Source organism: Erpetoichthys calabaricus, chromosome 4 (assembly GCF_900747795.2).
Source record: "Erpetoichthys calabaricus chromosome 4, fErpCal1.3, whole genome shotgun sequence".
NCBI lineage: Eukaryota > Metazoa > Chordata > Cladistia > Polypteriformes > Polypteridae > Erpetoichthys > Erpetoichthys calabaricus.
Window position 1 is genome coordinate 236,807,933 of NC_041397.2, and position 72,089 is coordinate 236,880,021.

At 40.0% G+C, this 72,089-nt stretch overlaps 1 protein-coding gene across 1 annotated transcript; it reads right to left on the reverse strand.

The window, feature by feature from the left end:
* Positions 1–6,131: 6,131 nt before the first annotated feature.
* On the reverse strand, positions 6,132–58,523 carry drd3 (dopamine receptor D3; the record flags this gene model as incomplete). Its single annotated transcript, XM_051926653.1, has 6 exons — positions 6,132–6,716; positions 6,790–7,120; positions 18,592–18,785; positions 22,632–22,768; positions 34,906–35,018; positions 58,296–58,523. Coding segments are annotated over 6 exons (1,200 nt in total), but the record flags the coding sequence as incomplete, so codon positions are not given.
* Positions 58,524–72,089: the final 13,566 nt, after the last annotated feature.

The window sequence follows — 72,089 nt, forward strand, 5'->3', positions numbered from 1 at the left end:
CTGTCTCAAGTTTTATTTTTTCTTCTAGTCCTTGCATATGCACTTTCTGCAGGGTGTAAAATTCAAAGTGTAGGACTCGGTCCAACAAGAGAAGCTTTCTTCCTGGGAACTCATTTGACTTCTAGAAACTTCCATACTTTTTTTTAACTTGCACTGCATTTTTATTGCTCTTTAATTAATATTGTTTTTATCAGTATGCTGCTGCTGGAGTATTCCCCTTGGGATTAATAAAGTATCTATCTATCTATCTATCTATCTATCTATCTATCTATCTATCTATCTATCTATCTATCTATCTATCTATCTATCTATCTATCTATCTATCTATCTATCTATCTATCTATCTACTTCAGCCTCATTTTGGCTGTCAAGCATTATTATTTTGCAAACATTTCAACCTTGTCTTTTTATGGCAAGTGCATACATCTGACTTTTATGACTTAAAAGAAACAGAAGACTCTCATGGTAATAGATCATAAAGAATTACACAGTCACTAAGTCTCTGCAGCCTGACTCTGACTAATTAGAAACTACATAAAAGCTTAGTGCTGAGCATTTTCACATACAGTTTTGGCCAAGTGGTTTACTTTGTTAAATTTGTCCTCCAGTTATTGATCATCACATTACACTTTTACAATAATCTGGAATGTTGCAACTTGATATTCTAAATTCTTATGGCTTATGGTAACTCTATCTATTTTCACTTTTTTTTTTCCCAGTAACATTTGTTTAGAAGCTACTATGGGAATGTGCCAGTTCTGAGTTGTTTAAAAATGTTTTTTAAGCCTTAGTGGATTCACCAGCCAAAGCTTGTACTGTCTGTTTTTTTTCAGATCTTCAGAATCGTTAAACATTTGCCATTTTAAGGAGACCCCAACTGCCACCTTACACTATGCCAACAACTATCTGATATATAGAATGTGATAAAAAGCCGTAATCATCAATAGCATGTTAAGCATACTACTTTACTACCAAGGGAGGCCTAGAGGTGCCCCTGCTCTTTATAACAAAACAGAGGTGTTAGTGGTCTCAAACCCAGTAACAGCAATGCTGGAGGATAGCAGTTGAGTAGTTTAGCAGCACCAATATATAAATGTAACCAGATGTTTAATATATACCATTTTGTCTCAAATGTACAGCTGCTGGTTTGCGTTACCTGACCTTCAAACACTTCCGGTCATCCGAGTCCAGCAAGTCCAGCAAGTTACACAAACAAAATGACGACACCCATAATAAACTGAAATGCAGTCATAGGAAATTTTTGTAACCTCTTTAAATACAAAATAAGATTTCATTCAATTCCACATCACAACATAGAAAAGAAAATTGAGAAGAACGAATGAAAAAATTTAGAACAAAACTAAATCATATCAATGCCTGGGCTTTATTATATTTGAGTTTAGTTTCTTATTAGTTTTACTCTGAAGTTGGGACAGCCAGTGGCAGCTCTGGACTCGAGATTCTAGTAACACACAGCAGCTCCACGTCTTATATGTTAGAGCTCAGTGCACCAATGACATAACTTTGTCATCGTAGCACATTTTAGGCTTGGCATTCAAGTCAACAGTCCTTCAAGTGCTAGCACCTCTGGTCTTAAAATCTTAGCCACCACTGTACTGTATCTGATGAGTTATAGCACTTGCACCAGTGTTTGGTGGCATAGTTTTGTCAATCAATTATTCACGTTATGCCCTGGTGCCCATGCAGTCAAGGCTTAGTGTGCTACTACCACTGGTTATCCTTGGCACCACTGCATCTGATGAGGTACAGCAAAACTGTCTCTATGTGATTACTTACAGCTTTGATTCTCTTGGTCTTGCCATTATTATCCACTGTCACTAATATTTACACTTAGTAATAGGACTGTCACTTGTACTTTGTTTATTATCATACCTAAGCCAAATCTGCCAAATCTGGGCCTGAAAAGATACCCCATGTCACAGTATACCGTATGTATTTCTTATCGAACTAATAGCTGTTGGTATGAGTTCCCTGAAATGTCTGACTGTGGACACACCACCAATCAAAGGCAGAATGACTTTGTTTGATAAATAGAAACCATTAAATCAATAAAATAAAATAAAAATTAATAAAAGTAATTCCTTAAGAATTAAGTGATGAATATGGGATTATGAGTCAGAATAGCCCCACCCATACAATAGTAGTCACCTTCATAATCGTATAACCAATAAGTGCATGATTTATCATAATACTAACCCCAGTGGACATCTATAATGCTGGGGAAGTACAGCTGTATGTCACAAAGTTCAATTTGTTGCTCTATAACTACTAAGTCCAGGGTTTTCTGTGCTACAAGATGCTTTGAAATACCAGTTTAAGTCACAGTGTACATTAAAAGTTCAGGTAAATTCCAAGCTCAAAGCTACAAGTGTTCTAAGATGCCTAGCACTGCTACAAGACACCATGTGCAGATGTTTTAGAACTATACGCTCAGAAAGCAGAGTTACACCAGGGTTACAATATGCCCAAAAGGTGACTTTGCTTTAAATTACCAAGTGAAGATCTAAGTGTTGCAAACTACAAGGCTAAACAGTACCGGTAGTGTAGCACCCAAATCTAGAAGTGGCTATAATACAGTAGAAGAGGGTCCTAAAAATGTCACCAGGCTGGCAGATCCCCGGCTTAGAAACTGCAAGACCTTATGTTGACAGTGGCATTAGCCACCAAGTCCCATGGCTTTGGTGATATAATTAAACAGTTACAGGTGCTAGTAATAAAAATGTTGCCAGACTTAGAATATGCAAGGACTTATGGTGACAGTGGCATTAGCCACCAAGTACAGTGGTTTTGGTAATATACTTAAACAATTATAGGTGCTAGTACTAAAAATGTTGCCTGGATTATAGGAACTAAGGATTTCATAAGGCTCCAATGGTATCAGCCACCAGGTCCAGGTGGGTGAGCAGCACTAGAGGAGACGTATTTATAAATAATTTCAGACAACAGGACACAGGATGGCAGCATGGTGGCACACTGGTAGCACTGCTGCCTCGCAGTAAGGAGACCTGAGTTCGCTTTCCGGGTCCTCCCTGCGTGGAGTTTGCATGTTCTCCCCGTGTCTGCGTGGGTTTCCTCCAGGTGCTCTGGTTTCCTCCCACAGTCCAAAGACATGCAGGTTAGGTGCATTGACGATCCTAAATTATGCTTTGTGTGCGTGTGTGTGCCCTGTGGTGGGCTGGCACCCTGCCTTGCACCCTGTGTTGGCTGGGATTGGCTCCAGCAGACCCCTATGACCCTGTGTTAGGATATAGCAGGTTGGATAATGGATGGATGAAGGACACAGGATACATCTTGCTGGGCACATCTGCTTTTATTACTTTCTGTTAGAATACGTACTGTAAGTGTGTAGGTCTGCCACAGCAATGTGATACCTCTTCTTCTTTCCTAGTACTCTATTCAAGTCTCTTGCTATTGGTCATGTTGAAACTGACATTGAACCCAACCTGTTTGGTCTCCAAGTTCCCCACATTAGTTAATGGCCACCTTCCCACCTCCATTTTACAGCTACCTCTCAAACACTCAGTTAAAGTTACTGTATATCATGCAGATCACATTCCTCTCCAACTTCCAAAACATATAAAACATTAAAAAAAAAGTGCATTGGTATTTCTGTCTTCTAGGTTTAGAAGTAAAAGGAAGATAATGATAAGACAACTCCATTCTTCAATGTCCCACAGGCCTGTCTTCAATGGCCCAAGGGCTCAGGAGTCCACCAAAAGTATCAAAAGACGCCCAGGACCTTGGCCATGTGGATCAAATTGAAAGCCAACGCTCAATTTGTCTGAAATATACTGGCATAGATGTAGGGCTTAATATTGCCCTGACAAAGTGTGCTGTCATGATGTAACCAGTCAGGCCTGGCGTTCGAAAGAGTGCTGCGGGGCTTGTCATTCACTCTGTTTGTTGCTGTGGTTGGCTGACACTTATTACAGTTATACTTCATCCCAGTTTCTCATTCAAAATGCTAGGGGAGCACAAGGGAATCTACAAAAAAAGGGAATAGAAACTCTGGCTTGGAGTGGCTCCAGCAGACCCACGTGACCCTGTAGTTAGGATATAGCGGGTTGGATAAAGGATGGATGGATAGATACCTGAAAGCCAACCTTGCTCTTTTCCTGGAAGGATCTTGAAGTGTGAGCCTAAGGACATGCCTCAACAGCAGAAGGGCTGCCAAATGTGATATAGGTGGGGACATAAGAAACCATCCTTTCTGGTCCATCCCCAGAGGACTATCAAAGAAGACACCATTTGTGGGTGATCACTTCACTTGTCTTCATCTATAAGAGACTACTCTCAGCTCCTTTGTTAGGGTTATTTTTGGAAGCTTGCATATTGTTAAGAGAATGTTTGAGACAGTTGATAGATACCAATAAAATGTGATCAGCATTTTGAGAATGAAAGCTCGGGTCCATCTCTTTGTTAATAAAGCACCTCCTGTTGAAATGCATTGCTGGGAAGAGGAGCAGGAGATTGCAGAGCTCCATTTGGTTGTCATAGGTGAGCTCTTGTAATAACGAGATATTTTGAGAGGCTTTTGAGCTTTTAGGAGCCTCATACAGTACTTACTATTTTTATATTTTTTGCCAGTTTATTACAATCTTTGCAGTAAAAAAAGGTTTGTTGGTGGAAAAGGCCAGCTTCCTTCTTGGTTTTAGGGTTTCTTTTCCCCTTTTTGTCTGTCAAATGTTACAAATTTTGCCCATCTCATTTATTTCTGTCTTTTTGTGTATCCCCCCCCCCCAAAAAAAAAATGTCTGACAGCAGTCTGCCCCACTCTTTATCCATTTTTCATATTTAATCTTTCCTGCTAAATTATCCTGACAAATACATTTTGTACTGATTTAGCACTTCTTTTTACTTTCCTCCTATTTCATATATGGATATTGAACCATACCACACCATTTTTTAAACCCTCTTAATCCTGTACAGTGTCTTGGAGGGATGGAGTGCAACAAACCCCTGGTCTGGGCACCAAGCCATCACAGGATGAACACACACACACTCACCCACTAGGCCCAATCCAACTACCCTGCTTGTCTTTGGACTGTTGCTGGAATCCCACACAGGTATGTGGAGAACATGGAAACTCCACACAGGGAGGATCCGGGAAGCAAACCTTGTAGCTGCGAGGAAGCATCCCTACCACTGCACCACCATGCCGCCCATATGGATATCATTTTCATGAAATTCATTGGCTTCTGGTTTTCAATTAATAAACATGTTTATATACCCCTGAACATGTTTTGCACATTTTCAGATGTGCATTTGTGTGTCACTTGTAAAAAGTTTGCAGACACTGCAAGATGAGAATGAATCGATCAATTATGAAATTTCACTCTGGTGAATTCCAGCTTCGGTATTCTGCTTTTAACATTTCAAGTTCAAAGCCTTTAAAGTTGACAGCAATAACAGCTAAACCATTCATTGTTCATAAATTTGCAAAACTGGCCAAACCTTGAGTTTTGAGGTTTACAGGTTCAGAATTTTGAAATACAGCAGTGGGTTTACATCTTGCATGTATTTTGGTAAATTCACACAGTATGCTGTACTCACATTGCAAATATGGATAAAGTCATGTGGTGGGCACCTCAGATTTTGTATATTTGTAATTATTGTATTGTGCACTGAGCTAAATTAATAAGAATTCATTGAAATCAAATTGACAAGGAGAACTCAAAATGGGGCTTGTGAGATGGGCTGAGGATATGGTAGTTCCCACTTGGTTGAGACATAACTTAACATTGAAATTAGGTTTGTATCCTATGAATGCCAGGAACAAGTAGTGGGGACCTACAGGAAATTGACAAAGAGTACCTGGCCATTTACAAGACATACTGTAGGCTGGGATGAGCGTCCACCTGAACAGCCACTGGGCTTTGAAGTTGTCCCTTTATACCTGCAGCATTCCAAGTTACGGATTTGAAAGGCTCTTCAAGAGCAACAAAAATATGTGCATAAGGAAGCATCAACACACCGAGTACAAAGAAAAGACCAACTTTTGGAGAGGGCTGATAGAGGAGATGGTGTGAATATACAGAAGCTGCTCACACTACAACTTAAGAGCATTTGCGACTAGTAATTATTCATTTTTTTTGTAATTCCAATTCATAGGAAAAGCCCTTATAGTTGGTGGCTGGTATCATTTTGTTCAGAGCAGTGCCAATGGCTGGAGATATCAAAAGTCATTTCAGGTGGTTTTTGACAACTCTTAGATCCCGTTCTCTTCAAGTGTTTTTTGTCTCCATTAAAAACTATGGCCATGAGCTGGGGACACTTTTTCGCATTATTTTGGGCATTTTGATTGCCAGTCAAGACACCTCAGAGCAGAACAAGCAGAATTTTAATCTAGCATCCTACAAAAAAACTCTGTGGTTTGCATCTTAGTTCCAAGATTTCATTCAAGCGTATCGTTGAGTAAACTATTCTCTTCAAAAACCTCAAATCTTGCTGCCTGTTATAGTCCTAAAAATCAATAAGGCTTACAATTGGAGGTATTTACTAGCAGCTGAGGATCTTGACAAAAGCTCTTCTGAACTCAACGTTGAAGATTGTGTAGATGACTGGATTTAGTGCACTGTTCACATAACCCAGCCAGGTGGTGGCGCTATACACTCCAGGTGGCACATAGCAGGGTGTGCAGTGTGTGTTGAGAACGTGAGTCACAAAGAAGGGCAGCCAGCAGATCAGGAAGACACCTGTAAGGTAAAACAAAATATCAGCAGAATAGTGGTACAAAAAAAATTAATAAAGTGAAGGAGAGGGCCTTACCAAGGACAATGGCCAGCATCTGTGTGGCCTTCTTCTCACGGATGTGCAAGCTTCTGCGCTTCACGCTAGGCCGCAGACTGATCTGAGTCTTCCCATCAGGCAGGTTTAGCACTTCTGATGCTCTCTTGGCCAGCTGTCCCACTGACTCTTTCACTGGCTCAGCACCCTCATCCTGAACCTCAGACTTGGCAAAGGAAGCTTGACTGATGATACAGCAGTTGGGAAGCTCCAAAGGGGTGAGAAAGGTGTTGTCTGGAGGACCAGTGGTCTGCTTCCTCAGCCTGAGAGAAGTAGCAATGGAGCAACGCTGGTCCAGCACTTCTACTTTCTCCTGTTAATCACAAAATGCATTTTACTGCCTTCAGTTTAAATGTGCTGCCATTATAACTATATCTCTTTTGCACCTTTTCGTTTCACGGCCTACTCATTTCTGTAAGATTACCTTCCTTAAAATAATGGAATTAATTTGAGCTTTTGAAGTGACATTATGAGGGGTAGTGTGAGGTGCGAAATTTATATTTAACTAGGGGGCTCTGCCCCCTGCTTGCTTCTCTAGCCAACCTCCATGTGGGCACTATGCGCAATTCATTTTACGGATCTGCTGCTTGTGACGAATCCTGCTGCGCTTTTGGATAAACACGAATATCAACTCTGTCTTTGATATCTCTGTCTTTCAAAACTATTATCGCTGACAATTTGTCACATGTTGATTTATAATATATGCAAGCGTGCTCTTTCAGATTCATATAGAAGTCCAAGAAAACTTCTTTGTCTGTGTTTTTCAGATTCTATGTTGCATTGCTTCTCCGTGATCATAAATATAAAACTGACTGAATTGTGATTTCTTTGAAATTAAACTTGTAGTAACTCTGTCATATCACCATGTTCATATTCAATCTCTTTTGGCTGTTCTGTTATTTCACTGAGTAATAATTTCCATTTGTTAGCACTATTGCGATTTTTACTAACAGTTTTTTGAGACTTGTGAATTTTAGTACTTTCATAATCTCTAACCTGCTTTGCATATGCATGGCATCAATGTTTTTGAACCTCTTTATGACGTTCTACTTTGTCTTCTACTCTTTGCTTTTTCGTCTTCTACTGTTTTTCTTTTATTTCTACCCCTGCTTGGACCTGTTAGGTTTCCAATTCATCTCTTGGCACAAAGTTTTGTCTCGCGGGACGTGAAATTATCTCTCTGAATTATCTCTCATCTCATCTCTCTGAAAAAGTCCCAAGATTTTTATATAAAATAGAGAGTGTCACAGGTGGCTGGGGGACAGACACCTGGAAGGACCGGGAGGTGGTGTTTACGTACTCCGGGCCATGAAAGGGCAACCGCCCTGAATCTGGAGAGGACCACAGGAGAGGAGCAAGGAGGCTCAAGCCCGTTGGGGCCCGTGGCCACCGCCAGGGGGCACCCCGAGCCTCATGGACCCCTGGAAACATTCACTTCCGCCACACCCAGGAAGATGGAAGAAGAGCCTTCCAGGAACACCTGGAGTGCTTCTGGGTGTAAGAGCAGCACTTCCGTCACACCAGGAAGTGCTGCCAGAAGAGCATCATCAAGCACCTGGAGCATGTCCGGGTGAACATAAAAGGGGCCGCCTTCCTACAGTCTGGGAGCTACAGTCGGGAGTGGGAGCAGGATGAAGCTCCTGTGGAGAGAGGAAAAGGTGGCCCATGGACAGTGTGAGAAAGGCCTGTAGCAGGGGTGATTGGTGCTGGGAGCACTGAGTGCTGTGTGGGACTGTGTTAAATAAACGTGTGCTTTTTATAAAGATGTGGTCTCAGTCTGGTGGTGTCCGGGCATATCTCACAAGAGATATTATAGAATAACATATACTGTATTGCTATACAAACAGTAACATATAGATTACTATATATACCATCTTTATACAGTATATATATATATATATATAGAGAGAGAGAGATAGAGAGAGAGAGAGAGAGAAAGAGAGAGAGTGAGTGAGTGAGAAAGTCACACATGTGCACACATACTCTTCACATATATATATATAAACACACACTCCTGTAAAGTCAGTTACCCCAGAATCCTTTGTTGTTACTTCTAACCCTGTATTCTCTATCTAGCATCTACCCTTTTCATCAAGAATAAAGAGTAGAAATGAGCTATAAACTACAGTTGATCCCGGACATGTCTGGTATTGAGTGACTATGAAATAGCTGTCTGTCAATTCTGTATAATGATTAGATCATTAAAAAGTATAATAATTGGTTACAGCACATGCCATTTACTTTGCATATTCAATGCATACAGTACCATTACTATAAAAAAGGCACCATGGTTCCACAGGGAATTTTTTTCTGCTTATAAAGTTCTCTGTTTATTCTGCCAAGGGGAGGGTGAAGCTTACTTCTTTTTTGGACTAAAGACTGTAAAATGTCAGTCTTTGCCACTAATCAGAAATGTCCCCAGTAGGCCATGTTTAATATGATGTAATCCACTTCAGTTTTGTGGGTTCAGATCCTATGCCAAAAATTTTGACTGCATGCAATAGCCACCCTGATAGGAGATGTCAGTCTAGTACAGAATATACTCACCAGGCTCGATTTAGAATTTACAAATAACCTAACACAGCATGCTTGGGATGACCCAAAATAAGAAAAAGCCCACATAGAGCTGGTGAGAACACATGAACACTACATAGTGACAAGTCTGTGAAATCCACAATTCTGCATTAGCAAGTCACCAAATTATTGTTAGATGAAAAGATGGAAATAAGTAAACTTTATATAGCACATTTGTGACCAATGACAAACCATAGACAGCAAAAGCAAACAGAACATAAAAACTCACACACCTGCTTGAATGCCAGATATGCAGTTTAAAATAATATGAATCATGTACCGTAAATACATTAATCAGCCCTGATGTCTATAAATATTGCACAATCAGTACATTATGTTTGGTTATATTTTACACATTATATACAAATTGTGATGGATGTATCATATGGGTGAGCGTTCTGGCCGGGATGGGGCAAGGTTCCTTACCTTGACAGGAGGCCAGCCCTTCAAAGACACAAGAAAGAGGATGGAGATCATCCTGTCTAAGCCAGGAGACATATCAGTACAGCAGTGAGTACACTGGCATCCTGGCAGGGTTGGACTGAGGAACAATACCCGGATCGGGAGGTCAGTGTGGAAGAAGGACAAGAGGAGACAACCTGGCAGGTCCACAAGCTCTCCCAACATGCTAGATGGCAGCCTCCCTGGGTGACGCTACCTGTGCCAGCACCCGCAAGGCACACTGAGAACTGCAGTTCTATAGGGCAGCCTTGTCAGATTTCGTGGGTACAACCATGGGGTGCTGCAGGGTCTATCATTCCTACTTTGTGGGACTTTGTTAACCCGGTAATACTTCCATTGAGCTATGCTGTAGCACCGGATCCAACATAAGAGAAGCCACTCGAACTCAACCAGGTGAGTTGGAGTCTGGTGGAAGAGGGCAAAGTTTGCCTGGAGGAGTGGAAGGAGAGATAAAAAGATAAGGTAAAGAATTGCATTGTATTTGTGATTTTCAAAGCCTTTTGTAAGATATTGGTAAAAACAAACCTTCTTTATTGTGCAGTGACTTGTGTCGTGGCGGTTGTGTCTGGGATTTGGGTTGCTGAAACACCCCCTACTGGTGTCAACATTTATTTTTGAACTCCTTGTCCCAGTAGCATCAAATACAAAACACGAATGAAGTGTGGATGAGGTGCCTGTCTGTCTCTGGATGTCCTCACACATAAACTCTCACAAAAGTCCTTTACAAAAGAATTTTCGTTCAAATATTTTCAGACATATTTAATCCAGTTCTGTATTGGCGATAGACCAGAGCCTATCCTAAAAATAAAAAAGTTTTTCCAATCTTCCTAAAATTATGTCATGTCATTTCCTAACCTACTTAATCCAGATGAGGGTTGCAGTGGGGTCTACTTCAGCTAGCATAGGGTGAAAGGCAGGAACAAACCCTGGACAGGGCAAACACATACACACTCACACACACAGTAGGGCCAGTTTTGTGTCATCAATTTCCTTAACCTGCACATCTTGGGACAGTGGGAGGAAAGTGGCACACTTGGACGAAACCCGGACAGACACGGTAAAAACATACAAACTCAGAAAGGGAGGACATGGGATGTAAACCCTGGTCTCCTTACTGCAAAGCAGCAATGCTACCACTGCGCCTCCCCAACCTAAAATTTTCCTCAGTTTAATCAAACAGTCCCATTCATGTTCGCCTCTATGTTGGTGCCTTATGGATGCTCAGCTTTAAGCACTTGTGTCTCCCAGTTTCAGCTGCATGGTTTCTAATCCCAGTCTGTGCAGTTTAAATGTGCTCCATATAATGTGTGTTTTTTACCCCTGAGCACACTTACTTACAAACTCTATTTAAATCTGCCAAGTAACTTAAACCGTAGTCTATAAGATGTGCGAGAAAACCTGCATGGACACAGAGAGAATTAACAAACTCGACACGAAACTCTTCTGAACCCTGAAATCTGGAGGTATGACAAAGAAAAGATAACTGATAACCAAATGTGCAAAGTGTCTGTGTTATGTAAACTATTAAAACAAGTTTAAAAATGTAAAAGCCTTACAAATGTATACATACTGTACATACAATTCAGATAATCAACACACTTTAATAAAATCCATCCTCGCCTTTGTAGCTGCAGGCGACTGAAACTGTTCTTTATCAACAGTCGTGTTTTAATGGTTAACTAAAAGATGCTGTGGAGCAACGTTTCAAGTAAAATCAGATTATCTCTGAATAACTCAGAGGCATTTGTATATACTTGTACACACAAATGTAAGAATTGATTTTTAGACTGAATTATGCAAATTAGAATGTGAAACCAGGCACCTCTGCATAAGTTCTTAATATTTCTAAAGTTCAATTGCAGTTAATTGCCGGTAGCAATTTTGTGTATTTCTTTGGTATGACCAAACCATAATTTCTCCTGAACGAGAGGCTCACTGCCAATGAAGACAAATGTTGGATAAAACACATAACCGGATATTAAACTGTCAGCCTAAGTCAGTTAAGCAGAAGGACTGCATTTCCCAGACAAAAATATTAAAATTTTACTCAGTTAAGAACAGGTCTGCAACATAAGCAAGGGGGCATGTGGGGCATAAACCTCACACAACTGTTACAGAAAGAAATTATTCAAAAATACAAATCTGATCATTCTACATTCAGATTATGGCAGCACCGAGTCTTAAAATGTAAAAGAGAGTGTTATGCTGAGCCAAGGTAGGGCAAATGAAAGAGGGAAAGGGTTCAGGATATGGAGGAGCCACTAGTGCAGTCAGAAAATGAGTGAGGTCAAAACACAAGTATCAAGAGAAAGCCATGCAAGAAAGCCCGAGCATAAAGTTAAGATGAAATAAAAAGTAAGCTAACATAAGAGATTGGAAAATGAGACGTGGCCATTCAATCCATGAGGTTCATTTGTTTAGCTGATGGCTAAGCTGTCACAATATCTCATGCAGATTCTCTGTAAACGTTGTGAAGGTTTCTGCTTCAACTACATGTCTTGGTAATTTGTTCCAGATTCCAACAAATCTTTTAAAAAAACTGATTTCTTGCTTCAGTTCTAAATTTACGTCTTCTTAATTTCCACTGGTGTCCTTGAGTATTTGACTCTCTCTTAAGTTTTGAGAATTCTGTGGAATCTACTTTATTAATGCCTTTGAGGATTTTGAAGACCTGGATTAAGTCCCCATGCAGTCTCCTTTGCTTGAAATTAAATAAGTCTAATTCACTGAGTCTGTCAGAGTAGGACTTGTCTTTAAGTCTTAGATTGCACCTGGTTGCTCTTGTCGGCACAGCTTCAAGTGCTGCTATGTCTTTCATGTACCGTGGTGACGGGAACTGCACACAACACTCCAGTTGTGGTCTCACTATTGCATTATTTGGTCTGAGAATAATAATGTTCTTTGGTTCATATTAAACAGTTTTTATCGGCTCTTTCTATTATATAATCTCTGAAGATTACATCCCTTGATTTATTTTCAACAGGTTTTATGATATAACCTAGTATTTTTATGTGTCTTTTAATAGCTTATGTAGCATTACGCTTAGATGATGAAAATGTGTCAACATAAATGCTTTTCAGTGAATGCTTCCTGTAGGACAATGTCTTCCATGTTGCATTTTCCAAATGTTAGCTCAGTTCTGAAGCTTTTCCAAGTCTGTCTGAATTGTTTTTGCTGTCTCCTAAGAGTCTGTTTTTCCTTCAATTTTGGTATCATCTGCAAATTTCACAAGTTTCCCAATCATACTGAAATCTATGTCATTAATGTAGATCAGAAAAAGTAACAGTCGCAGGACCGACCCCTGTAGGACATTGTAATCAAATAAAAAGTGAGAGGAGATCATAAAAAGAAGAAATATACACATACACACATATATATATATATATATATATATATATATATATATATATATATATATATATATATATATATATATATATATAGTTACAGATGGCGGCCAGCACCACTACCCAGCTGGGATGCCTCCGAGATGGAAGAAAAGTTGGAGAGGACTTCTGGGGAACGATCTCTTCCCTGAACTGTTATTTGGCAGCACCCCCCTGGATTGCAACGCCATCTCAGATTCCTGCAGGGCTGTGCACAGCCCTCTTGGGATCCGTGGATGCTGCAAGGGGGAGCAGTAGGAAGTGGAGGAGCTGCAGAGCCCCAGTTTGCGCCTCAGTCGCACCTGGAAGCAATTCCAGACCTCCTTAATGAACCACTTGGAATGCTCCTGGGTGTGGCTTAAAAAGGAGCCAGCTGCCTTCCAAGAGGAGCCAGAGTTGCAGGATAACACTGATGAGGCTCGCCTGGGGAGGAGAAAAGGCTCTGAAGAAAATGGGCAGAGTTTCACTGTATTAGTGACTTGTTGGTACCAGTCCTTGGAGGCGGCTTTGGGTCTAGCTGCCTTTCTATAAATAAAGGCTCTTGTTGGACTGAGCTGGTGTTCTTGCCTATTTGTGTCGGATTGGGGTGGCAGTTGCGTCCTGGGTCTTCACAATATTTATATTAATATTATCGCAGGAGGCTGGGGGACAGACATGGCCGGGATGCCTGGGAGGACCGGGAGGTGGCGTATTCATCCTCCAGGCCACAAGGGGGCAACCACCCTGGATCGAGAGAGGACCACGGGAGAGGAACAAGGAGGCTCAACCCATTGGGGCCTGTGGCTGCCGCCTGGGGGCACCCCAAGCCTCAGGGGGCCCGGGAAACGTGTACTTCTGCCACACCCGGGAAAATGGAGGATGATCCTGTCAGGGACACCCAGAGTGCTTCCGGGTGCAAGAGCAGCACTTCTGCCACACCAGGAAGTGCTGCCGGAAGAACATCAAGCACCTGGAGCACATCTGGGTGAGAATAAAAGGGGCCACCTCCCTCCAATCAGGGAGCTGAAGTCGGGAGTGGGAGCAGGACGAAGCTCCCGTGGAGAGAGGAAAGGCGGCCCACAGACAGTGAGAGAGAAGCCCGAAGGAGAGATGATTGGTGCGAGGAGCACAGTGTGTTGTGCGGGACTGTGTATTGTGAAAAGAAAGGTGAATAAATGTGTGTGCTTTTATAAAGATGCAGTGTCTGTCTGATGGTGTCTGGGCATGTCTCACAATGGCGCCCAAACAGGGACCTTCTCCCTGTTCCAAGGCAGGGGACCCTAATTATAAATATTTTGTGAGTTGCCCGGCACCCCAGGTCTGTCCCCCAGCCTCCTGTGACAATACAGTATATAATATATAAAGACAGAGGAAGAGAAGAAAAGAGTCATGAACATTGATCGTGTGCATGCACATAGGCTTCATGATTATTTTACGACTACTGATTCATCAAGAGACCATGGAGAATAAAAATGGACTTACACTGTTTACAATAACAGCAAACGACTTTCATTCCTGTTCCCAGGGCAGATGAAGTGTGAGGACCAGAAATGTCACCTCCACTTCTTCCAGACTCCTCCACTTCTGCTCCTGATACGGTAAAAGATGATGGTGGCAGGGAGTTGTCAGCATTAGAGCAACACTTTTCTGTACCACTCAAGGCATTATGCTTTATTTTTTCTAACATTCAACTATTAAATGGAGCTTTCCCAATTAAGACACCAGCTCTTTTACTTGTTCATAGGCTTATATTTTACTATACAGTATATAAATGGCAGAAGTCAGTTCAGATGGGAAGCCATTGTGACCAGGAGGCATGTGGCAATTAAGCAGGATGGTCCTTTCATTAGAGAGCCTGGGGAGAGCTGGGGTGTCTAGGAAATACTTAATATTAAAAAGAGAGGGATTGGCATTTTAACAAACAGATTAGATTTATTAGTAAGGAGGTCAAACTAAAAAGAAACTAAAACAAAGCAGGGGATGTTTAAACCACACTATATAGAAAAATAAACAATAACTAAAGCACATAATAATTGTAAGATGCATAATATTAAATGAAACACAGGCATTAAACTTTATTAAATTTTAATGCATATTTCTTTTCGTTGTGAATGTTTGAATATACTGGTGAAGCAGCGACTTCCTCCTAAACATTTTTGGCTGTCCTTTTTTCTTTGTTCAAACATTGGATGTGCTGTACATGGTGCAGTAGGAGTGAGCTCCCTGTTGGAGATCCCAGAATTCTTTGGCTTATCTTGATCCTCTTTTTTTTTACTGGCACACAAGGCTGCAAGAATTCTCTCGCATGCCATTTTAGGAATAATGGATCAAAATATTTATCTGCTTTTACAAGTTTGGGTAGTTGATTTATTGAATTGATATTTTGTGACCTTACTAATATTTTTGTGGCAAGGTTTAGCAAGAAAATATGCAGAATTTGCAGATTTAAATATTCAATAATAAAGCCAAAACTGTCAACCAGGGAATGGTAAAATGAAACAATGAAAATTACAACAGGACGCTCCCATCTGCAAACCTCCAATTAAAGTTTCATTGCTGTATTTAATTTATTGTGTATTTTGCACTTATTGTGCATTTGATTATTATTATTGTTATTTTTCTGCTGATTTATTTTTTAATAATATATGTTGTGATTTAAATATCTTCGGCTTTGATTTAGTTTCTGCTTGGGTCATGTATTGATTTTTTACTTTATTATTAAGGAGGCCTGACTTATTTTTGAGAGCTGAAATAAGAGTGAATGAGTTAAGTCTCGTATGTTAAAGAGCAAGCAGTTTGGGGTTAGGGTTACTTTACCTACATAAAGTTCAAGTACAGCACACTGGAAAAAAAAGAGTTGAATTAAATCAATAACTCACAGCCAAGGTTCATCACATAAGCAAGTGAGTTTTTTTAGAGACAAAATTCATGATTTTAGTTTAGAGATTTATCGTTACCTTGACAGACCCAAACTGCCAGCAAAACTGACTGCAAAACATTAATTGCTTTTTTGATAGCTGGATGGAAGAAAGCAGGATCAGCTCAAGAGCCATGCTGATGGAAATAAATTCTTCTAATCTAGACAACAATTGATCTTGAAATTAGTTATTTTGTAGTACGTAGGTGTTAAACCTCAGTTGACCTGCTTGAATTAGTGGGGAAGGAAAACAGGGCTGCTAAAGGATGCATTTACGATCAGATAGAGAAGTGGACATGAGTGACTCACTCAAGACAGAAAAAGAAAACATATAGAGTATTATATAATATATCCTTTTGGGATTGGTAATGGATAAATAAGAATTTTATTTAGCCAAAGGGTGTTAAGGAAAATGTTAAATTAAAATTAGAGTAAACATATGGAATTTGAGTATGGTAAAGAGGAGGAATGAGATATTTCTCTAGCAGAGGATTCAAAAGGATTTTTACACCAACACAAAAAATTACCTCAAGATATTTAAAAATTAGATTATGGTTGGCCAACTGTAGGAAAAATAAAGACTTACAGTATAAGGTGTCAGGGAACAGGAAGAGAATGTCACTTTTTCCCCTTATATATCTCCACTAGACATCCCCCGCGGCTTTGCCTGTGTATTAGTGAAACAGCACACTGAGGAGGGTCCCACCCAGCTCTCTACTCCTGACGTCACTCTTCCCCCTCCCCTCGGCCCACAGCCCATGTCTCGGATTAGCGTGAATATATCACTACAGTAAGCGAACTATGATTCTTAGCGCAATGAGAGAAGTCGCAAAATCAACCGGAATGTTCAAGCAAGTTATAGAAAAAAAGAGATCTAAATCCATTAATTAGTTCTCTTGTTCGCTAACTAAGCAGAATTAAGGTTATGCCCTGAGGCAGACACGTGAGAGAGGAGGGCCCTGCCCCCGTCCCACAGCCTGATGAGTCTCTCTCGGATTTGCGCTAATAAATCGGTAGCGCAAGGAAACTATGATACTTAGCGCAATGAGAAAGTCGCAAAATCAACGGAATGTTCAAGCAAATAATAGAAAAAAAACAGATCTAAATCCGTTAAGAAGTTCTCTCGTGAAAAGCGGACAGACATACAAACAGGTATAAAAAAATATAAGAAATTTCATGCTTGGACCACGAAATTTTTAAAACCGTTTCTTAGCAAGCACCTATGGGTTAAGGGTAACCTACATTCCAAATTTCAAGTCCCAAGTCCTCATGGTTAGGGAGATTTCGTGATGAGTGAGTCAGTGGTATTTGGCTTTTATATATACAGTATAGATTAGCAAATCACACTTTTCCACCCACTTCTAATCCTAAAATGAAGGTGAGGACTATAGGCTTCTCTTTTTCATTCATTGGCGCAGGAGCTTGGAAACTGCTCATGGCACCCTGAAAATGATGAGGCAAGCCACTGAAACCTCCCAGCCACACAGTCACATCAAAGATGGTACCATAGAGGCAAAGAAGAATCCTAGTTTTAATTTTAGCAGTGCTGAGTAGAACTGAGACAGAACAAAGACATTCAGGTCAAATTACAGAGGAACAGTGGAGACAAAGTTGACAATGGAATACATGGACAGGGCAACTGCAAAGGTAAGCAATGGGGAATCTGGAAAGAACCATTGCAAAACAAAAAATTAAAAAACAAACTGAAAATGTGGCTGCAAATATAAAATCATTGTAGAAGACAGGCAAATGGATCAGTGTAGCTGCCGACAACAATGAAGGACTGAAGGAGCACAGAAAACAAACAAAGCAAAGTATAACATCAGGGACTAAAAGTCAATACAAGGCTTATGGGAAGTGACTGAGAAGCTGAAGTGGAATGTGAGCACCTCATTTATATTTTGACTCAGCACATTGTAATTTCTTGGAAACTAGGTGACACAGTATCCCATATGGACAAGAGTGGCAAAAGATCAGAATTTTGCACATCATTGAAGAAGGACACATCGGAAATGACTTCTCTAATGATATCTGGATTGGGAAGGGAGATTTTCTTCACTGGGCTGGCCACTTTTGAAAGGGATCTTCTTGCTGAGCATAAGACAGTAATATGTAAAAGAGTTTAAAGACAATTGAGTAGGTTGCCAGGGGGAAATGATTGACAAAATGTGTAAAACTATCCACCTCAGCACTTGTCCACTCACCTTCAAATGTCCTGGGATCTGCCTGTGTTACGGCCTGAGTAGATTTTGCACATTCTCTCCATTTTTTCCTTCCATATCCCAGTTTCCGGCCACTTACTAGGACTTACCCTCACCTTATATGAGCAAATATGAGTGTGTGGCATGTGAGTACTCTACACCCAGTACTAGTTTGGTTTCTCATTTTTTGAAGATGCAGTTGCGATGCTCATATTCACCTCTTAGAAATCTTTAGCAATCACCCAGGTCTGTAATATTGCCTTACCACTTCTGTGGTTACACAAGCTGGCTGGATCCTTCCACAACTTTTTCGGAGGGAGACTCTCTTCCTCCTTTTTCTCAGGAACACATAGATGCGAAGGTATACCAGGAGGGTGATGACAAATGGGAGGTAGAAAGAGACAACTGAGGAGTAGATGACAAACTGTGGGTTGGAAATGGAACAGATCCTGGGGTCCTCTGCAAAACATTGCGAATATTTAATTTACAAGAGCATCATGTTGAAATTTATTAAATCCTACTGTATTTTTTACTCACTAGATCATATCTGGTGAAGTCATCAAACCTGTCAGCTGAATGCCAGATTAATGCTGATACAAGAATTGTTAATCTTGAAACCTTTTAATGTCATACACAATTAACTTCTCATTGAGACACATGTCACCTTATTGTATGTAAAAGCCACTTGAAATCCCACCATTATGTCAAGCACACTGGTCATTTAGACTTATTACATCACACTGGATTCTTAATTATTATAATTTACCACAAGGTAAGGCCAAAATCACAGATCGAAACCAAGAAACCACCAATAAAAGTTTTAATTTTTTGAAAAAGACAAAATTAAAAAACAAATTAGTAATAATCAATGGAAAACCTCAATTAAACTAATAAACATGAACAATTAAAATTGCAAGGTACACGCAAAAGTACTGGCAAAACCAAAGAAAAGCAGAAGAACTGAAAGGAAGTGCAAATTAAGAATACAAAATAATACAAAGAAAAATGTAAACCACAAGATAATAAACCTAAAGATAATGGGAATAAAAGAGTCAAAATCAGGGAAAACATATCTGAAATATTTTAGAAAAGCACAAATTTCAAAAAGCAAAACTTTAGGCCTAACAGTGTTTTAGTCCTCTAAGTGTTCTAACACTGAGAAATGATGTAGACAGAATATTAGAAAGTGAATCAGGAGGTCAAACAAAATGCTAAACAATGGAAGGGTCAAAGCTGGAAAAAACAAAAAACAACAACAACAACAAAAGAAACTATCTGATGTAAAGCCAAAGAGGAGAACCTAAAATCAAAATGCAAAGAAAAGAGCTAAAATATGTTTGCTTGAAAGTAAACAGAGCCTTTACAAGGTTTCCACAAATATGGATAATGAATCCCTCAGAACGTTGACTTATATACTGTGAAGTCAAGTGATGCTCCTGCTGGTGCATAGTATAGTAATAGCATAGTAATGACCGGCCAAGTGGTGGCACCCACAAGAAAAGCAAAATGACATAATGGGAGATTCAAAATGCAATGTGAAGCAAAATTAACAAGTCTAAAACAAAAAAAAAATACCTAAAAGTAAAGAGCAGAAGAATAATATGTAATTGAAAGTAAAAAGTGCAAGCACAGAGAAAAAATGAGGAAACTCAGGAAAAAATTATTAAACTCAAGGTCAAAACCAGAAATGCCAATCATATAGTAGAATATTTCAGAATAGTTAAAGGTCTACTGTCTTATATGGGCCTCTCAAGTAACTCATACAAGATCTAATGTCTGCAGCATGTAAGAAACTGAAACTGCTATTTTGAAACCTGAAGGACCTAAAGGATTAGTGTGTGTGAGAGAGAAAGTGAGGCATTGTTCATAATGACACTCAGTTTTTCTGCAGGAGGCCCAGAGTACGTCCTATAACTGAGCTTCCTCTTTTAATTAACCTGCTGATTCGGCGGACCTCTCTTGAAGTGATTTTACCAGTCCAGCACACCACAGCGTGGAAAATCCCACTGACCATTACAGAGTTGTAGATGATGTGAAGGATGTCACTTTCCAGATTAAAAGAATGTAGTCTCTTAAGGAAAATGAGCCTGCCTTGTCCTTTCTTATATAGTTCCTCTGTGTTATGAGACCAGTCCAACCTGCCATTGATGTGGACCCCCGAGTACTTGTAGGAGTGGACCACCTATTCTTCATTCTTCCACTCCTTGAACAGTGACCGGATATAGAGACTCTTTAGTGCAGCGAAAGTCAAAAAACAGTTTCTTGGTTCTGCTAATGTTAAGATTCAGATACTTCTCTTTGCACCAAAAAAAGGTGTTTCATACTCCCCTTGTCAACACACCCCATTAATGCAAATTCCCATCTGAGAATTCAGCAAATGACATGACTTGGTGTTTTATTTATAGTTGGAGCTATACAGAGTGAAGAGAAAAGGAGACAGGACTGTTCCTTGTAGTGCTCCAGGGTTTCTGACATCCTTTCTCAGAAACACAATCCTTGAGTCTCACAAACTATGGTCTGCCCGACAGATCATGTTATGTGATATCATCTACTGTTAAATTCTGCTCTGTACTTGTAATATTTTTATTTTACTATTATAATGTATTGAGGGTTACGTGTGTTCTGTTCTGTGTTGTGTACTGTATTGTATTGACCCCCTTCTTTTTGACACTCACTGCACGCCCAACCTACTTGGAAAGGGGTCTCTCTTTGAACTGCCTTTCTCAAGGCTACTTCCATTTTTTCTCTACAAGGAGTTTTTCCTTGTCTTCTTAGAGAGTCAAGGCTGGGGGCACTGGGGCAGGGGTTGTTAAAGCCCATTGTGACACTTCTTGTGTTTGGGCTATACAAAAGTAAATAGTATTGTATTGTATAGTCCATTATCCAGAACACCATAGGCTCATCCACCTGCATAACTCCTATTAACAAGGATGGCTGGATGGTAATAAAGGCACTTGAGAAATTGAAAACATAATCCTCACAGTACTGCCAGCTTTGTCCAGGTGAGAATAAGCCTTGTGGAACAGTTAGATAATTGCATCTTTCACTCCAGTCCTTGTCCAAGAGGCAAACTGCAGTGGGTTAAGGTGATCTACAATAAGAGGATTACTATAGTTCATGGCTGGCCTCTTAAAGGTCTTCATGAAGTAAGACGAAAGTACCACTGGTCTGTATGAAGAGGCACCTTCCTTCTTTGGAACTGGAACAATTCTGAATGTTTTCTACAGCAGTGGCACTTCCTGCAGCCTTAATGACTGACTCAGCAGGTGACAGAGGATACCACAAAGTTTGTCAGCAAAGACCTTAAAAACTTGAGGACTTAGTCAATATGTTCCTGTGGGTTTTCTTGTACATAACCTCCTCAGTTGCCTCCTCACTTGATCATCAGTTATGGATATTCTATGCTGATGATGAGAGGTCGATTCATCACTGGCCTTTCCAGTTGACATGGTTAGAATTGCTGATGTAGTAGGGATGGGGTGGAGGAACTGGCCATTGGAAGATGGTGGCATTGGAAGTGAAAATCTATTAAAAATTGGTTCAGGACGTTAGCTTTGTCCACATTCCCTTCTAACACCTCAGCCATGGATTTCTTGAGCATAGCTAAACAAGTGGTGTGGAATTGGAGTAAGGACTACATTTTTTCTTTTCTTTTAAATTAAATGAAGTTTGCATTTTTAATATATCAAGTGTGATGGAAAGTGGCAATGGGTTGCGTGTTGGTTAGAAATGCAAGTAAGAATTTCACTTTACTCTGTACACATGATACTACCATTACCATATATCATAGGAAGTAAAGTCAATGTATGGCAGAGACTATAAAGGTCATTGCATCACGTTATACATTAATAATGAAAAAGAAATTAAGACATTTTATAACTCAGATAGATTAAAAGTCATGAGCAATCGGTACATCTCATGGGAAGGCCCTGATAATGATACAGTCCACATCTTGAATGAAGTAATCCTTTAGTTTGGAATCTCATGGCTTTTTCACTTGAACTTCATCAATACTAATATCGTCTGGTAGAGCCAGCAGCAGTCATCCAGCTTTGCTAGCCATTGACCCTAATTCAATATGCCGTACATGGATACAATCTTGAACTGACAGAACTGGCCCCGCGTGACATTTTTATTGTGGCTATAGTACATTAGAGAAAACATCCTGGGATGCATGGTGGTTTATTTCGTATTCTGAATAAATACCACAAACTGATTCTTTAATGAAAAATGCTAACAATTTACCTATACCAAACTGAGAGTGACAGTAGAAGTATGGAATGGCCCCTTTAACACTAAAGTTACCTGTAGTATTTAAGCCAAACAGAAGAGGAGAGGACACTGCGAATGCCAATATCCAGACAAAAGTGATCATCAAAGAAACCCTCCTGCGAGAGCTCTGGGTACTGTTGTAGAGCACAGGCATCACTACGGCAGTATATCTGTGAGAAAAAGGGAAAGCAAGAGGGGAAAAGAGAGACAGAGGGAAAGCTGGAGACAAAATGCATTTTGAAGAGTAAATACTTCATAACATTAAGCAGTTGACTAATTCTGTTACATGGAGGTTTCACACAAGCCAATACTACGGCAACGTTAGGCCTTGCTAATAAGCCCTGACACATATGTAACATAAAAAAATTAGGAATATATAGTGAATGGAAAGAAATGAAAGTGATGTCCTCATATTGTCCAGTCTGATATCACATGTGTAAATAATTTAACCTTTGCAAATGTCTCCTATGATGATAAAATAAAAGCAGCAGAGCAAGAAAGGTTTTAGTTTTAGGCAAAACCACTCTAGTAGGTAGCAATCATGACAATGTGAAGTGAAAGAAGTCCTTTAATACAGCAAGTTTTAATGAAACGGCAATTGCATATTTATTTCAGGCATTGTGGCTCTTGATAGCATCATATTCAGTTCAATTTAAATCATCTTTACTGTTATTCGTAAGCATTTACTTTGTTAGTTACAAAAGGGAATGTCTTTTTAATGAAATGCATTGCTTTGCTTCAACTGAAGTTTGCAGAGCATACAAACTAAACCTGTGAGTTGAATGTCTGGAGAGAGCCATATTACCCCTACGTCAGTCTATCCCTTCTCATATTACACCTGTCTCTGTTTTGTCTTTGGGAGGCATGACTAAATTGTATGGGACAACAATGCCACTAACAAACTTGTGGTGACAAGTGAGTAGAGTAAAAATGTGCACTGCTAGTAACGCCCCCAGATAAAAATTCCTTTATTATTTATACAGTATACATATAAGTATAATTTCAGTGTCAACTATCATATGAAAGACTACTAAGAATTGTGATTTTACTACTAAAAGGGTTTTATTTTCTAAAAAAAAGATATGTGTTATCAAAATAATATAAATGACATATGGGGAAGGCAGCAAACCAACACTGGCAAAACAAAATATATAATACGGGGAGAAACACTATAAACAAAGGAGGAGAAAACATAAACTTTTGTAAATACAAGGGTAACCACACTGTGCACTTTAAAACACTGCATAATTTTGTTCTTTATTTCACCTTATACAATTTCTTGTATTAGGAATTTGTTAGTTTTCGCATACCCCTTGGGGTCAGAGCACAGGGTCAGCCATTGTACAGTACCCCTGGAGCAATTGCAGGTTAAGGGTCTTGCTCAAGGGCCCAGCAGAGTAGGATCTCTTTTGGCAATGATGAGGATTCAAACCAGCAACCTTCTGGATACCAGCGCAGATTCTTAGCCTCAGAGCCACCACTCCACCCTCCATAAGAACAGCACCTGTACATATTTCAGTATTACAGTGTTGTAGTCAGTACTTAAGCTGGACATATCTTGATTTGAACACCTCTAGCTCTGGAGAGGAAATATTCCCAGGCTCTTCAAAAGCAGTGGCCATGCCATCACAAGACACAAAATGTAAATATCATTTTAGAACTGTCTGAACTAAAGTCCTGCACTTTTGAGAAGGAAAGGGAAATATAACTTCATATATTTGTTGCTGTGCATATTTTCCCTGAAAGCATTTCTCATCATATGCTTTTGTCATCATGCATTTGTCTTTGCTGCTATTGGTTCACTCATTAAAGCTTCATGGCTGGAAGGAATCAAAGCATTTTGCAGAGAAGGGGCAATTGTGTGTTGCTGTGCTACATGTGGTTAGACCAGTATAACTGAGAATGCAAGGATTCATAGATTTCAGAAATTCAGTCAGTAACAGAAATAAATATGGCAAGATTGATTTCCATGAGAAATGAACTAAATCTGATAGAAGCTAACAGGACATTTCATTTCAAGGATAGATTGAAAGAGATATTGTCATTTGACCAAGCTGCTGGTGTTTGTGAACATTATTCATAACATTTCAAAAACATTTCAAGACTATATGTAAATGATATAATTGTCATTATATTGTAGGTTACAGAATTGTATTTGCATAGGTTGCCTATTTTTATTTGTTATATTGTACTGTCCTTTAAATCCCAATATATTTGATCTGTTTTTTAATAGTTGAACACTTGGTCTCTTGTTTCTTTTCTTTTTGCTGGATTTGTGCTTTTAGGACTTGTTTGCTTTAGGATTGCCTTTCAAGCAACTTCTTTTCTGCCTTTGTGTACCATGGAGTTTTGTTTGTCTGGAAGAGCATTTTTGTTGAAAATAAATCTTTTATTTTTAAAGATCCAGTGTTTGCCCTTTTGTTACTACTTAGGGTTGACAGTTATGCTCCTCTAGTGGGAATTTCAAGTTATTTTTGGGATTTTGTTGTGCATAGCTCTGTTAGATTAGTTGGCAACTCTAAACTGTTCCTTGGCTAGTTGTCTCCCATCCAGAGTCAGTTTCTGTACCCAATGCTTCTGGGAGGGACTCTGGCCTGTATCTGATGCTACAGTTTGATTAATAGAAAAAGAACATAAAACCTTCTAAATAATTTTATTAAAGCATATTAGCATGGACCATAATGCAGATTAATTGAAAATGTCCACACAGCCTTTGTGTTTTATTAGATTGGTGTAATTTTTGAATTTGTACAAAAGCCTTAAGCATTTGACATTTCAAGGGTGTGTCCCTGTTCTTTATTTTAGTTGGTTTATTTTGTTTTGAATATTTTGTAATGTTGCTCAATATAATTTTTGTTTTTTTTTACTTTGGTTTCATTTAGTGTTTTTAATCATTTGTAATTGTTTTTTTTTGTTTGTGATAATAACATTAGCTTTTTTAATAGTCTGTATGTTGAGCCCAAGGGAGTGTAGATCTCCTAAAGCTACAGTTGTGCAGCTTCCAGCACAGTCACCAGCTTGGAGATACTCTACTTGTGATCTAAAATGTTTGTTGACAGTGGCTATCACTTAGGACTCATGGGTTTAGTGGTCTGGTATTGAGATCTGCACCTAATTGCTGATATGTTGAGTTTGCACATCTATCTTGTGACTATGTGGATTTTTCAGAATTTCCTCCCATATCCCAAAGACATATGTTATGTTAATTCAAGATTTTGAATTATCCCATGTGTGTGTGCATGAATGGGTACTGTATACACGGGTGTCTTCTCTAGACTTAGCTCCTGTCATGTGCTCAGGACTGCTAAAATACGTTCCAGCCCCAGACAAGCCTGAACTGGCCATACAAATGATCAGGGGACTACGCTGAGAGGCTGACAAATTACTACAACCTTTCATATATTATTCCGAAGACAAGAAGTTATCTTTTGGTCTGTGACATGAAAGGTTGTAAATGCTGATTACAAGGTTCCATTATTAGTAACTTATTGTACCTGAAGCTTTTTGAAGAAGCAGAAGAGTGTGCACATTGGATAAACAGAACACACCTCTGGTCCAAAAACTCTGAGATGTGGGAGAACTCCTCCATAATGAAAACTCAGACTCATTCCAAAGCATAGGTGGAGTTTGTCATTCCCAGAACATGCTTAGTACATCTATTGCATAATCCTACTGGGTACAGTTGCCAACTCCCCACCAAATGTTATTCAGTTGGCTGTTCACCTTACTCCAGTATCCAAAAGATCCAAAATGGCATATGCCACGACTACAGAATCAGACAGTGAACTTTTCGCCATAACGTCCTCTGTTGCACTTATATATGTCCTTCTGTTTGAACATGGTATTTGATGTGGACAACTTATAACAGCTATGAAAAGTCAATAGAATTTCACCAATCAATGTAGAAAAGGTAGACTATTCCTCTCAATCACCACCCCCCAGGCATCATAGTTATTCTAAACTTCAATGTACTAGTAGCACTAAAAAATTAATAGGTGATTCTCTCTATATATCATACATATCTCTCTATATCTTTCTATTATATCAAAAAATCCTGGGACAAGACAAGACTTTATCAGAGAGATAATTTGAAGTCCCGCGTGATGAGACTTTGTGCCAAGAGATTTAACCACACCCATGGTCCACTCACCTCTAATTCATGTGAATTGTCAGACACAGTTCCTGTGCTCTCAGCTCTTTTAAATTTTTATGTTTTCCTCATTTTAATACAAGACATACAATCTATTTGTTTCCTTCAATGTAGTCCTTTTCTGGACAATAATTTTATACATTCTAGATGAAATATCTAAGTGAAGAAGAAAGGGCAGTGCATCGAAAAGAGGCCCAAAAGCGTTGGAGAGAAAAGAATTAAAAAAAGATCAATAATAATCAAGTGCAAATTCGTAAAATAAGGAAAGTTATAATCAGCCCAGACTTAGTGGAATTGAAAACCTAACAGGTCCAAGCGGGGGCGGAAATAAAAGACAAAGAGTAGAAGACAAAGTAGAATGTCGTAAAGAGGTTAAAAAATGTTGGCGAGATACATATGCAGAGCAGGTTAGAGATTATGAAAGTACTAAAATTCGAAAGCCTCAAAAACCTGATAGCAAAGATTGCATTAGCGCTAACAAATGGAAATTCTTACTCGGTGAAATAACAGAACAGCAAAAAGAGATTGAATATATGGACATAGGTGATATGACAGACTGCGGTGGGTTGGCACCCTGCCCGGGATTGGTTCCTGCCTTGTGCCCTGTGTTGGCTGGGATTGGTTCCAGAAGACCCCCATGACCCTGTGTTCGGATTCAGCGGGTTGGAAAATGGATGGATGGATGATATGACAGAAGTATGTAGACTTAAACTTTAAAGTTTAAGTCAGAGACTTGTAGATCATCTAATTCGTGTTGCCATCAGTGAAAATTAGTATTTCTTTCCAAAGAGGAGGAGAATCCACGAGAAATAAAAGATTTGTTATTTGGTGAAAGTGAAATCCACAAACACTACAGGCAAAATATCCGAATCTACAATAATCTGTTCATGTTCGCATCATTCAATGCTCAAAACGTAGATTTACATGATTCAGGAACATACACTATGAGAATCTGTGGTCCCGCAACAATTAAAGATACTACAATTTTAACTTCAAAGAAATCACAATTCGGTCAGGTTTAAAATTATGATCACGGAGAAGCAATGCAACATAGAATCGAAAGTGTTAAATGATTGGACGTATTAGAAATTCTACAGCCAATAATGGATACAAATCCATACGTCCAAAATTATTGCACTTTACATGAAATTTATCTGAAAAACAAGGACAAAGAAGTTTTCTTGGATTTCTATATGAATCCAAAAGATCACACTTGCATACAGTATATAATAAACCAATATGTGACGCATTGTCAGCGATAATAGTTTCGAAAGTCGGAGATATCAAAGACAGAGTTGATATTTGTGTTTATCCAAAAGCACAGTACGATTCGTCGCAAGCGGCAGATCCGGGAAATGACTAGCGAAGCGAGCAGGGGGTAGAGCCCCCTAGTATCTCTATATATATTTGAAAAAAAAAATCAGTTATCTTGTTTGTGTTTCATTTTGTGTTGTTTGGCTTATGAACTTGTTCTTGGGATGCAGTCTCATGAATTATGATATGACATCACAGTGGCTATTTCCATTCTCTGAAAGGTAGCCTGAACACTGTCCTGAGATCTTCAGCACTTTACAGTCTTTGCTTGTAGTTTAGCACATTCTTTTCCTATGTTTTCTCAGGGCATATTTCATTTTTTGTGCTTTATTTTCATCTCTGAGGTGTTTTTTGTTTGCTCTTTTGTAATCAGTTAAGTTATACAGCACTACTTTGAAAGATGTGAGTAAAGCAAACCCTTGCTGGATCATCCACAAGGCCTTTGATATTAGCTCCTTTTTTCAATGGATATGACAGTGTTTTTGCACTGCTTGCTGTTTTCATTGTTATGTCTTTCTATCTCTATAAAAACCCAGGCAACTCAATATCAAATTTGAAGCCTTCTGGAATTTCCGTTTTCTTTTCATGACACTCTTACGCCCATATTTCACCTTCTCTAAGAAAGTTAACTACCTTAAATGCTTATTAGGCCCAACAACAGTTAATATATTGCTTTCTACAATTTGGCATCACATTGATGCAACACGTTTGTCTACTGGCTTGAGGATCGCTAGCATGACACCCTACCTTCCAGTAACCATACACATGTCTGTGGACACTGTCATCTAAGGTAGGACAAAAATCAATCCAGATCAAGAAATGTCATTCTAGAATCACTGGTCTCCATTAATTAGTGAATCCAAATAGTACTAACTCTAGTTCATCATCATGTCTATCACCTGATTGACATTGCAGATGACCCCAACATTTTCCTGTTCAATGGTGAGCCCACATAGTGCCAATTGTTCAATGGTGATAGCCCGTCATTTTCACTTAGACCAATTACCAACAGTAACCTTGCTGTAAGAGGGGGATTGCAAGCACCTTCACTACATCAAGGCCCTCATTCTGCAAGTAAGTTTTTGGTATTTGGATAAGTGGGCTACGTTCAAAAACTTTCAGTCACTGAAGAAATTAGATGAGGGAGCTGTGATAATAATGATAGTAATCAATGGCCTGGAAACTTAATAATTTACTCTCTCCTCCTGATGCTAGTGACAAAGTCTTGAGTGATTTAACATGGTGCAGATGCACGGGAGGAGGACAACAACACAAGATCAGGGATCCAGACATGATAACTGAAGTCACCCCCTCCCTGAACCACTCTTCTGGTTTGCTACCAGTGTGAGGACAGGCCACAGGTAATAAAGTTATCATAATCATAAATAATATAACCTGGAAGGAGAGGTGGTGCAATGATTAGTATGACTGCCCTCCATGAGATTGGGTTCTCTTCTTGTTGGTGCAAATTGTCTCCAGATACACTAGTTTTCTACCACATCTCAAAGGCATAAAGATTAGGCTGATTTGTGGTGCTAAATTACCAATGATGAGTGTGTGCATGAGTGTTTTCTGTCCAAAGTGGAATATGTATATGTGGGTCCATGATCAGCAAACTACTTGTTAATTATATGATATTATCAGAGGACAATACAAGAAGTAAAGTGTTCATAAATGGTGAAATATATGATTATTGTGTTATAGTGCTGCCTATAGCAGCACAGAATATGCATGCTGTAAATCAAGCAGAGATCAGTTTCTCTCCACATAGCCTCATCATCTGACTGTCTCAAACTGAGAAAAGTACAAAGCAATCGCTCAGTCTCACAAACTGATGATGTACTATTGGTCTGGCTCCCATTCCAGTGATTCATCACTTGTAAACTAATTACAGGGAATTCTTTTTCATCCACTGACACATTCAGACAGAATTTATGCATTTTTAGAGCAGAATGGTCGATACCTGTAAACACCATGGCCCTGAAATGAAAATCTAAACCTGGAAACAGAGTCTCAGAGAAGCAGGCAAACAAGACTGATCTATGTGTTCAAGAAAGTAAACATCTGATTAACCACACAGACACTGACAGTGGTTCATAAGACAGTGAAAAGTGTGTTTCCCATCAGTCAATACCACCTAGACCTTTGCTTACCAATCTTCTTCCCCTCAATAAACGGATCCTATCTTTAATGCTTAATAAAGTGCTGTCTACCTTTCTGCACCAAACTGACCTAATCACATTATTTTCTGCTTGTAGTGCTCCAACTGTGTTAGGTATAAGGACAGCTAAACATGTTCACCTAAGCAGGAGCATAGGCAGCACAACCTGTTAGAAAGCTGCATGCAAAAATAACTAGAAAGCACAAAAATATCCAAAACCAAAGAAGGAGCTACAGTTTTTCAGAGGCATACTGCACAATGATTAGGTGTCAAGCTCCTTTTATTTCTTTTTCACCTTCTGCTATGTGATGGCTATGTGGTTCATCTAATAGTAATTCAGGTAAACAGCAAAGCTGAGGCTATGCAGTGTTTGTGTGTATATATACAGTATATAAATATATATATATATATATATAGTGTTGTCTACATTATTGGCATCCTTGTATTTTAAGTATGTTATATAAAATGTCTTGCGAAACACAGTTGGCCCTTGCAATTCACGGGTTACGATTCACAGATTTGCCTATTCATGGATTTGGCTTCAGTGCTTAAATGGAAATGATTTTGTTAATTTTGCAATTAGTAAACATAAAAAATATCATTCCCACAATGCTGTTCTTTCAAATTGAAGGCAGGACTCTCGACCAATGAATAAGGGGGTGAGGCATATCAAACACATAGCATTGTGGGAATGATCATTCATGGTTACTGTGAATGCTGCCCTTTTGGGAAGTAACTGTTAATGGCATTTTGGCAAACAATGCACATATTTTGCACATTTTGACCACACAAATGGTTATTGGACATGTGGATTATACAACAAAAGATATGTTAGAATTTTTTTTGTTTTTTCTATCGATGTTTATCACATTGTCACCACTGTACTTTCTCAACAAAAACATGACATTGAAATTTTTTTCTTGGCCACCACTACAACATCATGAGGTATGTAACATTTAAAAAAAAAAAAATATTGTTTTTGGGCGGTGTATTCATTTAATGAGAAAGAAGATCATGAAATTTGTGAAGCGATTGCTGCAAATACACCAGTCAGTGCAAAGACTCTGTATGTTACTGGTGCAGTATAGTACAGTATACATTACAGTATCATTTTACTTTTTTGGTGTTTTATATACAGTATATAACTATACTGTATTGTCTAGAAGGTTTGGTGGGAGGATCCAAAATATATTTGTGGATTTTTGCAGCTACAGAGTTCCAAAACCCATGCAAATAGCCAAGGGATAACTGTAATTGGAAACCAACTTTATATCATCATAATATTTTAATAGCATTTTCAAAGATATACAACAAAATAAACATGTCAGTTTAGAGGTAGTAATTTCTGAGAAAAAACAAACAAAATATGCCCTAGACATGATTATTGGCAACCTTATAAGCAATTCAAATCAGTCCGGACAAAAGAGCTACATTCCCACTGCAGTAAAACCAGACTCAATAGTGATCAATTGTTAGTACTCACATGACTTGAATCAACCAATGAATGATGGGGTTAATATTTAAAAAGGCCACATTCACTCTCTGTTACTTGTTCACAATGGTGAAGACAAGAGAGGTGTCTGAGAATGTCAGAAAAGCCACCAAACATCTGAATGCAAAAAAGTGCAAAGCATCTGCGAAAACCCTGTGTCTACAGTTCACAATTTTAAAAAGAAGTTTTATGCTCATGAAACTGTCAGGAACCTCTTAGGATGTGGTGGGAAGAGGAAAAATAATCCAATATGTCTTTGAAGTTAGTGCCAACTGTTGATAAAGCCCCAAGTACAACATCCAAAGAGCTCAACACTGACCTGGAGTGATTTGGAAGTGGTGGTTTCAACCCACACCATACCTTGTGCTCTATACCAAGGAGTTAATGGGTGATGGCCAAGTATGGCCCCATTGCTCAAAGACATTTATAAAAAAAAGCACACCTAATCTTTACCTAAACCCAGCCTTGAGAAATCACAATCGTTCTGGGAAAATGTTCCGTGGAAAGATTAAACCAAAATTGAGCTTTTTGGAAATGCAGAGCAGCGATACATTTATAGATAAAAAATGTAGCTTATAAGAAAAGAATACCTTTCCTACAGTTAAACATAGTGGAAATTCCATAATGTTGTGGGCTCCTTTGCTGCCTCAGGAGTTGGAGGTGTAAGCAATCATGAAGTCAGATGATTACTAAGGTATTTTGGTAATGTGCTACCTGGTGTCAAAAAGCTATGTCTGGCTCATAAGGTCATGGATTCTTCAGCAGGGTTGCGTATCAGAAGCACAAAAGAATGGTTAAAGAAACTGGTCAGCAATGAGTCCTGATCTCAATCAAATTGAGGGCCTTTGAAAAGAACTGAAATCTGTCATTGGTAAAAAGAATCTTCAAAACATTCATGAGCTACAAGAAATCACAAATATTGCACAAATAAGTATTATGTTGTACTGTATTTGACACTGTATTATCAGACTAATCATTGTTTAAACAGTCTAATATCTTGTGTAACAAATCCTTTATGAAATATGTCAGTTGTGCACTGTATACTTCAGTACTGTTTGTCGAAGAGCAGAATGTCAAGCAGTCCATTGTGGTGGTGGTGGTGGGGGTGAATGTTTTCTCTAGTAATGTTAGTGTCCATGTTCTCATTGTGTTTGCTCTAGAGTTCCTGTATGGAAGTGAGATACAGTATGTCCCAATTTCTAAACATATTCTGGCTACTGGATCTACTATTCTAACTCCATCATTTAGTAACATTAACAGGTATTTTAGTTCTCCCACATTCAGCTGGGCTCACAGACAACGTCCACCATCTAAAGGAGAGACAGCAGTCAGAACCAAAGAGAAATACTAAATATTTTATAAAGTCAACATGGGCAACCTTCAATATGATGTGAGAAAATGTCATTGTGGAATGGCATGGCCTAATTATGGGAAAACATTATCATCTGGGGAGTCCAGAAACCATCAGATGAAGAAATGGGGAATGGCAGCAGGAACTTGGTGTTTAAACACCCTAGCATGGGTGAAGAAAGGGATGTCCTTTCTTTTGAAACTTCCTTGGTTGTTAAAGGAAGCACTTCTAAACACAAAAAAGGGGGCATCTGAAAAAAAAACTGAGTCCTGTAGTTAAAGTGGAGACTTTGATATCTTTTAAAAAGTATCTAGATGAGATGTGGGGACAATTTATGCATCAACTAACTGGATAAGCTGGATGGACTGAATGGTCTTCTCTTAGTTGTAAAATTTCTTATTTAAGGGAACCATCTTAAAATAAGAACATTGGGCAAAGAGCACTGAGTTAGTGGCATGTCAGCTTGATACTGCTTACTGTTAATTATCTACTGATTAAAACAGAAATATTAAAATATTCAGAGCCTTCATTTATTCTCCTCTGTATATCACTCCAATACAAGGTCACAAGGAGCTACAGTGTATCTTGCCAGCATTAGGGAAAAAGCTGGAATTGAACCTGGATCATCCATCGTGAGACACACTTATGCCCTCGCTCACATATGGCAGGTTTAGCTTTAACAAATGTGTCTGTTTTGGGATTTGAGAGGAAAGCTGAAATGAACAGAGACAAACATTCAGGCTCCTAAAAGCAGTAACCAGGCTACTGTGAAAGAAAAATTAACTGCTTGCAAGCTACTAAGGGTTAAAGGCTGACAAAGCTGTTTTGCTATAATGGCAGGTTATTCGTACAGGCATCTGTCATAAGACAGGGTGCAGTAAGCTGACCTAGGACAATTTCCTCTTTAGGAACGCATCTCTTAGACACAGGAAAGATGATCTTTCCTTCTTTAGGGTCCATCTGACACGTACACAAAACAGAAGCAGATGGCCCATTTGCGTAATAAAATGAAATGCTTAGGTAAACGATACTATGCTTTTTGATAAGTAAGGGGAAGGGGGAGGGAGGACAGTATAAAATAAAGGCCAACCGAAAAAGGGAACTTTGCTCTTCTGCCTTGCAACGCATGAATCCGTGTACTCATCTGTGACTGAATAAAAGCTGATTAATTGAACTATTCCTGACTTCCTCGGAGGTTTCTTCCACACTACGATCTGAACCCAGGATTGTGGGGTGCTGTATCACACTGTCTCTCTCTTGGACAGGAGCTATAGAAAAATAATGAAAGCACAAAGGGAGAAAATCTAACGTGTAAGAAAAAAAAGCAGCCACTGGTGGAGACTTTCCAAACTAGACATTTTGGAATTCACTGTTTGACTGCTGCAAGTTTTTCTTTGACATGCAAAATAGTATTGCAATTACTTGCATTGTATTGGTATTGCTTTGTAATTAATTGTTGTGTATTGGTATAACTGTTAATATAGCATTTTTACTTAGTATTTGTACAAGTACTAAATATTAATACTTAGTATTGCTTTTGTATTAATATTAGTATTATATTAGTCGCATTGCATAGTATTAGTGTAACTGCTGTATTATTACCAATGTATTAATATTAGTATTATGATTAGTATTGCATTTGTTTCATTGCATTAGTATTAGTATTCTATAAGCATTGTATTGAATGAGTATTAAAGCTCAGTGTCCATTAAACCTCCTATTTTCTCCTTCATCAGTACCAACTAGACCAGCATGTGATGGCTGCCCTGTCAGTTTTAACTAAACCAGCAGCTTGCCGTCTGTCACTTCGCTTTATGTCCCTCTTTTCTTATGTCTCACCTGTCAATGCTGATCGCACAGAGGTTCAGAATGCTGGCTGTGCACATCATCACGTCGAGTGTTACAAACAAGTCACAATATACTCGACTGAACATCCAGACTCCACCAGACACCTGGAAAAGGCACAAAGTGTAAAGCTGAGGCTTCATTCTTTTATTTTTGTATGGCAAAGTCTCATAATATTACAAAGATATCATCAGAACAAAGATCAAGCTTTTATAAGATCTCCTAATGTAGACAGAAGATGGCAGAAAGACAGAACTCAGTACAGGCAACGACAAATGGAGATCTGCAACAGAAAGGAAGGCCATGACTTCTGTTTATTAAAGGGAGAAAATGAAAAAGACCAGAGTGTAGCATCCCCTCCCAGTCACTGATTCTTTGGGTGAATTAACCTCACTCCATTCTCAGGGAATGCTGCCTGAAACACTGGATGAGATGCTGGAAAATCAGAAGGTAGGCGATTCAAATTCTGGTGTGATTGTTGATGACTGAGGCATGTTAGAGTCCAGAACAGAACTGTCCTAATGAATCCTTTCTCAGTCTCAGCCTCACAATGTAATGGTCATTTAACAAAAGTGTTACAAACCAAAATATTAATCATCTACATTTTGTGACAGTATAAATGAAATGCACAACAGTATCAGTATGTATTCTGTAACACTGAAGACTAAATGCAGCAAAATACTTTTGTGTAAAACAAATATAGTAAATAACAAAACTTATGTTACTGCACCATTTTCTACAGAATCCACCTTAGACTCATTAATAAGCGGTCACCAAATTCACTTAATGTTCAAGCTCCCAATTGATGGCGTGGCCTCTAGTGGGCACCACTGATTCACAAACTCCAGACACAATTGTACAGACAAGACCCAGGTTCACAATCAATGTTTATTTAACAAAGTACCTTACCAATGTTTCCATTTGTTCTCTTTCTACCATTTATTCCTCCACTCATCACAGACAAGTGTTGCCCTTCTCTGCTCCTGACCTCGACTCCCTAGGCCAAGTGGCGGAATCCCTTATAACACTTGGCCCAGAAGTACATCTAGAGCTTAAGCACTTCTGGGTCAGGCAGGACCCCAACCGTCCTTGTGCTATCAGTTTCTGACAACTCTCCCTAGCAGCCCCTATAGAACTTGGCAGGGCAGGCTCCTGGGACCACAATTTCCATGCTGCCCTGTGGGTGTCCATCCCAGGGCTGGCAAGATGGGTTGGTGCCATCCAGTGTACAGTGGGGGACACTCTACCCACAGCAGGCAGTCACCCACTGTCCTAACCTTCCAGGTACCCAAACCTAACTAGAGTGTTCCTCTGTGATTTCTGGGACTCCCACCCTGGTGTAGCTTCTGCTGCAGCATTTTGCTCTGTCCATGTCCTGGCATGGAAAGGGAATATCACTGTTACTCCACTTACCTTCCTTTCCCATGGCCTCCTGGCAAGGCAAAGGAGCAAGATCGATCATGGCAGGGATGCCGGTTGGTCCCTCACATTGAATAAGATTGAAAGACTTTCTTGGTACAGCACTGAGCATCGATCATTTTTAATCAGTTTTAGTTTACCTAAGCAATACTCTCCCCAGGCTACAGTGACTGGTAATGTGCAAAAATACACAGCACAATGCACACATCTGGGTAAATGTGATGAAGCTTTGTCCGGTGTATAGCAGTTCATCTTTTAAAGTGCCACCCTAGATCATCTCCATCTGACACTCAAAGACTGTCATTAAATCATTGGATATTGTTACAGATGGTGCCAATTCAAAAAACAATGAATTTGTGTGACAGAATATCCTGGGTCCCACACCAGTCCAGAATTTGGGAAAAATGTTGTCATTTTCTCCCCCATTGGCACCCCTGGTTGTTGACACACATGTCCTTGAAGTAAATGGGTTGAGGTCAGTCCTGAGCTTAGACTCCATACCAGTTTATTTCTCCTTTGCACATAGTATCCACCAGATAAGAAATTAAGCCCCTAGTAACACTAGTGAGAGAAAGATATATATTTAAAGTGCAAATTTCTAGACAAAAGCTATATAAAATCATGTATTACTGTACATACAAATGTATAAAAAACCCAACTGGCACAGAAAGGTTAATCTTACTGCAATTTTTTTAAATAACCATGTTGCCCAGTCTAATTATTTCAAATGGTTCTTATAGCTGAAGCTCCTAAACAACACAATTACAAGACTTCACTACCTGAATGTGAGCATTAAATGGTTCTAAAATCCAACTGGCTGAATTACTCAGTCATTCAATGTTTGAATTGTCTATTTCAATATATGGCCTTATAGACAACATACAGTGCAAGGAGAGAACCAGCACAGTTCATTTAGGGCACACTTACTGATGCTCAGCCAACAGCAACTTATCATTGAACCTTACTTGCATGCCTTTGGGAGGAAACCTGGGAGAACACAAGAACACAAACAGAACATGCACAGAATGCCACCAAAACAGAATTCAGACTAAGTATTCTGGAGCTGTGAGACACCAACGCTAACCATCGTACCACTATCCAAATAACTGATGCTAAAGTGGCACTATTATTATTGCTAGGACATCATTTCACATTGGCTGAATGGTATTGGTGTTACACTGCATAATTGCATGGATACCGCACAATAAATATTTGTGTCTTGAATATTGATTTGTTCACAACATAAATTAAATGGGATGTTTGAGCTGTGCCATGAATAGCGACATTCATCATGTCTTGAAAATGTGCTGCCAGACTCCCCAGGGTAACACTCAACAACTGTCTTTCGCTGATATAGTGCTTACATTCTCATTAGTAATGGTTAAGGTGCGTAAACATGAAAGTATCAAGTCAGAATAGGACTGCTTTTATTACACATTGTTGTCTTATGAATGACAGACTAATTTACGTGTGTTTCTCTCCTTTGGTTCTGTGGGGACCTTGTGGCTGCTGCTTTGTTTTTTTATCCGTTGTTAATCATTTTTTTCAGACACAGATACCCACATTCACCTCAGAATTTACCTTAATGAGAAACATTTTATAAAATATTTAATAGCCTTTGAGCCATTTCAAGGGCAAAGGGTACAAGGGGTGCACATGTTGGCATGCCTCAGACGATGAAGAGTTGTTTTCTGAATCCATCCATTCCACTCATCTGTACACAATTTATCAGACCTGCTTAATAAAGATCAGGGTCATAGGCGCCATACAGTTTGGGGTTCTTCCATCAAATATTAAATTCATTATCTTTCACCATGATTAATGTGATGCAGTAGACACAGTAGGCTATGAGAAGATACAGCAAGCAAGATATGATATGCTGACAAAGTTGGAAACAAACACCCTCCTCCATTATTCAGAACTTACATTAAGTGGCCATCTTGTTAGGCACACCAATCTTAAACTTAACAGAACTTCCTTTTGCATTCAGAACAACTTGGATTCTTCAGCGCATGGATTCAGCAGGTGCTGCAAATATTCCTTACGGATATGCATCATGCAGTTGAATAGATTTTTTGACCTCACATTCATGTTGCAAACCAGCTCTTTCATGTCATCCCAAAGGCGCTCTTTTGAACTTTGGTCTAGGAATTGTGTTGATCATTGTAGTAAGTAAACATGTTTGAGATGATATGTATGGTGTGACATGGCTATCTATCCTGCTTAAAGTATCCATTTGAAAAAGGGCAGATTGTGGCAATAAAGGGATGCACATAGTCAACAACAATGCTAAGGCACATTGTGGCATGCAAATAACACTCAGCCGGTACTAAGAAACCTAACCTCAGCCAAAAACATTCCCCATATAATTACAGTAATAATACCACCAGTCTGTAGCACTGATACTGTACAACACAAGACAGTTCCATTCAGTGATGCAGTATATGCAAAATTTGGAATCATCTGCACGTCATAGCAGGAATTGACATTTGCAAGGCCAGGCCACATTTCTCAATCTTTAGTAACCCTTTTTAGGTGATCTTGTGCCCATTGTAGTCTCATGTTCTTGATGTTAGTTGACAGGAGTGGACACTGCCATGGATATCTGCTCTGTAGCTAATCTACTTGTAGGTCGATTCATTGTGTGCTCTGAAATGTGGTTCTGCACTTCCATTTTGCAAAGAGCTGGTATTAGAATATTTGTGAGACTTGTCTTTGCTCAAACCATTAGAACATTAAAACATCAGAACAATCTAGACAAGAAAAGGCCATTCAGCCCAGCAAAGTTCGCCAGTCCTATCCACTTAATTCTTCTAAAATAATATTAAGTCTAGTTCTGAAAGTCCCTGAAGTCTTACTGTCTACCACACTACTTGGTAGTTTATTCCATGTGTCTATGGCTCTCTGTGTAAAGAAATATGTCTTATTGTTTGTGTGAAATTTACCCTTAACAAGTTTCCAAATGTGTCCCCATGTTCTTGATGATCTCATTTTAAAATAACAGTCTCAATCCACTCTACTAATTCCCTTCATAATTTTAAACACTTCAATCATGTCACCTCTTAATCTTCCTTTGTTTAATCTTTCATCATAATTCATTCTCTGTAGTCCTGGAATGAGTGTAGTTGCTCATCTCTTTTTGTACCCTGCAGACCAAAACTGCACACAGCACTTCAGATGAAGCCTCACCAGTGCGTTATAAAGCTTGAACATAACCTTCTTGGACTCCACACATCGTGCTATGTGACGTAACATTCTCTTAGCCTTTGTGGAGACTGGCTCGGACACAGACAGGCAGACACGTTCATGTCACCCAACACACGTTTATTATACATTATATTTACAAGTCAGTAGTGCACAAACCCAGTGCCAAAGCACCAATCACCCTTTCACAAGTCCTGGCCACAACACAATGCCTTTTCTCTTCCTGGTCCGCCTCCACTCCTCTCCAACACGCTTCGTCTTCTTCCTCCCGACTCTCGCCCTGACTGGAGGGAGGCGGCCCCTTTTATGTACCCCGGATGGGCTCCAGGTGCATCGTTAGGGCCTCCGTAGCCACACCTCTGTGTGGCGGAAGCTCCCAAGGTGAAGCCGGAAGTCCACCGGGTGCCCTCAAGTCTCTTCCCCCAGTACTCCCCGGTGTGGCGGAAGTACTGAGGGCCAACACTCCCAAGGCATTGGGGCGCCCCCTGGCGGTGACCACGGGCCCCTACAGGGCTGAGCTTCCAAGCTCCGTACCCGTGGTCCCCAAAGCCACCAGGGAGGACGCCCCCTCGTGTCCTGGAGGAGGCACAAGCCCTCCTCCACTCCTCCTAGGCGTCCCGGCCGGGCATGGATGCCCGCCAGGCACCACACCTTCTTAATGGCCTCTGAACACTGTCTGGCAGTTGATAGTGTCAAGTCCACTATAACTCCTTCACATAAGGTGTACTTTCGTTTTTCAGACCTCCCATTGTATATTCAAACATAACATTTTTACTTCTTACATGTAATACTTTACATTTACTTACATAAAATTTAATTTGCAAAACTCTGCCCAAGCCTGTGTGCTGTCCAGGTCCCTCTGTAATAATTTAATAGATTCCAGATTATTTACCAGTCTACCTAGCTTAATGTCATCTGCAAATTTAACCAGCTTGTTACTTATATTCCTATTTAAATAATTTATATATATATATATAAAATGTAACAGTGGTCGTAGCACTGACCCCTGTGGAACACCACTCCTAACATTGGCCAATTCTGATGAGGTTCCTCACACCACCACCCTCTGCTGAATCGAATTCCAACTTTTGGTAAAACATGACCTCCCTCTTCTGAACCCATGCTGACTGTTCAGTAAATCTCCCGTTCTTGCCATGTGCTGCTCAATCTTATCATCTTTAATAAAACCCCTGTGTGCGTCCATGTGTCCATGTGTGTGTCGTCTGGTGAAGTGTGCATTCACGGGGCACGGTGAGATGCTTCAAAGGCCGCCTGACGTGTCACACAAGACAGAGAGGGCGGGACCTATAAAATATCACGCGGCTGATCCAATCGGATTTCGGTAAATGAGGTAAGACCTAAAACATAACGCACGAAAAATCCAATCGGGTACTGAGATGCGGAGACCAGCTTCCTCAAAGAGGTTGGATTAGTGTTTGTTGTGCAAGTGTTCACTCTGAGGATGTCAGATTTGCTATTAACAAACTTGGCCCGGTAAAGTGTAAACTGTCAGTCGTTGAAGGGGTTTTCCTAAATATACGAATTTTCATGATATTACAATCGGATGACTTTTAAAAGTAGATTTATTTTCGCGCACATAAAATCCGTTGCTGGGGAGACGCCACACATACAATAATCAGCTGCACGCCAGCACAGATTAAAATACTTGATGGGGAACTACACAGTACTTGCTGGCGAGACGTATTACTGCGAGAGAAAATTAAAGGCACACATATTACAGCCACATACAAGCCAGGATTACTGTAACAGAAAACAGACGGTCCCTTGCCGTTTAATATAGACTGATCCTACTAATGTTTATGCACTACTGTTCTGGCGCCCATTATTGTAACGGGCTTAATGTCTAGTCATTAATAATTCCTTCCATTAATTTTTCTGTCATGCGCATTAAGCTAACTGGCTTATAGATGCTTGGATGAGCCTGATCACCTTTTATATATAGTGGGATAATATTTGCCATTTTCCATTCCTTCAGAATTTCTCCAGTGCACAGCGACTTTCTAAACATATACATCAAGAGTTTATATGTGTACTCACTAAATATTCAAAGGTAAACATTATCTCATCCTTGGGATTTGTTTAATTTCAGCCTATTTAATCTGAGGATTAAATACTTCTGAGTATTTCTCCCTCTACAATTTTCAAATCACTCAGTACCTCCTTAGTAGTCACTTTTACCGCTGGAAGGTTGTCCAGTCTATCACTTGTGAAGACCTCAAAAAAATGCAAGTTTAGAGCACCTGGTATTTCAATGTCTGCATTTTTTAATTCCCCTTTAATATTCCTGATTCACTTCACCTTCTCCTTGACTGTTCTTTTACTACTAAAATACTGAAAGAATCTCTTAGGATCGTCTTTCGCCTTATCTGCTATGTTCCTCTCTAACTGCCTTTTAGCCACCCTGATATCCTTCTTAATTGTGGCTCTCATGTTCTTATATGCCCTGCGATTCACTTTGGAGTTATTAGTCTTATAAACCTTAGAGACCTTTTTTCTCCTTTGCAGCTTCTTTTTCAACTCTTTATTAACCCATAGAGGGTTTTTCAAAAATTTCCTACTAATTCTAAATTTAGGTATCTACCTGTCCTGCATTATATTAAAACGTTTTTAAACCTGGTCCACTGCTCCTCAACTGTCTGTATTCTGACAGGTGTGAAAAAGCCAGAGACAGAATGAGAAAATGGAGTGGGAAGTTAACAAACCTAGAGAATACAAAGTACAGGGACTGAACAGCCCTTATCAGGGGGGCCGGTACCCCATACTCTCGGAGTACTCCCCACAGGATTCCCCGAGGGACACGGTTGAATGCCTTTTCCAAGTCCACAAAACACATGTAGACTGGTTGGGCAAACTCCCATGCACCCTCCAGGACCCTGCTAAGGGTGCAGAGCTGGTCCACTGTTCCGCGACCAGGACGAAAACCACACTGTTCCTCCTGAATCCAAGGCTCGACTATCCGACGGACCCTCCTCTCCAGGACCCCTGAATAGACTTTTCCAGGGAGGCTGAGGAGTGTGATCCCTCTGTAGTTGGAACACACCCTCCGATCCCCCTTCTTAAAGAGGGGGACCACCACCCCGGTCTGCCAATCCAGAGGCACTGTCCCTGATGTCCATGCGATGTTGCAGAGGCGTGTCAGCCAAGACAGTCCTACAACATCCAGAGCCTTGAGGAACTCCGGGCGTATCTCATCCACCCCCGGGGCCCTGCCACCAAGGAGTTTTTTGACCACCTCGGTGACATCAGTCCCAGAGATGGGGGAGCCCACCTCTGAGTCCCCTGTACGATCGGTGCCAGAGCTTGGTCCGCATTGCCAGCAGTAAGTCGAACCCGTTTCCAGTGAGAGTTGGACTCCGCCAGGGCTGCCCTTTGTCACCGATTCTGTTCATAACTTTTATGGACAGAATTTCTAGGCGCAGCCAGGGCGTTGAGGGGGTCCGGTTTGGTGGGCTCAGGATTGAGTCACTGCTTTTTGCAGATGATGTTGTCCTGTTTGCTTCATCAGGCCGTGATCTTCAGCTCTCTCTGGATCGGTTCGCAGCCGAGTGTGAAGCGGCTGGGATGAGATTCAGCACCTCCAAATCCGAGACCATGGTCCTCAGCCGGAAAAGGGTGGAGTGCCCTCTCAGGGTTGGTAGCGAGATCCTGCCCCAAGTGGAGGAGTTCAAGTATCTCGGGGTCTTGTTCACGAGTGAGGGAAGAATGGAGCGTGAGATCGACAGGCGGATCGGTGCGGCATCCGCAGTAATGCGGGCGCTGCATCGGTCTGTCGTGGTGAAAAAGGAGCTGAGCCGCAAGGCGAAGCTCTCAATTTACCAGTCGATCTATGTTCCTACCCTCACCTATGGTCATGAGCTATGGGTAGTGACCGAAAGAACGAGATCGCGAATACAAGCGGCTGAAATGAGTTTCCTCCGCAGGGTGTTGGGCTTTCCCTTAAAGATAGGGTGAGAAGCTCAGTCATCCGGGAGAGGCTCAGAGTTGAGCCGCTGCTCCTCCGCATCGAGAGGAGTCAGATGAGGTGGCTCGGGCATCTGATCAGGATGCCTCCTGGACGCCTCCCTGGTGAGGTGTTCCGGGCACATCCAACCGGGAGGAGGCCACGGGGAAGACCCAGGACACGCTGGAGGGACTGTGTCTCTCGACTGGCCTGGGAATGCCTTGGGATTCTCCCGGAAGAGCTAGAAGAAGTGGCCGGGGAGAGGGAAGTCTGGGCATCTCTGCTCAAGCTGCTGCCCCCGCGACCCGACCTCGGATAAGTGGGAGACAATGGATGGATGGATGGATGGAGAATACAAAGTTAACGTAGCCCAAAGTGCAAAATTTGAAGAAACATTTCACTTTATTAAATGCTAATGGCAACACATGTTACTTACAAAGCGAAAATGCTTTGTTTGAATACAGCCTCTTGGCGAAGGAGGAAGTGTACAACCTTGATACTGTTGTGACAGTGGCATCATTCATTGTCACAAAACCCTGGCATGCCAAGACATGATCAATATTTAGCTACTTTAAAATGGTTCAAAAACTGACTCTAGTTGAAGGATCAGATACTAAACTTAACAATTCCCAACAGGAAAAAAGAAATAAAATAAAGTACAGAGGAAAATTACAAAGTATTCATGACAGTTTGACTATTCTCCACTGATCTCTCTAATTAAGAAGGTGTTTTCACCGCCAGAACTTCCATTCATCTGATATTTTCTATTTATTGTAAACTGCGGAGAATGCAGTGTGTGAAAATTCCAGGAGAGACGCTGCAACTGCCATTGTCTGGCACAAACAGTTTAATCATGGTCAAAGTCACTTGCATTATGTGTCTCATCCATTGCAATGTTTGGTTGAACAGCAGCTAAACATCTTGGCCATGTCTGAAAATATCGACTTTATAACCTGCTGTCCTAACAAGCCAATCATGTTGCCATAAAGTTGATATTTTCAGACATGGGCGATAAAAAAATTACACATATAATGTTGTCTTTATATAAATGTATGATTATTTTTTATATTTGAGCCTAACACATTATCTTTTAATGGAGACATGATGGACACTCATCTTTACCCATTTCTATACCAAACTTATCAAGATGCTATCTTTTGCAGCTTCATCATAATGTTTGGCCGGATGATACAGGAACTGAAGTACTGGTCTCACAGGCTACTTGGCATGAGTTTTCTGAAGGCAATGGTACCATCACATTAGCACAGAGCAGTCTTAAAATCCCAAAATATAATTCCAAGAAAGAGAGAGAACCATACTGGTGAAATGGTTTTATTTGGAGAAAACATAGAAGTCAGAATCCACTAAGGGTTATGTAACAACTCAGTTTCTGAGGAAACCATTCCTACAAATGGATTGAGGAGGAGTGTCCAATCATGCTGCATCTGGCCTTTGTTGACATGGGTTGCTTTGAGGATTAAACTGCCACAATGGGAGCCAAATTCTAAGATGAAGTCCCAGGTGGATTCACAGCATTTGCACATCTTGGTGTTGATTGCAAATATTCAGATGAGCACTCTACGATATCAAGTGGAGCAGAGTTCTATGTGATCAGCAACTGAATATTGGTCAGTTAATTCTCAGGGACGTTAAGAACCCTTGCCAGGGCTTAGTATCATCTTTTGGGTATTTGACGGTATTTAAACCAAAGTTGCATGTACTCCAATATACAAGTTTGTGAATATTTTGAAAACCTTTCTCACAAGTGCTTAGTTGGAATTTTTAGCAACAAACTTTACCTTATTGTTTTTGACTGTGACTTTTGTATTGGCCTTGACAAAATATCAGCTTGATGACTGATTAACATTTCATTTCTTGGTCTTCTCTATTTATTATCTTCCTGCTCAATTTCCTTGTAGTGGCAGAAAAGAATGTGTTTGACCTAAGATGTGACTGAATATTTAAAGCCAGTTTGTGCCAGAGGCACAGTTGGGTCTGGAGATAGGAGAAGAGTTTGATGCAGATGCTCATCCTGTAGCTAGATGAGACCAGGGTTGAAAGAAAATGAGAAAGAGATAGATGGAAAGTGAGAACTGGAGTGTAAAGTGCTACTTCAGTGAGCTAGTCCAGGGGTAGGCAACGTCGGTCCTGGAGTGCCACAGTATGTGCAGGTTTTTGTTCCAACCCAGTTCCTTAACGAGAACTCAATTATTGCTGATGAAGCACATATTGCTTAAGTGACATTTTAATGCTTCATTTTAGTGGTCTCGCTTGTTGGTTCTCCAACCTTAATTGCTTATTTCAATCTTAAACTGCTGCATTCAGTGTTTTAATTGCTCCTTATTAGCAATAAGATGTAAAACAGGGGTAGGCAATGTCGGTCCTGGTGAGCCGCAGTGGCTACAGGTTTTCATTCAACCCAATTGCTTAATTAGAAACCAATCATTGCCAATCTCAGATCTTATTTAATTTTATGGCTTGTTAGTCTGTGCAATGTAAGGCTTTTATATCGTAGATTTTTTTCCTTTCCAAGGATATCATCCAAATGATTTGAAGCCTAAAACAGATCATTTTCAGTCTGTCACATTTTTCTATTAAGTGTTTTATTAAATCAAACCGTGCATGATGAACACACACAGATGTAATTGGAAAAAAGCTAGCTGGAGAACTGCTGGCTGCTTTGTCTTTTACATCTTATTGCTAATAAGGAGCAATTAAAACACTGAATGCAGCAGTTTAAGATTGAAATAAGCAATTAAGGTTGGAGAACCTTAACAAGCGAGACCACTAAAATGAAGCATTAAAATGTCACTTAAGCAATATGTGCTTCATCAGCAATAATTGAGTTCTCGTTAAGGAACTGGGTTGGAACAAAAACCTGCACATACTGTGGCACTCCAGGACCGACGTTGCCTACCCCTGAGCTAGTTGACAAGTTCCACTTTATAAATGCAGCCATGACTCTGACCCAGATTGTTAGGACTTGGTGGAGAAAAAGACATACAGACAAAATAATGGGATCTGGAGTTGAGAATGAAAAAACATGGCTTTAATGCAAAAAAGGATTAAAGGCAAACTACACTGGCAATTAATGGCATGTCAGAAGCAAGAAACAAAGCCAAGAATGCGTTAAAATGGAAAACCAGAGAAATTGTATCTTTTGTGGAAACCAAAATTGTAGTCAATAAATTAGTCTTAATTTCAAACCTGAAACACTTAGAAATTTATTTGGTAAAAGTCAATATTTGGACAATGATCGCCTCTTGCTGCCAGTTTATGAATGGCAATCAACACGTCTCATGAGGACATGCCTCAAGCAACCACACCATGTTCCGTTACAATAGGAAAGACTAACTGATGGCTGATGATTCATAACAAAATAAAACACATACAAATCTACATATTAAGTAATGCAGAAAACTGCCTAAAATAACATTGAGGAAAATATGTACTTATATCAAAAATTATATAAAAGAGTTCAGTTATAGCAATCATCAGGGAGGTTGAACATCAAACGACTTGTCAAAACAAATACCAAAAAGTCAAAAACACACAAGAAAGTCCTAAAGCCATCTGCAAAAACGTTCTACTCTCACTAACACATCAACAGTGTTTAGTTTGGAATCCAGAAACTTGGATCCTACCAAAAGCGTTCCACCATCATAAATACTGTTGGCATGAAGACATCATGTGTCATGATTTTGGACGTAACGATGCGACTATATATATATAAATATATAGGAATCTCATCAAGGACTTTGTTAAATGCTGCGACTCAAACCATCTACACCTGAACACCAGCAAAACCAAGGAGCTGGTGGTGGATTTTAGGAGGCCCAGGCCCCTCCTGGACCCCGTGATCATCAGAGGTGACTGTGTGCAGAGGGTGCAGACCTATAAATACCTGGGAGTGCTGCTGGATGATAAATTGGACTGGACTGCCAATATTGATGCTCTGTGTAAGAAAGGACAGAGCCGGTTATACTACCTTAGAAGGCTGGCGTCCTTCAACATCTGCAATAAGATGCTGCAGATGTTCTATCAGACGGTTGTGGCGAGCGCCCTCTTCTAAGCAGTGGTGTGCTGGGGAGGCAGCATAAAGAAGAGGGACGCCTCACACCTGGATCTATCTATCTATCTATCTATCTATCTATCTATCTATCTATCTATCTATCTATCTATCTATCTATCTATCTATCTATCTATCTATCTATCTATCTATCTATCTATCTATCTATCTATCTATCTATCTATCTAATGAGAAGAAATGATCAACAAAATGGTGATGTAGTGATGTCAACAAAACACTAAAATATTATAACAAGGAGAAAATTAAAATACTTTATGAATGCAACATACAAAAATGGGTCCTGCCTATTGTAAAACCCTAAAATCACAACACAGAGATTTTCTTTTTACTTTGTTTTTGTATTTATCACTCTTAAATGGGGCGGCACGGTGGCGCAGAGGTAGCGCTGCTGCCTCACAGTAAGGAGACCCGGGTTCTCTTCCTGGGTCCTCCCTGCGTGGAGTTTGCATGTTCTCCAAACTGCAAATCTGTGTGGGTTTACTCCGGGTACTCCAGTTTCCTCCCACAGTCCAAAGGTGCATTGGTGATCCTAAATTGTCCCTAGTGCGTGTGCCCTGCAGTGGGCTGGCGCCCTGCCCAGGGTTTGTTTCCTGCCTTGCGCCCTGTGTTGGCTGGGATTGGCTCCAGCAGACCCCCATGACCCTGTAGTTAGGTTGGATAATGACTGACTTAAGTCTTAAGTGTTTATTGTGTTAATAAAGGTATTATTATTGTTTAAATATATACAACACACACAGAAGACTACAGTTAACAGAATTAGGACATGTAAGAGTGAGTGTGGATGTATTGGTCTAGGTTGGGTTCTTGCCTAGTTTTTAATGCTGTGGATCCCCAAGAGTCAGAATCTGAGAAATTTGTGTTATGTTATCAAAAGTATTGGCATTCTCACCTAATACTGAACATGACCACAATGCATCCCAAAAGTTATAAAGAACACACCTTTCGCTCTGTGATGCTTTCATTTATGTGGGTAGATCACCATTAGGTCATAGGTTTGGGTACAACATATGGAGTACATTGCACAGATCTGTTTCAGTGTTTTTGTTTTTTTTAAACTACAGACCCTCTCAATATTGAACTCATATTTGGCCTTGTCCATTTAGGTGTCTTCCTCCTGTAATTTAGTCAACATGCTCTACCCAGGTGGGTTGGCACCCTGCCCGGGAATGGTTCCTGCCTTGTGCCCTGTGTTGGCTGGGATTGGCTCCAGCAGACCCCCGTGACCCTGTGTTCGGATTCGGCAGGTTGGATAATGGATGGATGGATGCTCTACCCACCACACACACCAAAGAAGAGATTCAATATGGAAGTACTGTAATTGGATAAACAGCGTACAGTACATCACAATGTTCTTTGTTACTGTTTTTCGATGTCATTTCCACTACCTACACTCTTGAAGCACTCCTACGCTCTGAAATCTAAGAACGCACTTCATACAGTCTTAACCTTGATCCATCTCATTATCATTTCTTTGGACTGTTCAAGGATGTTCTAAGAGCTTGTTGTTTCCGAGTGACCATGAATTGAAGGAAGCGGTGTGCTAGCTGAAAACATTTTTTCTTCAACTAGACAAAAGGTTGTGTGACATTGTATTTTGTTACTTCTCTCTTCTGTTAGCTTGCTTTCTGTATAATTTATTCAAAGTTCTACCTTTTACCACACATTTGAATAGATACTTGTGTGAAAATGTGAAAAAAAGTAACATTATATGGTTTTGTACATTTCTGATAGAATTACAGTATATATTTGCAAATCTGTGTATGTGATCTGAGCCTGTCTTCAGTGAGGGTTGCTATATGCTAATAAAGTTAACTGAATTGGCGTGATGTAGTGGCTAGCACTGCTATCTCACAGATCCAGGTTCAGATCTAAGCATATGTGGGGTCTGTATATTCTCTACATGGACCATCCTACCATATCCCAAAGATGTTAGTTTAATTGGTGCCTCTACAATGGGAGTCATGATGTGTGGGTGTGTGTGTGTGTGTGCGTGCCCCAGTACCCAGTCCAGAGATGGTTCCTGTCTTACACCCAATACTAAGTTCTGTTCACTGTGTTATAGAAAAACGTATTTTTAGGTACATTGTTGCTTGGTTGCTTGATTCCTGGTAAGTGTCTTGGAGCAGCAGCACTGCATGCCACTGAGAGTTGCAAGAGGACAGAGAGTGAAGAATAAGGATGGCTTAGCTTGGGGGACCACTAGCTGAGGTTTGTGCTGAACACCTGGGGTTTTGTGTACAAAACCTTGCTGGGATGCCATACTAAACTTTTGCTTATGCTAGAAAGGCAGCAAAAGCACAAAAAAATTGAATTTATTAAAAAATGTACATACACCAGGTCCCACAGCAAGTTCCTTGATCAGTCTTAAATCAACTATGCACTTGTGCACACGCTTTTAGTAACTCCTCCTCACCTCCTGCCAGTAATGTCCTTTTCAAATATTCATGATCTAATCACCATATAAATTTGGCCGTGTTCCTGAGTGACAATTGGAGAACACAGAGAATGGAACTTCAGTGAATGTGAACTTGAGGTATGACTGACATTTGGCAAAGTTTAAGTAGTGACCAGGGGGGCATGCAAACCCCTCTCTCCAATGGATGTACTACGTTAGTAAAATGAGTCTCAAACAAAGAGATTTTTTCCTTAAATTTAAAGACCAAAGTTAAGGTAAATGTTAATCAATGAATTAGGTGCACAGTGAGGCTGCGATAACACTGCTGTCTCAAAGTAAGTCTGTGGGTCACATCCCAGGTGCTCCCACGTTTGTATATGGGCCTGTGAAGGTTTGCTCCAATTTTTTGCCTCAGTCCAAAGACATGTTGGTTAGGCGAACTGATGGAGCTAAATTGTCCTGTGTGTGTGTGTGTTTCCTCCTGTAATGTGTTTTGGCCTGAGCCCATTGCTTGCTGGGATAGGCTCCAGCTGCCCCCTACCCTGAATAAGCTGGTTTAGAGGATGGATGGATCATCTGGATAATCTTTCCTGGCCAAAGAAACTCGCACTTGCATGTTGTCAATCCTTAAAACAGAGAAATACTCTACGGTTTCAATTACAGGGTAGTTCACTATCTCCAATTTAGGTTATTTATTTCGACTTAAATATGTTGCTTACGGTATTTTCTTCTTTCACACATCCAAAAGATGCTCCTGTCAGCAGATTGTTAGTATTCAGCACGAACGATTAAATGTCATGCACAATCCTGTGACAAAATATTTAAAAAAAACAAAAAAGTGACCGTCACTTCGATGAAGCAAGCAAATAGCAGAAAACGCTCCAACTTTCAAATCACACCCAAATATTATGTTATGCATAATTTTTTTATTGTGCTCCGGTTTCCTCCCACAGTCCAAAGACATGCAGGTTAGGTGCATTGGCGCTTCTAAATTGTCCCTCGTGTGTGCTTGGTGTGTGTGTGTGTGTGTGTGTGTGTGTGTGTCCTGCGGTGGGCGGGTGCCCTGCCCAGAGTCTGTTTCCTGCCCTGTGCCCTGTGTTGGCTGGGATTGACTCCAGCAGACCCCCATGACCCTGTAGTTAGGATATAGCAGGTTGGATAATGGATGGATGGATAATTTTTTTAATGTCATACATTAAAAAACTGATTAATTTGCCACCATTAAAATATGCAGACAAACAACTTAAAAACGCAATGTTTCCTGTCATTTGAATAAAGGTGATGGCATTTATATCCTTTTGCGTCATGATGTTTTATAATCCGATTTAGATGTCCTAGAGCCATTGTCTTGTAGCTGCGATTACAGAGACCATCGCACAGAAATCACATGGGGCCTGTTCCATTACAGATGTAGAACATGGATGGCTGGACGGAAATCAGAATGTGACGGGCACATCATTGAAATATGCAATGAAACGAGATTTTCTGTTCATGTCACTGTGCTGTCACCTAACTTGGTAAAATGCCAACACTAAAAAAGGCCCCGTATGAGTTACAGATGTTTGAAACTTGAAATTTTTGAGCCTAGTTTTTGTTTTATAAATCCTGATGTTTGCCTAAGAACCTATGTTTCAGCGCATAAGCCAAGTTTACATGGGTGACAGAGGTCCAGAAGTATTCATGAACATTCTATGGTTAGTGGAAATGTTGAAGTGGCATGGGGGCTAACCGTGATGCAAGTAGAGGTGGGATTGGGCACCGACTGGAGGGGAAGCAGGTGGACAGGAGAAGAGGATTCTGAAGCAAAGGGCATCGTCACCAAGAAATGGTGTAGGAGATATAAACCACTGGAGTGAATGTAAAAGACTTCTAAAGCGGCGAGCTGGAGTTTGATGGTCGCCTGATGGAAAGACAATCTGTCTCCAAAGTGACGGAAACCGACAGTAAGGACTGATTTTGATTTTATGACTTTTCTTTGAATGTTCTGCTTTACACAGAAAGGTGAACATTTTTTTTAAATTACACTCATTCATCTTTGTTAGCATTTTTGAACAGTTAAATCTGATAATGACACATGCACTTCTGGAATCTTATTATGATTACACAAGTCCTTGGTTCTGTTTCTTGATAATAATAATAATTCATTACATTTGTATAGCGCTTTTCTCAGTACACAAAGCGCTATCCACACAGGGAGGATCCGGGAAGAGAACCCACAATCTTCCACAGTCTCCTTACTGTCCATGCCTATAGACAGCAACTGCAAAGCAATCTGAAAATGATAAATTCCAGAGAGCTGCTGCAGTAATTTCAATAACTACTGTATTTTACAAATACCACGATGATTTTGGAGTGATGGAAACATAACTTCATAAAACAACAATAAAATTGTGGTGACCAAGCATGAAAATGAGGTCTAGTGCTCAATGTGTACTTTATACCATTGTTGAGGTCAGTAGGGCACAGTTGTGCACTGCAAGATTTTTTTCCCCCAGGCAGCAGTCCAATATATATATCAATGTGCTATCCAGGGGTTGGTTGGGACCGCTACCCGAACAAGAGGCCAATATGCTATCCAGGAACTGGCTGAGACCACTGGCAGACTGTATAATGCACTAGTGAGGCTGCATCTGGAGTACTGTGTGCACTTCTGGTCACCACACACAGACAGAGGAAAGCAACCAAGTGCATCTCAGGACTAAAGGACATATCCTACTGTGACAGGCTCAGGGAGTTATACTGGTTTGTGTCTGTCATGCCTTTGTCCCACAGCCATCTTTCTTCATTCAGGACATCAATAATCATAACAGGATGGATGAGTGCGAGTGAGGCAGACAAGCGAGACTTTGCAATTAGAAGACTGGAACTTTATTTAAAAGAGGAGAATAAATTGTGGCAAAAGTGTTAAACAGTGCCATCAAACAAATAAGTCGGTAAATAATTCCAAAAGATTAATCTATAGTATTGTGTCTTAAAACCAATCAGTGTTTTTGGAGTGTCCAATAAATAAATAATTTTAATAAGTAGTTAGAGAGGCAAATATCCTTCACTTTCTTTTATTTTCTCTTCCACTCTGTGACCACTTTTTCCACAAAGTAGACCCCCACCCATAACTCCCAGGGTGCCTTGCCCTTCCTTGGATGCTGCTGCGTCTAAACTTACCTACTCCAGTATATTTCTGTGGCCTCTCATACTATCGTCTGCTCCAATGCACAGAGGATGAGAGTGTAGTCTCCACACAAACCCATCACACAGCCCTCAGTACTGCTCTGCTCAGCCAATGCTGCCCAACTCATGTTCCTTTCATATACCTCTCCCACTAGCATTTACTCTTCTTCAAAAATGAACAAAAGCTTCTTGATTCCCACACTGACCCATTCCCTTTTATTTTGCTCCATTCCCAGCCTATTAATTACCACGCCCTAGCTTAATCTGTAATTATCTGTTGTGGGAATATGGGTCCCTGTCGACCCCTGAACCCGCAGACAACACGCCCAAACACCAGGTAAAAGTCCCAATATTAAATTTATTATAATAATAATGTGCACAAAGCACCTCCACTCCCACAATACTCAATAATAAATCAATACAATCAATTATAAACACAATCCTCCACTCCCAGCAGCTCTGTCGCACTCCCTCCCAACTCTGGCTCCGTCTGCTGGGGTTTCCCACAGTCCTTTTATATTCCTTGACCCAGAAGTGCTTCTGTCCCTCAGTCCATATGATTTCATAGCACTTCCGTGTCAGATGGAAAACTCTCCTTTTTCCTCAGCCTGGAAGTACTTCCTTTCTTCCGTCCCCGTGACTAGGGAGTACTTCTGGGCTGTAATAGAAATCACAGTGCCTCCTTGCAGCATCCCCTGGCGGCCCCCACGGTATCCTGCAGGGCTGTGCAGTAAAACTCCATTGTCCACGATGCCCTGATGGAATTCGGGGAACCTCCATGTTGCAGGGAGGACTCCATCTAGCGGCATGGGGGTATTGGCCAGGATAAACTGCTGGCCATATATCACTCTGTTTAAACCTACGCACTCATTCATGTGCAGACTTCACACAGGCATCTGGAAGATTGAGCCGACAATCACTAAAACCATTAAGTTAAACCACCACTCTGTCCATCTTTCCACAGTCTCAAGCACAGAAAACTGTGTGGGAAGCTAATCCATGTCCTCAAAATTTTCCAAGGCATTGATAAAGCAGACCCAGCTGAATTCTTTCAATTTAAGAGTGAATTGCTTTCTCAAGGACACCAGTGGAAGTTAAGGGGAAGTGCCTTTAGGACTGAAACCAGGAAGCATTTCTTTACTCAGAGTTGTGGGAATCTGGAACAAACTACCAAGTCATGTAGTTGGAGCAGAAACGTGACAACCTTTAAGAAGTATCAGGATGTGATATTAGGACATCTTAGCTATTAGCTAAACAAATGAGCCTGATGGACTTAATGGTCTCCTCTTGTTGGTCAAATTTCTTATGTTCTGAGTGAAGTAAAGGCAAATGACTCGCCTGGCAAGGAAATGGAGAAAGAAAAGTGAAAACCACCAGTGTCATTGAGACAGGAGAGAAGAAGGAGAAGGCACAGGCACTGAATATTATGCATTGTGAAGACAGGCCCTGAAGTGTCAATTTATTGTTTTCCGTTTCTGTAATGCTGTACCTGGAATCCTATAAATAAATCCCCTGTGATTGAACTGTGTGGTGTGTTGGTCATTTTAAGATATGGGTTGATTTGAGAGCTCCCACTATTGGTCACACGACACTAATTTTGTATTTAGTGTATTGCATGGTAGTCATTATCTGTTATTTGTAAAATTGTACTGCCAGTAGTCTGAAGAAGACATGCAAGTAAGACGCTTATCAATTTTACTCACATGAGAAGAAACCTCTCTATTCCACTTAGTTGATAAATCTGCCTGTGTTCACACTCCTATAGTAAAAAATAATTACACTATATTTCTTCAAATAACACGGTACTATATAAAAACATGTTCTCTTTTTTTTGTTAATTTTTATGCCAAGGCAGGGCTGAGGTGCATTGGTTAGGTCTTGCTGCCTCATAGCTCTCAGTCGGTGTATAGTTGGTACACTCTTTATGTGTCCTAATTAATTTCTTTCAACATACCAAAGAAATGCAGACTAATGATTTTAAATTGACATGTTGTGGCTATGTTGATGAGTGTCCCCTCCAAGGAACTGGTGCCCAATTCAAGACCTGTTTCTGCCTTACTCCTTCTTTCACAACCTTGTCCTAAAGTGGGTCTCAAAATTAATGAATGCATTATGCCTTTTGATTTGACATAAAGTTTTTATGCATTCCCCAGCACATACTTTACTTATATCTTTACCCACAATCAATAGCTTGATTTTTTTTACTGAAATATAACTCCTAGGTTATTTAATGAGGACCACCAAATCTGATTGTAGCAATTAATCTATGGTGTTAATCCTTGCCTGCAGGACTGCACAGTTCAGAAGAACACAACCCATGGCCACCCCTCAATATGGTCACAATGCTAGCACAGACAGCAGTCTGACACCTAGCAGTGTAGCGTGACACTAATTGAAAATCAACCGTGATCAACTGTCAAACACAGTCATCAATCAAGACATAACTACTCATTTGCAGAAAGCTCCACAACAGTTGCATAAAAACACAGTTGGACATGAGGAGGTGTGAAACATGTCATGAATGGGTATAAAGTACATTTCAGCATGATTTTTTTTTTTGCCACACACTTTATTTATGTACAGCTGTATAAATATACATACACTATTTATTCCAGCTAACCACATATAGCTCTTAAAATACATCTATAAAGCCATGCCTAACAGTACAGTATGAAACATTCCAATATTGGTATCTGGCCAGATCTTATTGAAGGAGAAGATCTGATTATGGTCGAGAACAGAGAGACGATATAACACAAAGGAATAAACCATTTGTCCCTTGACCTAGACAATACACAAAGCTTTATTGTTCTTGTCCTAAAAAGAAAGAAAGCTTCCCTGCTCCTTAACCCTGTTGCCCTTACACAATAATTTACCTTCAGTAAATTGCCATGGACTCACACCACAAAGCATCTCAGTCTGAAGATTTGCTCTGTGGTCACCTACCACTAGCTGGCCACAAACCTGCACCATCTGGTTCAGAAGCAATCTCGTTTCATTGTGACCTAAATGGAGAGCTCTTTTAGTCAGCCTCATATCGGCCATTTCTGAACATTGCTGGAATGCTTCCAGGTTACATCAGCTGATCTCTCTCTGTGTCAGCCCCCACTTTTTCTGCACAGCATCACCACTACACTCCACCCATGCACAATGCAAATCCCATCCTTGTCGTCAAGTGAATGTCCATGGACTCACACCACAAAACATCTCAGTTTGAAGATTTGAACTGTGACCAGCTGCTGGTGGCCAGCTGTGAATCCACACCATCTGTCTCAGAAATGATCTTCTTGCTGTGTGACCTAAATGGAGAGCTCTTTTAGACAGCCATGCAGAGACCATTTCCATGTTAAATAGAGGAAGGTAAATTGCAAAGGACTCACATCACAAAGCTTCTTAGTTTGAAGATTTGCATTGTTGTGAACTGGTGGACAGTCACAAGCCTGTAACATTTGGCTCAGAAGCAGTCTCCTTGCAGCATGAGCTAATGGGAGAACTCCATTAGTAAGTCACACAGAGACTGTCTCTGAACACTGTAAGCGGAGCTCTTCTTTGTGATGTCAGCTTGTCTCTCTCTGCGTCATCCCCCAACTTTTCTGCAAAGCATCACCACTGCACTCCACCTGTCCACAGTGCAAATCCCATACTTGTCAACGAGTGAATTTCCATTGACTCACACCACAAAGCATCTCAGTCTGAAGATTTGCTCTGTAGTTAACTGCTCTGTGTCCAGCCATAAACCTGAACCATCCGGCTCAGGAAAGATTTTCTTTGCAGCATCACCTAAATGAAGAGCTTTTTTAGTCAGTCATTTCTGAACGCTTCGAACAGAATACTCCCAGGTAATATCAGATCATTACTAGAACACTCCAAACGTCCACAGTGCAAGTCCCATCGTTGTTGTCAAGTAAATTTCCTCCGACTCATACCACAAAGCATTTGCACTGTGGAGTCTAGTGGTGACACTGCACAGAAAAGATGGGGGCTGACACAGAGAGAAAACAGTTCTCATCACCAGGAAGCACCTCACTCATAATGTTCAGAGATGGTCTCTGCCTGACTGACTAATGGAGTTCTGCTATTAGCTCACGCTGCAAGGATACTGCTTCTGAACTAGACGTTGCAGGCTTATCACTGACCAACAGCAGTTCACTACACTGCAAATCTTCAAATTAAGATGTTTTGAGATGTGAGTCCATTGCAATTTTACTTCCCCTACTCAGCATAGTGTGTCCAGCTTTCTTGACTCCTGTTATTCTTTGCCAAATCCATCACCTCTTTTGGCACTCCTGTGCAGATGACTACACAGGATCTTCACCTAAAACAAACATTTTAAGTATTCCTTAGGGATCTCTGCAGGTATGGTATACACCAAGACATCAGCTGTAGGATGGACCTTCTGCTGCTCTGCATCTGTTCTTGAGTGCTGGAATGCTGTTAGTCCTAACTATAAGTTACATCCTGCTGGATCTCAACTTAAGCTGTTTTTCATGTTTCCTGCATAAGGCCAAGTATGTAGAAATCCAATACCTATGAGTTAGACCCCCTCACATGCCTACCAATGCTCAACTCATTTTATATGCTCGTGTGCAAATCCATTTCTAAAATATCAGTATATGTTATATAAAAGGAGATTTTTAAAGAACTTCAAAGTATACAAATTTACACCATTTTCTGTAAAACAAAATTACAGATGTAAACTCATCAAAGTTGTGGTACAATCTTTATATAATAAAACTTTATATTAAATTAAAATAACTGTGCAAAGATACACAGATGTCTTGCACTGCAATGTTTCATTACTCAAGCTTGAAACTATCTTCATATTCATGAAAAAGTCAACAAAAAAGCAATATTTTAATAACAGGTAGTGCTGGTATTTTTTAAGCAGATGAGAGCAGCAGTATTTTACAGGTTACTGCAGTCCCAGATAATAATAAAAAAAACACACTCACCTAGTTTTGATGTAAGAAAGAGAATTTCTGCAGAGAAAATACTTTTTAAAGCATATTTAATGGAAAAAAAGGTTTGAATTACACCTCAAAGCAGCACACATTTACATAACAATTTGCTTAGTATAAAGGGGTAAAAAGAAATTAATTCCCCTTGATCCTTCATCCAGGACATTTAATTGAGAAGACGCTCCTTACCTCAAGGTAGACCACCCATGGCATGACAAGAGATGCTACCAGTAGATCAGCTATGGCTAGGCTCACTACCAGGTAGTTAGTTGTGGTCTGCAGACTTTTCTCCCGCAGCACAGCCAAGCAAACAAGCATATTCCCAAAAACAATGGCAAAGATGAGCACAGAATAGAAGATTGCATAGTAGTTATGAGAGTGATGAGCTTCCTGTTCCTTTGAGGAATTACCCCCCCTTCAAAACACCAGTGGTTACATTTGAAGAGCTGGCAACGCTGTCAGCAATGACAATAGGTAACTCTGAAAACATTAGGGACCTGCAACCAAGAAGAAAAAAAAAATCACCGATAGAGATTATCCAAGGAGACAGAAAAAAGAACTGAAGGTAAAGAAAGAAACTGCCATAAAAAGAGTGGGCCGAAGACAGTTGAACAAGAGGACTGTGACCAAGGTCAGTGGTGAGTATGAGGGTATAAATAAGAGAATCTTGCATAAGGTATGAACAACAGATTCATGAGTAAGTTTACTAGTGAAGAGGATTATTGAACAGAAGCAGATGTTGCCACTCTCCAGTGCCATGTTTAATGAGCATTACTACAGAAACTGCATTTGTTGAGTTTCCAAGTAGTTCAAAATTCAGTCCAAGTGTCTTTATTGTAAAGATTTCAGTGAAATTCAAAGCAAACAGTTGACACAAAAAATAAGGAAAAAGATTGATAATACACACAAAAGTGGGAAAAATGGAAACTTTTTGTCTATGGTAAGTATCTAGGTTACATTTCTTAATGTTTCTATCTGTTATCTTATTCAATGCACATAAATACATAACATACATAACGGTCAAAAAACTATATGCCCTTAATGCCCATCTGACTAACAGTTCATGTTTCACTTTAGCCGTCCAACTTAAATCAATAGCTTTACTATTGCCATACAGAACTGGCATTAAGAACATTCCATTAAATTTAACTTACAGGGGGGTGGAGCACAATCTTCCATTACTTATGTTAAAACTACATTATATTCAAGTTCAAAACTAAGCACATTAAGGTAAATTTACCCTTAACATTAACTTAAATGATTTAAGTCTACCTTACATCTACCTTATCTTGAAACTTTTGTCTTCTTTAAATAACTTACCTTAACTCAAAATGTCTATCTCCATCTAAACCTATGGTGAGTAAGGTCAAAAGTGACTATGGAGGTATATACAAAAGGATCTTGAGTAAGGTCAGTGGTGGATGAGAGGATCATAATTAAGGCAAGTGATTAGTATGAAGGCATTAACATGGGGATCATGAGTAAGTTCGGCAGTGAGGATTAGGTTCTGAACAAGAGCAATGTTAGTTAGTAGAAAAGGATGAACAATGGTAGCCTGCACTGGGATAGTGATATTACCAATGAATATAAAAAGAATATGATTACTTGAAAGGTATGTACAAGAACATCGCTAACAGATATGGTGGATACTACTTACTGTCGTAACATTTGATTAATTACTCACTCATAAACTGGGTGAAACTAGAAAATAGTGGAAGAACAGAACATACATTTATATTACTAATGTAATAAGCATCCAAAGAAATGGGGAAGCCTAAATGTGTGTCATACTCAATAATACAAGTCCTAGGAGGTTATGATTACAAGTCCACGGAGGTTATGCTCAACCATTATAATGCACTGGTGAGGCCTCATCTTGAGTACTGTGTGCAGTTTTGGTCTCCAGGCTACAAAAAGGACATAGCAGCACTAGAAAAGGTCCAGAGAAGAGCGACTAGGCTGATTTCAGGGCTACAGGGGTTGAATTATGAGGAAAGATGAAGAGAGCTGAGCCTATACAGTTTAAACAAAAGAAGATTAAGAGGAGACATGATTGAAGTGTTTAAAATTATAAAGGGAATTAGTACAGTGGATCGAGACTGTTATTTTAAAATGAGTTCATCAAGAAGACGGGGACACAGTTGGAAACTTGTTAAGGGAATAAGCTACCAAGTAATGTTGTAGACAGTAAGACTTTGGGGACTTTCAAAACTCGACTTGATGTTTTTTTTGGAAGAAGTAAGTAGATAGGACTGGCGAGCTTTGTTGGGTTGAATGGCCTGTTCTCATCTAGAGTGTTCTAATGTTCTAATAATGAAGACAATTTAGAAGAAACTACTAACCCTGATTTGACAAACAGTTGAAAGATTGAAAATACAAATTACAAAAGCAGGTTGAAAGATTAATTGAGTCAAAAAACAAGCTTGGTACATTTTCATGACCAAACAGCATCCATCCATCTATTTTCCAACCCGCTGAATCCGAACACAGGGTCACGGGGGTCTGCTGGAGCCAATCCCAGCCAACACAGGGCAGGAACCAATCCCGGACAGGGTGCCAACCCACCGCAGGACACACACAAACACACACTAGGGCCAATTTAGAATTGCCAATCCACCTAACCTGCATGTCTTTGGACTGTGGGAGCAAACCCACGCAGACACGGGGGGAGAACATGCAAACTCCACACAGGGAGGACCCGGGATGCGAACCCAGGTCCCCAGGTCTCCCAACTGTGAGGCAGCAGCGCTACCCACTGCGCCACAGTGCTGCTCCCTTTGATATGACACCCCTAAATCATCACTGGTGCAGCCATTTGGTTTTAGACATCACAAAATTAGTTCAGTAATTATCACCTGTCTGGGGTTTCAATTGATTGTGGTATAAATGCACCTTATCTGGGGAGTCCAGCTTATGGTGAATTTGTACTGCAGCCTTACCTACATAATGAAGACAGAAAGAACAGAGACTGAAAAGCACAAGTCAGTGGATTGTGAGAAGAAGATATCCTTTGGAGTCCAGTTAAATCAGTCATTAAAAATGGAACGGTATGACACAGCTGTAAATCTGCAAGGACTAGGCCGTCCACACAAAACTAAGTGATTCTACATGAAGAAGACTAGAGAGAGGGCCACCAAGAGACCTATGAGGACTCTGAAGGAGTTAGAAGATACAATGAATATGATCTGAGAAGCTGTGAAGACAACAACTGCTGTCTGGGTGTCTTCACCAGTTCCAGCTGGGAGAATGGCAAAGAGAAAGCAACTGTTAGGAAAAATGCACAGTGAGTTTCCCAGGAGGCACTTGGAAGACACTGAAATCAGCTGGAAGAAGGTTTTATGGTCTGACAAGAGCAAAATTGAGCTCCTTTGGCCATTTACATGGCGGTGGCAGCATCATTCTGTGGGGAAGCTTCTCTGCTGCAGGCCCTGTAGTCTTGTGAGGGTAAATGAATTTAGAAAAATACATAGAAATCCTGGAGGAAAACCTCGTGCAGACTGCAAGAAATCTTGGGAGAAGATTTGTTTCCAGCAAGACAATGACCCTAATGCATAAAACCACAGCTACAGTCAGAGTTTAGATCTTTATCCAAGTGAGAATACAGTATATGCCCCCTTCTAATCATGCTCCCCATCACACACTAACATTTCTAATAAGAGAAGCTTACCAGCATTGTTTCATTATAAAAAATGACATTGTACAGAATCTAGCAATTACTAAAGCCACAACTTTGAAAAATAATGAGTGTGCTTAAAGCATAAGATAACAGGTTTGAAGAACAGGCATTAACAGACAGTAAACACAAGTTGACAGATGATATCTGTCTTTACCGAGATGACGCAATTGTAAGAGCATTTAATATGATCATTCTTAATTTGGTACCTCATGCAAGACTAATCATCAAATTATAAGCATATAGTGTTTTTGAGAAATTGTACGCAGAAATCTTATAAGAAAATGTAAACATTTGCATACAGTAAGTATACTAATAGATATGTAAGCTGAAAGGAGGTGATGTCATCTCTCTCTGCTCAGGAATTTTCTTTGTGGGGTTACAATGCTTAGTGTTGCCCAATGGCTGTGAACCAGAGGCCTTCTGATTACAAAGACACTGTCTCATCTCAAGGAACTAAGTGAGTGAAAGAGCTGTGGGTGAAACAGCTTCTAAACTGCAGCAGTGTGCTGCCATGTGTACAGCATCAGGCCGGCTATGCCGTGGCCCCCAGCTCTTGGGTACACCCAGACAGTAACAACAGTTATTATTCTAAACTCAGTTCAGATGGAGCCTGGTTAAGAGCAACTTTTCAGAAATGTTGCGGAATACTTTTTTTTTTTTCAATGTACAGATACAAGTAAAAATTCCACTGTACTTTGTGCACATGCCAATTTTACTTATACTGCATGGAGCAAATTTTCTCCATGTGTTGTATGCAGACACAGGGAAACTCAGAAATCCTGATAACATTATATTGGACATGTTGGATAATGATAAGCTAAGCTGTCATGAAACATTTTGTTATGTTCTTATAAGAAGAACCCAGATGCTAATAAGTATGAGGATCATAGGAAGGAAAAGTCAGTGAAAAGCTGGTATTATACAGGATCATGCATTAAAGGACATCCAACTGGATAGTAGGTTGGAACAATGCTTATTACAAAAATGATGCCTTAGGAGTATGAATCATGACTCAAAAAATCAAATCGAGACCTTGAACAGAGGCTGCTGGCTATTAATCTAGCAGAGATGAGCACTCAGACTACTTTTTTTCTGTTAAGTAGTTAACAGGTATGGTGCCTTGCATTTTTAAATTGTTTTGAGGAGGTCAATAATTCAAGGGGAACTGAAGGTCCAGGCAGCACACTGGTAAATGACATTTGTTTTTACTTTCAACCCCTACTGCATACAGCATTTCTTGGATTGTGTGACAATGTTTTCTGATTATCTTGAAATATGATGCAATTTCATGTTAAATAACGCAGTCAGTGAGAATGTTCATTGTTTTACTTGAACGTTACAGCACTTAATGTATAGGAACTTACACTGGCGAGGGACAATTATGCTGGTGACAGAAGCGATTGCAGGGTGTGGTGGGAGGCTGGGGGCTGTGCTCAGGTGGGACGCCTAGAAGTACTGGGAGAGGGACTATGCCTCCTCCGGACCACGAGAGGGTAACCGCCCTGGTTTATATGGGGGCCACGGGAACAGAGCATGGAAGCTCAACCCTATATGGGCCCATGGCCACTGCCAGGGGGCGCCCGGACGCCTGTGATGCCCTGGACGCCAGCACTTCCACCACACCCGGAGGTGCTGGTGGAAGGAATACCAGGGACACCCGGAGTGCTTCTGGGTACTCATGCGTCACTTCCGCCACACCAGAAAGTGCCGCAGGAAGCTTGTCAGGAGGCACCTGGAGCACGTCCGGGTGGACTTAAAAGGGGCCGCATCCCTTCATTCGTCAGCTGGAGTCTGGTGGAAGAAGAAGAAGCTCGGAGAAGAGGAGTGGAGGTGGTAAAGACAGGACATTGAAGAGGCCTGAACTGAGGGTCTTGGTGCAGGGGCACTGGGTTGTGTGCTTTGGGACTGTGTTCATATTGGAAATATGAACAATAAACGTGTGTGGTGTTGTAACCCATCAGTGTCTGCCTGTCTGTGTCGAGGCTGGTCTCCACAAGGGTAACATGCACAGTTGATACAACTAAGAGATTTCACTGAATGGTGTTTGCCCATTGGCAACAAAACTGATGCATCTAATTTTTATTGCTTCTGTTTTCAGTTATAGGTACGAATGAAGGAGGTGTCTCGCGTGCATGTCGGAGAATCTCCTTACTAGCTCTGTCAAGGTATGTAATAACCTGTTGGGACAAATGGGAGGCCTCTATCGCTAACAGTGTCTTCTTCTTCTCTTCCCACAGCACTGAGAAACTGTTCTTTCCAGTTTCTTGACCCAAGCTACACAGAAGGAGGTGTGATTTTGGCAAGAGCAACCCACCGAATGGAGGTCCTGAGGAAACTGACCCTTAATCTAGCCCAACCTTTACTTTGTTGTTTGTAGCAAGAGTTATAACACCTCTTTTATTTTTAAACTTTCTGTTAATTAAGTGGGACAACCAGTTTGGTATCTTCAGTGGCCTGTTAATCCTGCGCCCAGGCACAGGGGGTATACTGTAAAGCAATGAAAGAAAATTGGGCCCATCAATTATAAACTGGACATTGACTAAACATATTAATGTAGTAAAGCATATTGGACAGACTGAGTGAAAGAGGTTCTTCCTTTTTTCTTCCTCTGTGCTTATTGTGCAACTGGAAAATACAAACCTTTAAATATCCTCAAATCTCTAGTGACCTGTCCTCATATTTATTATCTGATCAGACATTTAAAAAATCCACAAGTCCCTGATGATTCTCTATTGTAGGACTTTATATGCACTACCTGCCTTAAAATACAATGCCATGCAGAAATCTTGGATATTTCAAAAAAATGATTTTGAAGAAGTTATCTGGGCAGTGGGTTTTTATTGTCTTTTGAGAACACCACATAACATTATAATAAATCGTGTTAACAAACGTTATTGTGATAAACAGTAACATCAATTTCTTACATTTTCCAAACACTTGTGACGGCTAGAATGCCACAGGTTTGTCATCCTAACCTTTCTTTGAGAAATTCCAGGCACTGTGTGTATTACATTCTACCAACAGCATACCTGATTAAAATGAATGAGGTAAAAATTAGCTGGTGGTGCAGTTTAACAAATAAATGTATGGTAACCACAAATACTGGGGTGACTCTAGGAGAGATCTGGAAATGGCTGAGCTAAGACACATAAAATCTTAGTGTGCTGTGAACAAAGCTACCGTGACTAAGCAATAACTGAGTAATCTGATGGTTTCTGACGTGAATGACACATTTCTGTAGCCATCCTGTCAGTGTTTAGTCTCACGGGGCCAGATATGCACATATTAAATATTTGGAGAGGACAGGGAATGAATTTGTCTTAAATGTGGGTGGCAATGTTTATGAGTGTGACATTGCTAAACCGTTCCAGTGCTTCATGAATGTGGAGCTCAAACTATAAGTATAGCAGTTTAAACAGCCAAGAACAATGGTGCTCATGTCAACATCGTCTGATTGATACCAACCCTCTGTTTATGATGGATAAACTATCAATGACTGAAAGTCACCCCAAAACACTGCTGTTAAACATATAAATGTGTGTTGTGTGTAGGGGGACATGTTAAATCTATCTATTATGATATAAAAATCATGGGACGAGATGAGACTTTTAGTCTGGGATGAGACGTGACTTTTTTAGAGAGATATCTTTACGTCCCGCTAGACAAGACTTTGTGCCAAGACATTTAACTAAGCCCGGGGCCAGTAATTAAAGACAAGGAGTAGATAACAAAGTAGAACGTCATAAAGAATTCAAAAACGTTGGCGCGATATACATGCATAGCAGGTAAGAGATAATGGAAATACGAAAATTTGAAAGAGTCAAAAAAATGATAGTAAAGATTTAAACTTTAAGTCGGAGACTTGTAGATCGTCTAATTCATGTTGCCATCTGGGAAAAGTAGTGTTTCTTCCCAATGAAGAGGCGCATTAAAAGATTTAAAAGATTTGTTGTTTGGTGAAAATGAAATCCACTTACGCGAGTGGCAGAGACGTAGCGCAGGCTGGGGGGGTTGGCGAGCAAAGCAAGCAGGGGCTAAGCCCCCTAGTATATGTTAAAAATAAACACAAACTGTTGCAAAGGAAAACCATTCTGTACAACTATTGACATCACAAGACTGGACTTTGTTTGTGACACACTGCTGCATTGTCACCAGTCCCTGTCACTCACAGTTTTGGCAATACAGTTGTTGTTAATGAAACGTTCAAAGAATTGGCAGCTACGTTGGCAAATAAATGAACTCTAAAATGCATATTCAAGTTGAACACTGTGATTTCGCAATTACAAGGTGTAAACAACTCCTGTTAACCAAGGTCTTTTTGCTTTTGATAATGAAGAGCCACAGAACGTGCAGATTTTGGCAGTCAATATACCTGAAACACTATATGCGCGTAATCTCTCTGCTATTAGAGGAACCACTGACTGTAATTCCAAATGAATAACAAAAATAAGTTAAAAAGAAGATGAAGATTTTTGCAACCAATAATTCCCAAAATAATAAATGTACCTAACAAGTAGAAAACTGAGTATCTAAATAAATAACTAAAATACCAAATATGCCATAACAGAACATAAATAGACCACAATACTCAATTGAATATTATTCTTAACACATCCATTTTGAAATGTCACCATCATCATCTAACACAATACATTTTGCTAGTCATCAAGATGTCACTTCACTTTTGTTTTCAATTGCAGTGCATGGACTGGATGAAATGTGGACCAGGTTTTCAGAAAGAACCCCTGTGGTGTAGCTGTTTTAGTGGCAGATTTGAAAAATAGGAATGTATTTGCTTTATAACTGCTGTCATTTTCGTTGTTTAAATGGTGATATGATTGGAGCATTAGGAGTTTATAGCCTGAGATATTTTTTAACAAATGCTGCCCTGGTACTGATTTTCCTGGGTTTTGAAATGTAAGTCCTTTAACTGGTTGTATAGCATCGACAGGTTTTTGGAATCTAAATTTGCCTCTAGCATACATTTCTATTGCCTGCTGTAAATAATGAAGTTTGTAACAGTATGTTAAAAATATGAAATGTAAAAAAGTACGCCCTTCACTAAAGGTTCAATGCTCTGGTTGCCTAAGTGTTCACACCCTATACATTGCTTTGTGGGCTTATATCTGAGTTCAGGTTTAACCTATCACAATCCATACCATGTACATTATTTAACTTCATTGACATCAACCGAAATGGTTCTTATTAGTCTTAAATATGCTCAGGTGTTCCTTTGGGATTTTCCCTAAATGCTTCTTGGTTGCAGAATGCCGAAATATCAGTAGTCAACAGGGAGCTGATGGTAGATCTATAGGTTCTAACAGGTTACAAGCAAGATAAAAAAAGAGATTAAAAACTAATTTCATTATATATATCATTGAAGACAGTGAAGACCATCGTTAACAAACAGGAATCCTCCAAGACATTGCACAGATCAGGATGTCCCTCCAAGATGCATAACCATGCAAGACGAAAGTTCATCAGGAGGGCTATCAAGAAATCAACATCATCTTAAAGAAGCTGCAGGAATTTATTGCTGACCGCTCTCTGTGTTCTGTGCCCATTTTTGTGGAGTAATGTGACAAGACCAAAGCTATTTTTACAAAAAGGAATATCCAACACTGTATAAATTTTTTAAGAAGACACATTCAATTTCACAAAACCAAGTGGGAAAATATTTACTTTTCTGATGAGATTAAGGTAATTCATTCCAAAATATATTTTTCACACAAAACTTACAAAACTCATCACGCAAAGTACACAGTGCCTCTCGTCAAGCATGGTGATGACTGCATCTTCTATGGTCCTGCTCCTCTTGTGTTGGGGTAGGGGTCACTAGAGGGAGAATGAGCTGCTGTGGGACATAACTTGCTGTTCTTAAAGAGGGATTTCCTCTTTCAACATGACACACATATTTTTAAAGGAGATAAGAGTCTTGGAATGACCCAGGCAGAGCTGGGCCTCAATCCTGAAGAAATTCAATAGGCCCACATAATGAGGAGTGGGTGACAGAGATCTGCTTGCAATGTGGTTGAGCTTAAGCTATTCTGTAAAACTGAGTGTGACAAAATAACAGAATCATTGACTGGTAGAGATAGATCCAAAAAACATACTGTTGGAACCAAAGCAAAAGGGGCTTCCGGAAAATTTTAGCTAAATGGATGAACACTTATGCAGTGATGATATTAATACTGGTTCCTTAGCTGGAATTATCTTGTACTTGTAGTCTTATCAGTTACTGTACCCTTAATAACCTACCACTATGGTCAACTGTGCACATGGTGGTACATCATGAGAGGCTCAAAGCCAATCTCTTAACCAATATCAAGCTATACTGTATATATAAAAAGCTCAGCGTTGTATCTGTCACATGATTACTCAAAGTTTTGATGGGATGCTGACAAGATTTTTAAAGGGCAAACCAGGAGAGAGAGAGAGAGAGAGAGAGAGAGAGAGAGAGAGAGAGAGAGAGAGAGATTGAAAGTGCTGAAACAGCAAAGCCAAAGAACAAAATTAAAATCACGGTTAGAATGACAATTTTCTATTTGGGGTTCAAATGTCTCCTTTTTGTCTATTTTGTTTATATTTTATGTTAACAGCATTGATTATTTGGTTTCTGTTGTGTTCCTTGTGCTTTATTGTTTATTTTTGTGCTTTATTGTTTATTTATTTATTTTAATGTGAATTTCCCCTTGGGATTAATAAAGTATCTATCTATCTATCTATCTATCTATCTATCTATCTATCTATCTATCTATCTATCTATCTATCTATCTATCTATCTATCTATCTATCTATCTATCTATCTATCTATCTATCTATCTATCTATCTATCTATCTATCTATCTATCTATCTATAGGTGGTTCCCCAAGAGGCAGGGCCACCTACACATCACTGTCAAAGGACTGCCCTCCACCCAATAAAGGCATTGATTCATTGTGAAAGTGCTCATGATGTTGGTGAGCTCTCTTTCCATTATTCTGTGCTTTTTATGGTTTACTGGATTTTTACCTTAGTGTTCTGGTTTTTGACCATTCTTTGAATTTGTATTGGAATTGTGTTTGCTGTGTAGATTTCCTATTTGAAAAGCATTGCCTTTTGTGCCTTTGCCTCGTGTTCCTTTGCACTTATTTTTGTTCAATAGAGCTTCTTACAAAAATTAACCACTTTTTTTTTTTTATAAAATCCTTAATTGTCCTCTGTAGAAACTAGCCAGGGTTTGACTGCATTTCCCTCTCTAGTTGTTATGAACTTGAGAGTTCCCATAGCACACAATCTTGAAATTACTCAAAATGCCTACTAGGGAGGAATACTAACATCAAACCCGGGCTAGTAATGAGAGCAAACACAGGATCTTTATAAATAATAATATTTATCATTCAAAAATACTCGTGAACAAAAAGTAAGCTCTGTTGAGCACAAACATCAAAAACGAGTTGCCAACAAAGGTAATCCAAGGCAAACAAATCCCAATATGAAATCCATAAGGCAAAGTCACAAAAACAGAGTACAGGTAAATCACAGTAGAAACACTCACTAACTCCCAAGCGCATTTGAATAAACTGTAAGGGATTGTGGGTTGCCTCCACCTTTATAGGGCTAAGGGAAGTCCCATGTGGTGATTGGCAGGTATCCCTGCCTCTGGTGGAATCACCCACAAAACACAAGAAATATAACACAGGCATCGCAAATAAAGGAAGTTAAAAAAGTATCATTAACATAAATAAATGACTCAAAAATGAGCAAAAAAGACATAAAAAAATTTAAATCCCAGCCATAGGTGGGACCCTGGCTAAAATATAACACTAGTGGGCACTTTTGGGATATTTTGGAACTTGTGTGCATGGGAACTCTTCATGAAAGATAAAATGAAAGTCAGGAGCCCAAGAGATCAATTCGGAAAGCAAGAAATATTCACAAAAGATTTAGCAAAAGGTTATTTTTTATCTGCAGCTCGGGTAAAGGCATGGGGAAGTGAACAGCTATTGAAATCTGCCACTGGAATTACCAGTGGGTAACAAACCTGGAGGCCACATTCCCCCCAACAATAGAAAAGGTTGCCCTGGCAACTGAAACAAGCTGCAGTGCACTTGAGGCATACAAGATGCCAGAAGAAATAAAATAAAAAAATATAATACTCATGAACCTCTGCTGCTACAACCTTAATCATGGTCTTAATCAAAAGTTTATGATGTGATACATAAAGCAAAAATTGCAGGTAGTGACAGCTTACGCAAAGTTATTGCCACTGGCATCTTTCTCAAAGCAAACTGCTCAAGAGGGAAGCATGACAGAAAGAAAAAGAGCAGTGGCAACATCTGCTGAGTGTGAAACACAATGCTGAACTTGCCTATAGAAAAAAGAAGAAGAACAGCAGTGCCATCTTCCGAGTGTCAAGTATAAGAAACAGAATACAGAGAGACAAATGCCTGCGCAGACTAGATCTGTGCCTCTTGTCTCACACCGAAGTGATCGATAGAATTACAAAATACAGTACCACACACTGTCATGGAGCAAAAAAAAAATTCAGCAGTGACATCTTCTGAGCATCAAGCCAAATACAAGGGGCAAAGAGGTAAGTGTCAGTATACTTAAGCAGCTGGTGTCACACATAGTGTGCATGGGAGGCAGCTAAAGAGTCTAAATGAGAGTAATTCCACACCAGACCAGGGGGTGGCGGAGTGTACTGACCTTTTTTCTCACTTTCCTGCAGACGGCCCTAGTGACGTTACTTCCGGTGAAGAACCCATGACTGAAGAGACTTCCTGTCCTGTCTGGGTCTGAACCTATGGAAGAGGACCCTTCCACTTCCGCCCTCGATGACGTCACTTCCTTTTCTGGCCTTTAAAGCTGCCATATTTGACTAACCTCGTCTGTTCTGTTTTGGACTCTGTTCTGAGCACATCAGTGCTATCAATTAAACCATTTGCAGCCAAGAGACATTATATGGGTGGCTGCCCCAAACCTTTTTATGACTCTTGTGTCTGCTTTTTGTGATACTGGCTAATACTATGGTTCATCAATATGCCTGACATACTCCACGATTTAGCCTGCAAGAACAACAACGACATAGAAATGTATGCCGACAAATAAAGAGATCAAATACTCACAACATTAGCCCATATGCAAACACGACTTTTACATCCTTCCATCAATATTTGGTTGAAGAGCACTACTTAGGACAGTCACACTGGCAATAAGCTCACTGTGGGGTGGTGTTTCTTCATAGTGAAAACAAAAGAATGTGTAGTCAAAACGGAAATGTATGGCTTGATCTACTTGTATATGAACCATTTATTTGAGTGCCATATGCTTGTGTTGCTCCTATCTTCTTATGTAATACGCTAGCATGGCTGTCTGTTTGTCTGTCCAGGATTTTAAATCACCTGAAGCTCACAAACCATTTGAACTATTGACCTGAAATTTGGAACACATATACTACATGGCGTCTACTATCCGCTTTCAGGGTGATGATTGACCTCCAAGGTCAAAGGTCAACCCAGGAAGGTCAAAGGTCAAAAATCAAATAACCTGTAGCCTGAAATTTGGTACACATATACTATGCTGAAACTCTGCACTACAGCTTTATATTAAAAGTGAAAAGTTTTGGAATTATTACTCGCTTTATTTTTATTTTATTTTATTGTAGAATCAAATCTTGGCAGCAGGCAGCAGGGCGGAGTATGGTCAGCTCAAGTGTATTCACTGCATGTTATTGTGCAGTACGCCGTTACTGGTTACATATATAATACTCAATGCATATATGTGTATTGTGATGAAGATTTGGATTTTAATGTATATTATTTGCATTCCTTTTGTCAAAAGTTTCCATATAAATTATTAAATTGTAATAGGCGTTAAAGATTTTAATTAAATTGTTGATTCGAACAGAAGAAGGGTGAGTGCCGCCCTGCTTACTCCACTCAGCTTGTATCTGTTTCTTGCACTTCACTGTAAACTGAACATACGTGTAAGCTGATCGCATCCTCCCTGTGTCTCTGGACATTTCCAAATTGAAATAAAATCGAAATCCTTTTGCCTTGAGAGAACATCAGCAGTATGTTAAAGGAAGATATCCTGTGTATGTTTGAAAAATATTATACAAATTATAGACAAAACATACTTGCAGTAAGGAGACCTGGGTTCATTTCCCGGGTCCTCCCTGCATGGAGTTTGCATGTTCTCCCCGTGTCTGCGTGGGTTTCCTCCCACAGTCCAAAGACATGCAGGTTAGGTGCATTGGCAATCCTAAATTGTCCCTAGTGTGTGCTTGGTGTGTGTGTGTGTGCCCGGGATTTGTTCTTGC